The 72,089-nt window shown below is 37.5% G+C and overlaps 1 protein-coding gene across 1 annotated transcript; it reads right to left on the bottom strand.

The window, feature by feature from the left end:
• Positions 1-637: 637 nt before the first annotated feature.
• SAC3B (SAC3/GANP/Nin1/mts3/eIF-3 p25 family) lies at positions 638-14,685 on the bottom strand. The gene is given in 14 exon segments (XM_039035578.2): positions 638-2,551; positions 3,344-3,458; positions 3,541-4,382; positions 4,505-4,597; positions 6,944-7,037; positions 7,143-7,234; positions 7,319-7,546; positions 11,899-12,114; positions 12,206-12,306; positions 13,370-13,626; positions 13,728-13,928; positions 14,293-14,605; positions 14,608-14,652; positions 14,655-14,685. Coding segments are annotated over 14 exon segments (4,353 nt in total). The 3' UTR covers positions 638-826.
• Positions 14,686-72,089: the final 57,404 nt, after the last annotated feature.

Genomic DNA, 72,089 nt, shown 5'->3' on the forward strand with positions numbered 1-72,089 from the left:
AACTTGGACTTTTTTTGTTTCTATTTTGAATGAATTTGAATGTTTGAATGATTTGAATTAGTTTCTTTTGAAGTTTATAGTGAATTTATGATAGTTGTATTTCAAGGGAAATGCTAAAAGTTTTGCATAGAATGCTTGTTGTTTGATTATGAAATTTTTAATAATTAATGTAAGATATTTAGTTCATTTATATAAGTTTATTAACCAGCAAAAATCAAATTCTTCAGTAGAAATGGAGGGAGGAAAAAATTTTCTTAAAAAAATTCCAAAAAATGTTTTTTTAAAAAAAATATTAAAAACGATAAGCCAACCCAACCCAACCTGAAAATATTGGGTTGGGTTGGATTGAATTAACCTTTCGAAATGAAATCGATAGGGTTGAGTTAAAGTCAATCCGAATTTTCGAGTTGGTCCATAAAAAGACCAAAACCCGGCCCAATCCAATCATGTACACTCCTACCATTAACTCGTAGAGTTTACTTTTGAAATTTCAAAGGTTAAATAGAAATTAAAATTCATATTTAAGAATTTAAGAACCAAATAGATTCGAGTTGGTGTCTTACCCTATTTTCTAAATCCTGTGCAATGTTGTCAAAATTTCTAAAGAGAATCTCTGCAGATAAATATTTTGATTCGGTTTTCTTCTCACAATTGAGATAGATATATTATCATTATGTAGAAAAATATGTATTGATTTCATTGATTACAAAGTTGCTACCGAGAGAATTGTTCAAAATTTGAAGGTAAAGTTCCGCACATCTTCTCACAAAATTCTACATCATCATCATTACACTATTAGTAAAAATTTACAAAACGAATGTTAGAATTAAAAATAAATAGACAACATTTTTTCTATGGCATCCTGTCGTTTGTTACACTGATCCAACAACTCCTTTAGTCTTGCTGCTTCTGAATATCCTGTGCCACTGATGACTAGTTCTTTACCCGTACAAGTTAGTTCCCGACCCAAATTAGGTAAGCTCTCGGAACTAACAAAACCGATCTGTCGAGTGCTATTACTATCATCGTTTGCAAAATCGATTGCTCTAATGACAACTTCACAAGGCCTGCTATTTGAGGTTATGGTTGCAAGAGGCTGATGAGCTTCTGAAAAGTGTCTCTCCTGATCAATTGAGAGGGAACTGCAAGCTACTTCAATTACTTCATCTAAAAGTGGTTGGTTAGGACGATATGATGGACGTTCCCTACTTTCGAGCCTAACGCTACTTGATACAGATGCACCGTGGCAGCAATTCACAATATGAACATAAGAGGATCTGCTGGGAAAATACCTCAACCTCCAACTGAAAATCCGTCTAAAAATTGTCCCCCAATGTGGAACAATGAAATAGTTGAAATTATGGAGCTCAAGTTTAGCACATTTTTGGAGCATTATATGAGCCTCTTCCAAGGCAAGTTGTTGTCCCATGATCTCACTAGTTTGGGTTAGATAACATCTCAAGCAACTTTCCAGATTATCTCTTACAGTAGGTATCTCTTTGATCGTATTTGAGCATTTGGTCAACCAGGAAATATCAGGAAAAGTTGGAAGCTTAAGGCCCATCAAAGCCTGCTTAAGAGGTTCAACATTTTCTACCAAACTCCATCCTACAGGAGGCAAAGCATCAGTCATAAATGCCGGTTCGTTACAAGACTCCAACAAAGCGATCTCAGGACAAGGCCAGTTTGAAGGATTTGCCTTGACAGCAGCTGTAATATCCGCAACTGACTGATCCAAGGCTAGATTAAATGCTGAGATACAGTGGTTTGGAGAAACGTCTTTTTCATTCATAGAATCAAGCACCTCCATAGACAAATCCAAGTGGGAAATAATCAAGTCAAGCACTTTGACTCGGTGAAGAACAGGTTGTGATAGCGACTCATTTGCTAGCCACTTCAATCCTTCCTTCAGTTTCTCATCGCTGAAAAATCCCAAATGCCTCAAATGAGGGTTATCCAAGAGTGAAACGACCTGAAAACTGTGTATCCTTGATTTATCAATATCGTATAAGTCGAGTTTGTTTGCCAGTGAGGCGGAGACCTCGTCATGAAAATCACTCAAAATTAGAAGAGGCAAACAAGATCCAGAAGGTATTGATGCCAGTAGCTTGTGGAGTTGGACTCTTTGAAGATCTAGAGGGATGCTTTCAGTTGCAACGAATAAAACCGCACTTGCCCCATGCACTGTCTCTGGAAGATTACCAAAATTTGCATGTCTAACTATGGACAAGAAACAACTTAAATCCACACCAGTTTCGTCTAAGAGACAACTCTTCCAAATGGAAAGAAAAGAAGATGAGAAAATTAGATCATTAGCTTTAGAGGGCATAAGCTTCGAAAGCAACCAAGAACCTGCTGCAAAATGAGAATCCTCGGTCCTTTGAGAGCAGACAACAAGTTTCCAGCAAATGCATTTCTCTTCCACATTCCTTCTGCTTAGAATGCTAGCTACTACTTCTGAAACATTAACAACGGACCATGACAGTTTCTGCCTTTTCCATCTTTCTCTCACGATGTGATCAATGTCGAATATGCCAATACTTTTAATTTTCTACATAAAAGAGAAAAAAGCATTGTTAAGAAGTGTATTCATCACTCATCAACTACGACATTAATTGCTATATTCAATAGAAGTAAAAAGTAAACCATAATCAAGTTTAAGATTACACAGGAGATTCGAGAGTTTGATAAGTAATGAAGAATAAGAGTTCAATTGCCTTTGTTTTTCCTCTAGAACTGTTGATACACATGAAATAGTGGCGAGTGAGCAGAAAACCAAGAACACCAGAAAATCAAGCTGAACTGAACTGGCTGCTTCAATCCTTGTTTTTTGTGTTCTTTAGTTTCTTGGTTAAGTCTTTTTTCTTTCCCCCATGAAAACACCATAACATTTTGTTCGGGACATTTGGGTTCTAAAAAAAGAGAATTTTAAAATGGTCTACCGTATGGTAAATAGTTTTTAGTTAAGAAATAACAGACTCATAGGCCCAGTCCAACCCTCCCAGTCCTCATATTCCAGACCCGGCTTTCCTCACTCCAGCAAACCATCTATCAAATTTTTTACCATCCATGAACCTGTATTATAATGACTAGCAACAAGATTGGGCCAAAACGGGTTCAAACAAAAACCAAACGGATCCAGCTTTATTTGAACCAATTTTAAGAGGAAAAAACGTTTTTTCTTTTCTATTTAACCATGGGACTTGGTTAGGTTTTCACATTTGTTCAAAACCAAACAGAAATGAGCCGGACACATCTTGGAAACAGGAGCAATGAAAGCAATGATGGATTATGAAGTAAATAAAAAGGCATAATAGTGATGTCATGTAGTTGTGAACCTTACATGGTTATTCAATTGGATTGGTGGTCCCACTGACAATGTATTAAATGCAGCTTCAGCCGCTAATAATCTTTGTTGACGTAATTGTTTTCTCTTTAAAGCTCGGCGTCTCCATAACCTGAAATGAGAAATCCAAAATGTTAATTGGCATACATAAGCAAATAGCTTTCAAATACATGCCTAAAGTAAGAACCAACAACCTTAAGATCAACTTGAGTCTTGCATCTGCAATTTCTTCATCCGGACAACTTTCTATAACAATATCATGTTTATTTTCCTGAGTGGCATTCAAAATTTCTTCATCTTCCATCACATTATTGACTATGCTCTCGGGTTTAGCGCTTCTAATTGTATTATCATTATATCCACAAGTAGGTATCTTTTGATGCGACGCGTCTGATACAAGTGGTAAAGACAATCCGATCCTAGCAGAATTGTTTCTAGCTGGAGAGGTCATGAAAAGACCATCATAGCCTTGATTGCCAACAAATTTAACTTCAGTCCTCGATGGTTCACATGATCTGGGACCAGATTGTAGGAGAGCGCCATTTGCCTCATGGTTATATTCATGCAATTGGCAAACTTCCGACATTTCAATTATTGGTTGCACTTGCTTGTGATCTGCTGGAACCGACTGATCATCAAATTCAGTCATTTCTTCATCTATTTCATGCACAGAACTTTCTTTTTCAGTCGCTATGGGTCGGGGAGAACCAATCTTTCCAAACGAAAATGTCTTTGATTCCTTCTTAGTCCTTGTCAATGGGATCTGTTTAGTAGCACCAGGGATCAAGTATTCACTTTTACTCTTCTTTGTCAATGGGATCTTTTTAGTAGCACCACTGATCAAGTATTCATTCTTACTCTTCGGTGAGACATCGTTTACTATCATATTTGACCTCTTCAAGTGAACAAGTTTTGAACACTTGGTAGCAAAGTCTTTGTCACTACTAAGAAATGGACCTTCTCGAACCATATAAGGCTCTTCAAATACTTTAATCGAAAAACCATGATACTCTAAAAGGCCTTCAATATCTTCTTCCTGATATCAGTTATTGAACAAATGCAAAATATGATCAGAAACAAAAACCAAAACCAAAAAAAAAAAAAAAACTCTTGCCAAAATGATAGGATCTTAGCAACATAAAGCATAAGGAAAAATACCTCCATCCCAATCCACTTACGGACATGGGCAATTGGCAGTCCTTGGTTATTCTGAACACCAGAGTGCAATGATGCAAGAGCCTGTGTTCGCAACTGATAAGAAAGATCACCATGTTAATAACAGATAATAAGAACAAGTTCTGCTTCGTTTAGTTTAGTTGTACATTATTAATAAGAAAAAAAAATAGACATGAAATGAACATTTCTGTTGAGTCAGAATTTTAATAAGAACTTCATTAATAAAGGGCAATGTTAAATTTGTATATTATTGATTAAATCATAGTAAGTCAAAATACATAATGACCTTTTACATAGGAGAAGAAATAGACTCTAGTAGACCCAACAAAGGAAAGAAATAGAAGAGGAAAATATTAATATGGAAAATACAAATTAGGAATAGACCCTAATTTCCTTTTTAACACCCTCCCTCAAACTCAAGGTGGTAGATTGACAAACAAATTGAGTTTGCAAAGATAATTTTCAAAACAAATCAACATATCTGGGATGGAAACAAGAACCCACGAAGAACTTCTAGGCTGAAACAGAAACCCACGAAGAGCGAAGCCAAGAACCTTCTAAGCTAGAAACATAGATCTTCATATAGAGATCTATAACAGAACCTATGAAGAACGAACAAGAACTTTTGGGCTAGAACAAAGATCCTCACATAGATCTTCAACAAAACCCACGAACGGCCGAATTGAAAATGGAACAAAGACCTTTGTGCAAATGAAGATTTGCCATAATTGCAAATAAACCAAATTGGACCAACTTAAACCAAACGAAATGGAGTGAACCAAACTAATTAAACCGAAACAATCTAAAACCGATTTGACTGAAGTAAACTGAACTGGATTGACTGAACCAAGCTGAACCAGGCTGGACTTAATTAATCATAACCAAACCAAAGTAATTGAACCAAACTGGATTTTTTTTAACTGAACCGGACCAAGCAGAATTAATCGAACCAAAACATATAGATTGAACCGAACTAAGCAGAATTAATTGAACCAAAACATACAGACTGAACCAAACCAAGTTTCCACGCAAAACAAATTGCAGAAAATAGCCACGATCTACGCCCATGACTACAAGGAGATCTAAGTAGAACTGAGACACTGTGAATAAGTAGCTGCGGATCTCTAGTTGGCGAAGGCCGGTGGACATTTGAACAAAGAAACTCCATGGTCGTCAGATCTTCGCGCACGATTTCTGAATGGAGATTTGAACTGAGAAACCCACGAACCTAGACCTACAAACAGTGGAACAGAGAAATTTGGGTTGGAACTCAAGTCGACAGACGAACAGTCTTGAACGGATTTGGAATGGACAAACAGGCTTTGGGTGTGTGCTCGGTCAACGATGCACGGATCTGGACGGACCAAGCCCAACACCACTAGATCTGGAGACTAAACCGTCCACACAAGAAGGGAAAACTGTGGGTCGGCATCGACGTTCAACTAATGGCTCACCAAAAAGGGACTGGAGGCAAAGCGGACGATGGCATTGTGTGAGTGGCGGCGAACGGCGCGGATCAAGCGAAAAGGACGGTGGCGGACGAAATCTAAGAGAGATGGAGTTGAGGTCCAATCATGGATGGCTGGATATAGCAAAGGTGGTACGAATCTAGGTTGGGCGCCAAACTGAGGTTGCTAAACAAATCTGAACGGCTCGGCGAATTGGTGTCGACGACCTAGGCGATGGATATGGGGTTGCAGAGGAAAACACCGCAGATTTGGGCAAGTGGAAGACAGAACCTATTTGGGCTTCATTGATTGGGCGGAGCTATGGTCGGCGACAAGCTGTGACGATGCTGACAGAAGAACTATACTAAAACCCTAATGGGCGACGGGTCTGCCTCCGTCGATGCCGACGAAGGCAGAGAACGGATAAGAATTTGGCGGCTACGTTTAATGAGACAAAACCTAATTCTCTGATACCATGTTAAATTTGTATATTATTGAATAAATCAGAGTAAGTCAGAGTACATAATGACCTTTTACATAGGAGAATAAATAGACTCTAGTAGACCCAACAAAAGGAAGAAATAGAAAAGGAAAATATTAATATGGAAAATACAAATTAGGAATAAACCCTAATTTCATTTTAACAGGCAACAAGTACATTGCCAAAAATAAAGATAAAATATGTCAAGTAAGAGTTCTTTTGACCTTGAGCAAAACAATCGAGCATTGAAAATACAAAATCAACATGGAAAAGAAATTGTCATAAGCAGCAAATTGTTTATCAATTCTACAAAAACTTGCAGTTTATTCATACGTTAAATCAAACATCTAGGAGCGGAAAAATTTCTGATAATGCTATCACCTTCTGCTCTAGAGACATTTTTACAACTATGAAAACATTTTTTAAAATAAATTAAAAAGAAAAAATTTAGCATTCAAATCATCAAATACATTGTCCGTGCATAATAATTACCTTTGCAAAGTGAGCATGCATTAAGCATGCTTGTAAATAACTTGCTTTCCTCACAAGCCGAAAGAATGCGATAAAGTTACTTGTCCTACAAGCTCTGGAGAGAAAATCTATCAAATTATTAGAAAGAATTTAGTGGAATAATGAAGTAAATTTTTTACAGGAAACTAACTGGCAACGTCATAATTTTACAGGAAACTACCTAGCAACATCACGGGCAAATTTGACTTCTGCAGTCTGTCGCATCTCAGGAGTCATCTTTGCAAGATCCAGTGAGAGCTCTGCAGGTTCAACCTGACAAGAACTGGCTTACTTCCACAGCCTGTAATATAACGAAATCTATATAGTAGAATTTTCTTTCTCGACCATTTAACTTACTTTATATCCAGGATGCTTGTCCAGCTTGAGAAGTGCATAATAGCCTCGAAATTCTTTTTCAGAGGGCACAATAATGCCTCTCTTTCTGTGATCTTCATACATTTGAAACAATTCCACGGATGTTTTGTTCATTTGTTCAATGTTAAGGTGAGCATCAAATCCCTCAGCGAAGCCTTCTCCTTTTGAGAATTCACATAACTCATGCATTGCAATTATGTGAAGACGAATCTGAGATCACACAAATTAGGGGAACTTTTAGACATACGAATAACTAAACAATCCAAAGTAGGAATATCATAAGCAATAAGCCTTAAGGGTTCTAAGATAGATTCTGTCCATTTGGGCATAGGAGTCTGTTGTATCAATACCACACAAACAGACAAATTGCGAACTGGTGACTTGAATCGATATCAGTCAACACCCAAATGTATAGATGAAAATCTTGAAAAATAGAGTTTCTACAAAAAAAAGGTAAATTAACAGTATGCCATAGAAATGGCAAAATGTTGTCATTTAACATAATTATAAAAAAAATAATGAGAGTGAGAGATAAAATGCCTCAACTTATTTTCCTTTTATTATTATTTTTTTTTATAGGAAACAAAAACCATTTCTTGATATGGTGAAATGCATACGAAATGCCATAACTTCATTATATTTATATATTAACAACAAACTTATGGAAAGCATCATAACATCTTTGAGGATCATTGAGAAAAACTCAATGAAAGAATACACAGACATACAAAAACTGTGCCCACAAAAAAAATTCCACTACTAAAAGGGTTACAACTAGGTAACACATCTTTGAGGTTGCTAATAAATGACAAGCAAATTATGTGAACTAAGATTATTATTAACATAGAAAGGTCACGAATAAAATTACAAGTATTATATTTGTGACAATATTAACCCAGAAGATTCACTCGAGTCAATGACTGGTTAAATTTGTTTGAAAGGCAAGGTCACTGGAAGAAATGGAGCACAGTTGAAGAGGGAGATACTTGAGATTTCTTTGAAAGAGCAGCAGTGTTTCATTCAGAAAAACACAATGGTACGGTAAAGGAGGACAATAAAAATTCAGCCTTCTTAGAAAAGGAAAAACTTCACTTCAGAATTGTTATCTAAGGAAGGAATGAGTGCAGTAGATAATGGAGGGATGGAGGAGGAAGTTGTGAGTTACTTTAATAAACAAAACCCAGCTTGCGAGGAATAACCATCCTTTCCTCCTTACCCTGAAGACCATCAGTGTCTAAAGCATCTCTAAAAGAGCACCAACCACCACTATCCATCCCCTCCGAAATGAAGAGGAGGTTCATTTTCCTTTGAAAGATTCCCACGCCAACACACAACAAGAGCCCCACAGTTACACCCTATGCACCCAAACCAAAGCCTCAGGGGTTCATTCTCTTCTAAAGAACACTTTCTCCCCTGATTTATGTATCATTTCTCTGAAACAATCTCTTATCCATGTAACCACCCCCAAGTTGTACCTCACTTTAAAGGATTTGGCCCAACCGAGTTGATCTCAACCTACCTTCCTGAAACCCTTTTTTTTAAAAAAAAAATAAGAACCTAGTTTGCTGTAACGCAAGATCAACAGACGAATCGATTTCATTCAGCCTCACCATGTGGATACTGTTTCATCTGCCCATGAGTGTCACAGAGAGGGGAAGAAAAGGAACTATGCTTACCGAACGACTTTGCTTGAATAGGGTCTCTTGGATCTGTTTGTAAGGCCCTTGGCTATAGAAATAATAGAAGTATTAGTAGAATATTAGTACGGTATTAGTAAGGGGTATAAGGGTAATTAGATAGAAAGTTAATTACTGAATATTTCAATAAATAGGAGTGGGAGTGTTAGGAAAGTGTGAAGAATTTTGTGGTGATTTCCTAATTGGGAATTTGGGAGAGGATTCTCAACCCATTAGAATGTGCTAAGGTATATTGTAATTTCTTCATGATATTGCAATATAATTCTATCTTTTACTGTTCTTGTTTGTTCTTTGTGTTCTTGAGTGTTTCTTGTTAGGAGGTATCCTAACAAATTGGTATCAGAGTCGTCAATTTTGGATCATTTTTCATTATGGACTTTGATCGTAAAATGGAAATATTGTTAGAAATACAGAGAGAAACGAAAGCAATGCAACAAAGGATAAGAGATTCCTTGTAGAGAGATAGAGAAAGAGAAGAAAGCAAATTGGCTGAGGAAGATGAATCATCTAAGGGTCAAAAAAACAGAGAACGTTCATGGCGGGTGTGGAATATGAAACTTCCAATCAGATTACAATTGAAAACTCATCTATAGAAGGATTTTCACAACCATCACAAGGCATCAAGGAAGAAGGAAAGGTGTCAAGCTCTCTTTCGGGCAAATCGCCACTTAAGATAGTAGGGAGGGAAGGTGATTTCAGTGAAAATTGTGAGAACGAGGAGATAAAATTGATAGAAACAATAGAAAAGAAGGGAGATGATGGGGGACTTCATAGCTGAGGAGAAAAAAAAGAAAAAAAATGATATCAAAGATGGAGAAATCAGAGAAGAAGAGAAACCTGATTGTCCGTGTCGATTGTCGATGGCGAAGGGTGAGATGGTCGAAGACAAGGCCTTGGCGGAAGTGCAAATGCTGATCAAAAGAGGCAAAAGCATCGGAGAGGAGAAGACAAACATTACCGACGAGAAGGTAAAATGGGAGGAAAACAAAAAAAAAAACGACGGAAGGACCCACCAGAAGCTATTTGTGGTGTGGGAAAGTTGATCGTGTATGTCGACCATGAATTTCTTGAGGTAAGCATATCAGTTTGCTATTTCATTCTAGTGTTCGATCTCTGTCTAACTAGGGGAGTGAGGAGAGATTATGCGACAGAGAAAAACGACTTGATGCCCGAATTAAGGTCGATGGACAGGTTCATCAAAGAAATATAAATGGGTGGCGATGAGGAAGATGGCATCGGAAATAGTGGAGAGAGGCGTGCGAATGTAGACAGAGATGATGCCGACGGTTTGTTGGTTGGGACGGCAAAGAGGCTGGCGGACGGAGAAACGACAACCGACCGAAACAATGGTGGGCACAGACGGTGGAAGGACAAAGAGAAGGGATGGGCTGAAATTTGCATAGGTAGACGAGACGAGAAGATGACTTGGAGAAGAGGAAATTTTCGTGAGGAGTTTGAAATAAATTTTCATCCCCACATGAAATGTCAAGAGGTGGTACCGGTTGTGGGAAAACATAAAACCCTATTTTTTGTGAGTGTCTTTGGGTTGGGATTGAAGGTCCATTTATTTTCTTCTATTCAAGAGGAACAATGTTCACCAGGAGGAGGGGCAGTGACATATAAAAAGCTGGGAAGGAAGGATGGCAGACGATTAGGGTTTGATGGGGTTAAGCTAAGGATTGGGCCAACCCAACAAGAAGGGGCCCAATATGTGATTTCCCTAATAAATGGAGAGTGGATCTTGATTAAGAGTAAGCTGGAGTTTGATTTTGGACAGCAAGTTGACCGTGGGCCTTGTCCATTAGAAAAAGAATGGAGCTGCTGGGAGAATGTGGGGTCATGGGCTGATTAATGGGCTGAATCCAAATGAAGAAATTGGAGCCCAATTTGAAGGCCGAAGAGAAGGCTGGTGATCTGGGTTCACTACTAGTTCAATAAATAAATAAATAAATAAAAGAGAGAGAGAGAAGGAGAAAAAGCTCAATTTTGTGATAGTGTTTTGTAAGCACACCTTGAGGACAAGGTGTCTTCGAAGAGCGGAGTATTGTAAGGCCACTAGCTATAGAAATAATAGGAGTATTAGTAGAATATTAGTATGGTATTAATGAGGGGTATAAGGGTAATTAGATAGGAAGCTAGTTGCTGAATATTGCTATAAATAGGAGTGAGAGTGTTAGGAAGATGTGAAGAATTTTGTGGTGATTTCCTAATTGAGAATCTGGGAGAGGATTCTCAACCCTCTAAAATGTGCTGAGGTATATTGTAATTTCTTCATGATATTGCAATGTAAATCTATCTTTTACTATTCTTATTTGTTATTTGTGTTCTTGAGTGTTTCTTGTTAGGAGGTATCCTACCACTATTCTAGTACAATTGTGTCACACTTATGGAAGAATGCAACATTACCAAAGAATTTTATTCTATTGTACAAAACTCTAGGCAAACATAAACGGAGCAAGTGGTTTAGACTTTAAGAACCACTCCTACACAGTACACCTGGGACTTCACAACAAATAAGGACCCCCTTGAAACTATTCAAATAAAAATGAAATCCCAAATTTTCAATGAAAACAAAATGGAATAGGAAAGCACTTACAACTTATCAAAATTTGCATCGTTCTCTAGCCTCTAGGTTATCAGGTTATCATTTCTAAGTGGCTTTGTAAATTACATTCTCGCTGAAATGTATTCCACAAGAAGTACTCGTATTGGGAAGGAGGCTATAGATTTCGTATACTTCTCTTCACCAAATCAATGAGAAGACTCGATTTTTCCAGAACAAAAATAAATAAACATTATATTTCAACATAGCATAGCTAAAGAAAGATGAACAAGACAAAAGAAGGTTCTACATCAAGAGCATACCATCTGTTCCAGCATCGTAATGGCTTTTTCATTAAAAAGATGTTGCATTCTCAGGTCCATGCGAATGGCTCGCATCCTATCCCATAAAAAATTATATATTCCTAAGAACTTTTCATCATAGGGTTGACTTAACAAATCCAGCAAATAATCGATTGTTTTCAGCAAAACTGGCATAGGCCTTATAAGATTAGCTTCCCGCTCAGCTGTTCTGGTATACTACAAAATAATTGAGAAATTTTGTCATTGTCCATGCAGATCAAGAAATTTTGTGGAGTATTTCACTTGTGGAAGGAAGCATGAAGACTACCTTCTTAACTGCAAGCAATTTGCTAGTCTGGTTTCTATCCCCATCCAACCGCTCATAATGGTCAAGATCACCTTTCCTTTCTCGTTCACCCCTCTCTGACTCTACATTAGAAAGTAAAATTACGTCCTGTTTTTTATTAACGATAAGAACAGTAATAATGGCATGGAGTCTTGGACCCTTCTTTCAGATTATGAGAAAGAGTTACTTCTTTAAGACTACAAAATGCCTAACAGGTCAATCCTATACCAAGCCTGTTCATTCACACAGCAAAAGTCTGTTCATTCTTAAACTTCCCACATCCAAAATCATCAAAAAATATATCAAGTATCAGTTTCTTCTTCATGGCAAGATTGCAATAAATTTTAATTTCAATTTAAAAAATGAGGACGCTTGCAACCAAGGTTTTCAAGGATCCCATAATGATCTCCCTCGCCAATAGACAAGAAGTACTTCATTCTTAAGTCTTAAACTTTCAAACATCCAACATCATCAAAAAAAATATATATATTAAGTATTGGTTTCTTCTTTGAGAGAAGCTTGCAATAAAATTTTGATTTCAATTTACAAAATGAGGACTTGTGTAACCAAGGGTTTCAAGGCTCCTCTCGCATACCAATAGACAATGCAAGGGCACTAGTTATGTTTGACATTTATATAACGGGCATCATCATGCTGCTTTTGACCACCTATTGCATTTTTCTCCAATGTGAAGAAAACTGATCGTCTAAAGGGCATATCAATGTACTTCACCAAATACAAACTAGTTCATGCTTAATTATACATCTCCTTTTATGTTGTAATGTATGCTTATTTCTTATTTTTGCAATATGCAGCTATATCTTACTCTTTTTTCTTTCTTTTCTTCCTTTCTTTTTTTTTTCTTCTTCTTCTTCTTTTTTTTTTTTTTTTTTTTTTTTTTTTTTTTTTTTTTTTTTTTTTTTTTTTTTTTTTTTTTTTTTTTTTTTTTGATGATGATGATGAAAAACTTCTATTACATTATGTACTTTACATCACTACAATATTCTTTATATGCCTCTCATCTCCAAGCAAGCTTGCCTTCTAACGTGGGTGCATTGGATTTTCAAACATTGCATGAACTATGAAGCAAGCCAAAACATCAAGGAAACATATTCAAATTTACCACCATCACATTTAGCAAAGTACCTGGACACATATCTGGGCAGAGTCCGATTATTATGCTTGAAGATTCCAAAGCTTCATAATCAGGCATAGAATTCCCATGAGCCAAATTTCTTGATGACTCCAAAGATTGACTTGACATGTATTTGTCCCTATCTGTTGTTGATTGTCCGTTTCTATTTGTATTATCCCTTACATCCACACTACCCAATTTGTTGTGTGTAACTTCATCTAATTCATCTTTAAACCGAGCAAGTCTCTTTGCCTTAGCTAACCTTTCTCTAACAATAGAAACAAAATATATTTAAACAGCATTGCAAAATAAACTGAAAGTGAAGAACACAAGTGATCAAATATTGGGACAAGATCAGTTAAAATTTACCGTTCAGTGTCATCGTGAGTAGGATGAGAATTGCCACCAGAGACTTGATCTGATGATGGCAAAGCAAGTGACCTTGTTCTTTTGGGAACCGGGACACTAGGGGACCCAGTTCCTACGGATTCAGCATCAATATTCCTCATGGAACCCACAACTTCATGGGTATTTGTCCTAGAAAATGATCTAGGAGGAGAGGTAGAAGGTCTGGCAAGCAACGTAAAACGACATACATACATATTATACATCTTAAATCTTTAGTAAATTAAAAGGCAAAGCAAGAATGATGGAGCTTTATTCTTTTCTTTAAATACATATTTTATTAAATAATTTTAAAAAAAAAAATTGACATGCAATTAATGAATGCAGTTATTTTTTTCATTCAGCCTTAAAATATTAATTGCATCATTACTCAAATATGCTTAACTGAGAATAATTTCATTGTATTTTATTTTTAAAACAATACACAAAATCTTCACTGGTAGATAATTTAACTTTTCATTGATAAACAAAATTTTCACAGAGGGTAAATTCAAATTCTTTTTAGTGTTCTGACGTTGCACAACCATACCTTTGCAAATTAGTCTGTGCATATCGAAGACTCACAAATGGTTTCTCTGGAGATTTGGTTCTCTTTGGTGCTTGAACATTACCAGATTCAGTTAGAATATTTGTATCATGATCATAAGATCCTCCTGAAGGGGATCGGACTTGATAAGCTTGTGAGTTGGGAAGAATTCCTCGCACCTTTGGCTGATCCTCAAATGTAGGGGAAGGTGAAACAGGCCTACCAACATAAAATAGCTTCATTAAGGCAGACAATAGTCCCGATATGAACTTCTTTCTGCAAGGAGGGGAGTTTAACTCCACAAAATATAGAGAATTCTACAATGAATTAAATTCCAACCAAAAGCCAATATCCATGTCACCCATTGTTTTCTTTTGATAGGAAACCCAACATCATTAAAAAAAAAAAAAAAAAAAAAAAAAAAAAAAAAAGGAAACCAAAATTATAAAGGTAATAATGCATCAACCAAGAGAGCCAAAGGGTTACATTCTATCAAGTTCCTAGGCAATGGTGCTAAAAAAAAGAAAGAAAAAGAGTGCTTGAATGAGATTATATTTTTATTGTTTTGGAACTCAAATAATGGATGGTGAGAGTGGAATGTTGTCATTATATGTTTATGACGTCTTTTTCCGTGGTTGGACAGCCCATTTAACTGATTGCTCGATTGCTCGATTGCTCTTCGGTGTTGTTCATTACGATTGACCTATCATCATCCTGCATTCCATCCTTCTCACATCACAAGTGCAAAGCAGACAAGGAATAGAGACTTTACAAATAAAACTTGAACTGTGGCTTTGGAGTGACTCATTTTACATGGATGTCTAAAAAAAGGTCCTTTCAAGAGCCTTAATTTGCAAGTCCATCAAACTTTTGACTTCCCTTTCTCCCTACCCCCCACCCCACCCAACAACTGTTGTGAACAGCATCTTTCCAACCCGTCCAGAACCCATGACATTTGAAACTCCTTCGGCAAGAGTGAATTTGAACAATATCATCCGTGAAAACATGAAAAGGCTATAGATTCATAGTCATCGTTACCTATGATATTGATGATGAAGATTTGAAGCAGTACCAGTGGTTTGAAACGCCATAGAATGCGACTGAACTATACTGCCCAATACCTCATGTTGGCTATAATTCAAATTATAACAAACGAAAACGTATTATTGCAGCGCACAGAAGAGGAATGGTTGGGGGAAGGTTCGTTAGAAGGACAACCCTCAACAAAACAGTAATGTCATTGGAAGGAAAAGCAGCTCAGTAAAATAAAAGAAAGGAGGAAGAAGAAGTAAAGAGATAACCTAGAATCGCGCAGGGGAGAAACTGAATCAGGAATTGCTGAATTTCCGAAAGAATGTTGCAGTTTCGGCGGTGCGCTTGGTCCTGAAGCCTTGCCAAAACCCTGATACGACATTTTTCTTCTCCTCCTCCCTCCTCTTTCGGGGACTCTAGGGCATCGGTCCGATCTCGGATTTCCGTCGCCGACGAGAAGTAAAGTAGCAGAAAACTTAGCTCGTTCACGATGAAGAGATTTTTGAAATGTAGATTGGACCTGAGGAAGAAAACCGTAGAATAGTGACTAAAATTTAGAGGTATTTACGAAAATTATTGCAAATTAATAATATAATTCTGAAATATTGCTCAAATTGGAGCCATACCGATGGCCGACGTCAGCAACTCAAATCTCGACATAAATGAACCCTCTATGAGACTTAACATAACAAAAGATATTATGTTTACTTGGTCGTAGTACATTAATGGTAATATAAAAAGTTGGTCCATTTAAATTCGCTATCTTATAATTAGTTAATAATATTTTTGTAAATTCGGAAGAATAAAAAAATTATGTTAAAAAATACTTTTCATCCCTAAATTTTTATGAAAGTAACGATTTAGTCTTAAACTTTGATTTGTAATAATTTAGTCCTTATACTTTTAATTTTATAATAATTTAGTCTCCAAATTTTAGTATGTAACAATTCAATCATTGTACTTTTAAATTCATGACAATTTAGTCCTTAACATATATAAATTATCAAAATTATATGTCAATTTTTATTATTTTATTATGTAGACTTTATATTTTATAAAAATATTGACTCTCTAATTAGTTTATCAGTTTATTTAATTACGAAATCTCATTAAATCTTAACACTAATTCCTACAATATATAGTACATTGTTATATATTTTAAAGTACAATGACTAAATTGTTACAAAATTAAAAGTTCATGGACTAGATCGTTATAAACCAAAGTTTATGGGCTACATTGTTACTTCTATGAAAGTTTAGGGACTAAAAGTGATTTTTAATTAAAAAACTACTATGATTACATCAATTTGATTTAGTAAACAATTCGATTTGGGTAAGGGAAGAGTGAGGCGATCAAGAAAGTCATCCCCCTAAACAGGATAAAATGTCCGAAGACCTTTTCATTACAAACAAAGTGAAGGCGCTATTTAACCCTATAAAGAATTCAGGTCCGTACGACACCCGATGTTAACACTCCCAAATCTGGAAATGCTAACCATTGTTTCAATGGTAACAGGAATACGCCAGACGGTGAAAGCATACAAAGATAGTGGTGCTTTCATCGCTTAGATTTAGGGTGAAGGGCGCACCACAAATACGAAAAATGACTGCTCAATCAAGAGGTCAAAGACAGAGACATAGTACCAGTTCCATCTCTAATCTTTGAGAAAATCGGGGTTTTTTCCACATAATAGCGTCAACCAAAGATCGGAGCATCTTAGCAGACACTTGAGAGAAATCCCTATCACTTCGTCGCTCCAAAATCTTTTGGCAAACTCCAATCAAAGAATTCCAATAATCAAAAAAGTTTGAAATGAGAGACATTTTTTTAGATATAGTTATAGTACACTGAAACTATGTATTATGGTAAGCGGCCGCCACCTTCTCGTCGGCGATCACCGTCGCCAATAATGGCATAGTTGCAAAGTTTCGTCGTGCCATACACCCTCTCAGCAGCTATCCACACAAGCATATGATGTGTGAGTGTGAATAGAGGCCAAGAAAGAACGACAAAATCCAAGGGGTTGACCCGACCTATAGCCTTTATTTATTATTAGAAACTATATTGTAATTGAAAGACTAAAGAAAAAGTATGTATGAACTCTTTAGATTTTCTTTGGAGATTTAAGATAGATGAAGGTCATTAGTTTTATTAATGTGTAATAGGAATATGTTGAGTCGTAATCAAACAAATCATTGTAAAGAAAAAGATCATAACAAAAAATTGGTATGGTTTACGTGTGAGGGGTCGTTTGATTTAAGGTGGAATAAAATATGAGAATGTATGGGAATAAGATGTCTGTGAATTAATGATGATTATGTTTGATTATGTATTATAAAGTATAAAATTAATTTTAATAATTGATCTTTGGTTGTTAGTTTATTTTTATTACAATAAATTATTAAATCAATTTTACACCATTGGAGTCTAATTAAATTTACCCACCCAGTTTAATATATTTATTATCAATTAAATTTTTATATTGCACATATACGTTATCAATTTTTATTAAAAATATTGGTTATTCATTTAAACAACTATTCATTTTTTTTTAGAGGTTAGATATATGGAGAGAAGTTTTAGAGAAATATTTTGCAAAATAAAAAGATTTTTTTAGAGAGGTTATGGAGATATAGAGAGAAGTTAGAAATTTTTGGTACAATATATATATTTTTTTGTAAGTTTAATTCTATTCTTAATCTATAAATCCCAACGAACTATTCTTTTTTTTCTTTATTTTCATAGTCTCAATTTATTATATTTTTCAATATATTTAAACTTAAATACTCACCTATAATTACATTGTATGTGTATGTATAGATTAGTGAGGATTTTATTTACTGTTCGTTGGATTGTAATTTGATAATTTGAGCTTCGACAATTACGCTCTATTTATAAGTCCATGTTTAGTTGCTTCAATTATTTATAACTCTATCCTTAGTTTATCTATGAACCCCACAGAGGGCAAATATTGATTTCAAAAAATGATCATCACGTGATATGTACACGATTGGCTAAAAATCTTAACTTCATATTTTACCAAATATCCAAACAAAACAAAAAAAACTTTGCTATATTATTCTATTTATCACTTTTAAATAGGGCAGTTGCAAATTTAGAAATCATACCCAAAATATTAATAAGTATAGTATAATCTATATCCATACTATATTAAAGAGGCTAAGAGGGAAGAATATTTCCATTCCCTCTTTGCCTTTAACTTTTGTGTAAAGACTATTTTGCCCTCACGTTTATGGGTGTGATAATCTATAAAAATAAAGAAATTAATAATCTCATAGCCAATTATTGGATATTTTCATGTTAACTTGATGCTACAAAAAGTTCCTCTACCATAGAAACTTTTCTAAAAATAGTGTGGATTAAAAAAATTTGATGTTTTGAATGCAAAAATTGAACATAATCAGACCGTGCAAATTCAGAACCTCATTTCATTGATAGAGAGGTATGGTAATCTATGACTAAGTTAGCTGTGTGTCTTAAGATTTTTTTTTTTAAAATGTTATTTCATTAGAAAAGGAAAAAAAATTTGGGTGAGATCTAAGATTGAATGTCTGGTAGAGAAATGGATTAAATGTAGTTTTTTGAGTTCACATGTTCCGTTCTCAACTATTATTTCTTCTATTCCCACTTTGTCAAATCTAAAAATCCCAATGAACTATTATTTTTCCTCTCTTTGTAGTCTCATTTTATTATATTTATTATCAATTGTATTGATGAATATTTAATTTGTTTAATACCTTTTTTTCATTAATTTAGTACTTATTTAATTTATTAATAAATGCCAATGCCTATAATTTTTATATAAAATGTTTATTTTTTTCTATAAATCAATTCATATTTGAAGAAATCACACAACAATTACTCTAAGGTAAGATATCTTATTATACCATTTTTATTTATAGAAGTTAATATATAACTTTTTGTTTAATTTCATATCCATATGTATTTTCATTTAATTAATGTATCTTTTTTTTATTATTATCTTTTCATTTTCATCCCTCTTTCCTTACTTTAAAATTTAATGACCAATATTTACAATTTAGAATCAATGAAGTGTATAATTATTCAAATGTTCTATTTCATTGGACAATTTATGTTATAGAGAGATTTTCAATTAGGTCAAAGGAATTTCATATTGATTTTTTTAGCCATTTTTTATTTTTCCCTACAATTTGTGGGATAAGAGAATTTGTCATTTAGCCTCAAGACAATAGTCAAAAATTGATGCAAGCTATATATGCTCAGTTTGATTACTTCTTATATACGTTGTAAATTAACATATAAGAAAAACTATACAACCCTGTTTACAATTTCTTTGTTGATTTCGTTAAATCATATTGAATATTTACTATTTAAAATAAATGAAAAATATTCATTTCACCATTCAAATTTTACTCTCAAAATTTATGTTCTAAAAAATTATGATCACGTGCATTGCACGTGTTTTTTAACTAATATAAACGAATTTTCATATATGAAAAATTTTAGATTTAGCCTGATAAATTTTGTTATTGGTAGTAGATTTCACATAACCGTTCTATCGCAACAGTAAGTTTATCATTGATAGAATTAGGTTATGAACTAAAAATATATTAGGGGTTGTATGGGGCGCTGAGTTGAGATAGGATATTTGGAGTTTATATGTCTGTGTTGGGGTGCAAGTTATATAGTATGAGTTCATATGTAAGGATGCCCATTTAATCTACAGAGTCGAGGCCCCACGAAGACTTGCCTCTATCGGGGTGGGGAATCCTTGAATACACGAGGAATGGGGGAGGGAGTGGAAATTTTTTTTCCCCATTTACATTTCGGGGTCAGGGACGGGGATTATATTCCTCGGCCCCGGCCCCGGCCTGCCTCGAGTGTAGAATGTGTGTGTGTATGTTGGGATTAATGTCCTAATTCTCCCGAAAACTCATTGTTTGTAATGATACACATTGTTTTATGAATAAGATAACAACTATTTCATTCTGGCATTTACTCAAATCCAATAAACAAAGCTCCATGATTATCTTATGTAAACTTAAACATGTATATGTGATGTACAAGTGGATCATGTCTTAATTGATAACCTAAATGGGTTTGTAGTATAAGGATTAAGGTGGGATACTTGATCCTTGTGACACTACGGATACGACCCGTTTTGTAGAGGTTTGCAAGTGTTGTAAACTACTACAGATGGTAGATCTTGACCATTCATGTGGAGACATGCGAGCGGGGGTGTCCTATACAAAGAGTTTGTATAAAACCGGACCACGAGATGACTAGACTCTATATATAACACCGTTGATACTAGAGACTTACATCTCACTTAAACGACCATATACATGACCTCAATCCTGAGTGTTTTGTGAACTCCTTCCTTTGAGGGCGGTCCTTTGATTAGTATGGGTGAGAGGGGCCAGATTGCCGACTCAACATGCCTACATTTTTGGGGACTTGTCTGATCTGGGAGCTGGGAACTCACTTACACAAGATGAAATTCACTCCTTTCCCGAAGCAGGGATAAGTAGAGAGATTGCTCCCTTAAGGGCTGATTTCGGGGCTTGAACATAGTGGCCACAACTTCTCTTTGGAAAAAAGGACTCAGTCATAGTAGGACTATGACTTATGTTCATTAGAGGGATCAATGGTACTTAAGGAGTTAGATGTAACTACAGAGACATAACAGTTATTGGCCGAGTTGTACTTACGAGCGATCTGTGAAGGGTTGTCACACTGTTGATTGGTTAAGATGGACACATAATATATCTGTAGTAAGAAGAGTTCAATTGTCAGTTTTTAGTAGAGTGCCTGGCAGTTGACGGATGGTGGATCCTGTGACTAAATAGTTTAGTTAGTTATTCACGTACCGTTGGAGCTTCGAGCTACAGGTTCATAAGGTCCCCTTGGTAGCTCAATAGATTTAGTTGAGGATCACTTCCTGGTGTTGATTTGAAATGTTCAAATTGACAATAGGTAATTAGATTATATATGATATGATCAGTATGATGTATGAGATACATCTAGTGGAAGATTAATGTAAATGAGATTTACATTAAGTACCATGGAATAGAAAAAAAGCTATGGTTTATATGTTTCATGAGATGAAATATTAAAACTATAGGTTATAAATATAGTATGATAAATTGGTTATCATTTATATTTATAATAATATTATCTATTGGATAATTATCTCTTTTTCTCTAATAACCAATTGAGTGGGAGGTTATTGGTGGTTTCATGGTAAACATGAGGAAAAATGTTTTTCTAATTTTAGTTTAAAAAAAAAAAAAAAGAAAAGAAAAGGAAAAGATTTGAGATTTTCAATCTCGAAATTACTCATGGAAGTTGTCAAGTAAATTGGATTTACTAAGCGGTAGCTTGGAGTTAGTTAAACAATCGTGGATCGTTAGTAGGCGACAGACACTAGACTAAGCGATGAGCTAAACGATCGCATAGCTTTTGCTAGACGATCGCTTAACTTTTCCTAAACGATTGAACATCCCCCTATACGATAGGTTATGCCATCTTGCACTTGCTGAATCATTTACATGATTGTGTTTTCTCTGTTTTTATGCCTAAAACCAAGTCCACACAGAGCCTGGTAATGGGCAGAAATGCACATTATTACAGTGCAAATAAGTTAAATAATGAGGGAATGTGACGGTAAAAATATACAAAATCATGTCCCAAAGCGTTAAATTGAGAATATTGCGATCGCATGCGCCCATCGCATAAAAGCAGCTAATTTACTTATTTTGTGCAGGAAAAATGCATTGGCACACATAAAATTGCGATCCAAAGATTTTGGCGTCCGCATGCATTGAAAGATTGCGATCGCAAAGTCATGCGATCGTATGCGCTCACGAAAAATTGCTCAAGAAGGTGGCCGCATAAAGACAATGCATCAAAGTGAAAGCATAATAAATCATGATGGGACGGAAAGCTGATGACGGTCGAATCCGAATTTAGTTGACAAGCCGTTAATGACATACTGTAGCAAGTACACTCAACTTTTCGATGACCATTAATCGGCGCATCAGAGGAGAAGATTTAAGACCGCCTATCATTGCAATCATTAGAGAGACAAGCCTCTTCACCTTAAGCTCTATAAATACTGAAGGCTACCATCGTTTAAGGAGTTCACCATATCAAACACTTGATGCATTGTAAATGAGATGAAATAATGGTATGAAATTGCAGTGATGAGTTATGCGTTGCACATGCAAGTTTTCCTAATAAGATCCAAGTATAAATCTTACTAGGTTTCCTAATAAGTCCATGGTCGAACATAGGGACTATTGAGTTATTATGCGACAGTAAAATTGATTCCTTTACGGTGGCAAAAACAAATAAGTTGGTTTGTATTTTGTTTAAGTATAAATCCTATGCGACGGATTCAAGTAAAGAGTTGATGAATTTGAGAATTACAATGAGTATGCGGGAAACGGGTTGAGAAGGGATTTAGCTAACACTTTCTAAGATTGCGTTCAAGTTATGCGATGCAAATGCCATAATTCCTATTTCTAAGACGCATGCGATGTATACGATAATGTCGATAGAACTTATGTCTAAGCCTCTATTCTTGTCTATGCAATGATTAATGATGTACACATACACAAGGTGACCGCATACTATCATATCCTATCTCTAGGGTGCATGCAATGGGTTAATAGCAAACAGAACTTATTTCTAAGTTTCTATCTCTTGCTTATGCGGTTCTAATCTGACTCTTCCAAGCCTAGATTCTAATCTGACTTTCCCAAGCCTAGATTCTATCCTTAGACCACCCTCCCGAGCATCTCTAAAGGATGAATGACGCATACATTAGACAAAATGATCGCATAAATTAAAGATCTCAGGTCATGCTAGCTAAGTACTTCTCAACCCATTCGAAAATTTAGCTACTCATGCGAAATGTGGAGAGATTGAACATAAGTTGAAATGAGATTTCCATTGTTTATAAACTAAATGCAGACCTGCTACTATATGAAAACTTTTCCACATACCAATTATACAATTTGAAAACCACACCCAATTCATAATAATAATAATAATAATCTTCCCTCCAACTTTGATTATCATTGATGATGTGTCATCAATTCTGGATCAAATTTTGTACGGTAGTTGGCGTTAGTGACAAAATTAGGTTTGTGTTCAATCTAAATTGACTTAAAAAGTTTTAGCTTATGAGTTTATTTTAACGCTCTCTTTATTTATGGATTTAAAGTTTGTTAAACGCCCAATAAATAGAAAGTAGAGACAAGAAGCCCGGTATCCGTGGCTTTTTACACTGTATTTTCACTCCAACTCTACCCAGAAGAATATCCTTGCTTCCGCAAGTGCTGGCCCTCTCTCCTTTTGTAGTGCTTCCCGGCAGTCTTCCGAGCTGACCGGGAATGATCTCTCGGCGTTCTCTTCTCTTCACTCGTTTCTGTCTTCTAAGTATAAAATTACTATGAACAGACTAACAGCTAACTATCTTATATGATCTTTCTTCTATATGGCGAACTCCTTAAACGATGTTGGCTTTCAGTATTTATAGAGCTCAAGGTGAAAAGGCTTGTCTCTCTAATGATTGCAATGATGGGCGATCATTAAATCTTCTGCTCTGATGCACCGATTAATGGTCACTGAAAAGTTGAGTGTACTTGCTACAGTATGTCGTTAACGACTTGTCAACTAAATTTGGATTCGACCGTCATCAGCTTTCCGTCCCATCATGATTTATTACGCTTTCACCTTGATGCGCCGTCTTTATAAAGCCACATTCTCGAGCAACTTCTTATTGGGGTTCATACCTTAAAGTCTCATGTTCTGTAGTTTGTAAACAGTATGTACGAACACTTGTGTTATTAATATATGATATTTACTTCACATCTGTATTTTGCTCGGTTAATTATTTTATTTGCTTTACTACAAACCAATAAACATAAAATCCCTGGTTATTTGTATGTGACTCAAGCATGTATGTGGTGACATATAAGTGGATCATGTCTTGAGTGATAACCAAAATGGTCTATAGTATATGGATATAGGAAGGAAACCTTATCCTAGTAACGTTATGGACGCTACTCGCTTTGTGGAATGGTCACAAGTGTTATGACTTGTCACAGACGGTCTGATCTTGATCATTCATGATGGGGACATGCGAGCGGGGGCATCCTATACAAAGAGTTTGTATAAGACCTGGCCACCAAGTGTTAACGTCTCGTTATATAACACCGTTCATGACAGAGACTTCACTTCACTAGGATGACCATAGGTAACATGACCTCAATCCTGAGTGAGTTGGGAACTTCTGCCATTGAGGGAGGTCCTTTGATTTGTATGGGTGCGAGTGGCCAGGTCGCCGATTCAAACCTACCATTTTGGGGATTCGTCTGATTTGGGAACTAGGAACTCAGTTACACGAGATGGAATTCACTCATTCCTCGAGGCAGGGGTAAGTAGATAGATGGCTCTCTTAAGGGCTGATTCCGGGCTTGAACGGTGTGGCGCCACACACCTTCTCTTGGCCCGAGAGGTGTTCACACATAGTTGGACTATGTTGTATTGTTCATTAGAGGAATCGGTGGTACTCAAGGAGTGAGATGTAACTACAGGGGCAAAACGGTAAATTGGCCCAGCTGTACTTACGAGCATCTGTGAAGGGTCATTGTACTCATGGTTGGTTATATCCGATGGACATAGAAATATATATGTGGTAAGAAGAGTTCAGCTGTTGGTCTTTAGAGAAATGCATGACAGTTAACGGATGGTGGATCTCATGACTAAAGAGTTTAGTCAGCTATTCACATACCGTTGAAGCTTCGAGCCACTGGTCCATTAGGTACCCTGAGTAGCTTGGATAAAAGTTGATAACCAGTATTTGGGTTAATTTGAAATGTTCAAATTGCCAAGAGGAAGTTCGATCATATAAGATATAATTGGACTGGTTAATTATATATGATATAATTGGCAAATGTATGAGATACATTATTTTGGAGGAAATTAGATATAAATATGATTTATATCAAGTAGAGGAGAAAATACTATAGTGATATGTGATATCAAACTATAGGATATAAATATAATATGATTATATTTATTAATTAATTAATTGATTAATTATATGATAATTAATCATTTTCCTACGTTCGAATGTGGGTTACTGGGCAGCATTGGTTATGGTAACCGATGGGTTAAAATGAAAAAGGTTTTCATTTTTGAATGGTGCAATCGATATTGATTCTTCCGTTAAAAAAAATTTCGTGAAACGATCGCCCGAGAGCCTATACGATAGTTGCTTATCCACCAAAACGATCGTTCACCTCGCGTATTAATTAAACAATTGTATACGTTTTTCCTAAACGATCGTTCAGCATTTCATACACGATCGTGTAGCTCCTCTATGCGATAAGCACTTATGCTATACGATAGCACTATTTTCTCTCCCACTTGTTTATCGCCTACACGACTTGTTTGTCCTCCGTCCTCTACCAAATTCACCAAAGCCCACCCTTTGGGTTTTCACTCCGAGAATACCTGAGCTCATTAATGGTGGTGTCGTCCCCGTTGCAGCATTCGTGTTCGCGTTGATCGTGCTGCTGCAGTCGACGTTCCCGCTGGGTGTCGGTAGATCTGTTGGAGGGTTTCCGCTGCATTGGAGTTCTAGAGTGTGAAGATAGTCTTCAACTGGTACGGAAGTCTTTCCCTTATGTTTATTGTTGTTAGTAGCATGCCATTAATTAGTCTTTGTTGGCATAACTATATGTGTTGAATGTATAAAGTTGTATTTCGGTCACTGTGAGATCGAAGCGATTCGAACACGCTCATGGAACTCTCGGTATGAGATCCTTCACTTCTCGCGAGCGCATACAATCGCATGAATTTGTGATCGCAATCTTTCAATGCGTGCAGACGCCGAATTCCTTGGATCACAATTTTACTTGCGCCAACATATTTTTCCTGCACAAAATAAGTAAATTTGCCGCTTTTATGCAATGGGCGAATGCGATCGTAATATTCTCAGTTTAACGCTTTTGGACATGATTTTGTATATTTTTACCGTCACATTCTCTCATTGTTTTACTTATTTGCGTTGTAATAACGTGCATTTCTGCCTTTTATCACACCCCTAAATTTAAAACAATGCTCGTCCTCAAGCATAAACTAAAGATTTTCTTTAGAGAGTCAGCCGCCTTTTCCCTTCCTAGATTTCTCGAGGTGCCTTATTCAAAATTTATGAACCGAAATCTTCTTAATTTCTATCCTGGACTCTTCTTAAAATATTTCTAATACTTAGGGACCGCAAGTTTAACCTTAAAAAAGACTTTACTTGTTTCCAAGACATCGCATGATTTATTTCAAAACTTTTTCCAACCGGGGTGTTTCCAAATGATTTTTACCCTTGCACGATTTAGATATTCTTTTTGTGACCTTGCGTTGATCTAAGTGTCTAGTCTTCATTTTGGCTTATCCCCACGGGTGTCATGCGAGCATCCAACTACAAGCAAGGCGCTCTTTCTCTATCTAAACTTATGCCCATTTGGCAGTGGAGTTTCGATCACTTGATTTATGCGTTGATCACAATTCCCACTTTCGTTTTGGCTTGCCCCCACTGGTGTCATGTGGACATCCAACTATGAGTAGGATCCAATCTCAACGTCAATTTTTTTTTTCAAATGTCTAAAAGTAGCAAGGTTGAAAATAAATACTGGCCCCCCAAAATTTATATGCAGCAATGTCCCCATTGCTAATAGACTGAAATAATTCATGCGATGCTCTTAAGAAGTTTCGTAAAAATCTTTTGAAAGAAAACTGGTGAACCACTATCTACTAGAAATATTTCATGAATTGACTGTACTGAAATTAAGTTGATTCTAGTACATGCGATGAGAAATAAAGCCATGTGTTTCATCATTGATACGGAAAAAAATGCGGTGACTGAATAAAGTAATCAACATTCAATGATTGCGCCAAACTAAAGAGGATGCAATGATAAAATTAGCAATGTTAAAATGAGATACGATAGTGCAAAATTTAAAATAAGAAAGTCAAAGAAAGATACAACCCCCAGATTTGCTTTGTTGCCCGCATCGTCTGTGATCTCATCCTTTTTTGCAGCGGGTTGATTCCTCGATTGCGATGGTCTAAACGAATTGGTCGCGTTTTTTGTTATTGTGTAGCTCCACCGCAATCGTTTACTACAATCGTTGCTAAAAAAATCAAGAGGGTCAAAAATATGAAAGACAGAGTCGAAAATTCCAAAGAGTAGTGTTTGTACAAAAAAATAAAATAAGTTCATGAAAGAAATATATCAAAAGGATACTTCAAAAAAAATTGTGTTCTTGATAAGTTTGTGTCGCATAATAACACAGGGACCACTCGTTTCTTCTTCAGCCAGGATTCCTCAGGTCCACGGAGGTATTTTCACGATGAAAGTCACCTCCGTGATACATCTTGACTCTTTGCCCGTTAACATTGAATGCGCGGGTCTCTTCTTCATTAGTCAATTCGACCGCATCGTGCGAGAATACTTCTTTGATTATAAATGGTCTGGACCAGCGTGACTTTAATTTTCTAGGAAAAAGTCGTAGCCGAGAATTGTATAACAGGACCTTCTGTCCAACCTGGAGGTTCTTTTCGCATAGTTGTTTGTCATGCCAGCATTTTGTGTGTTCCTTGTAGATGTTGGCATTTTCATATGCTTGAATTCTCCATTCGCCTGGCCGTTTGTCTGTGGATGATATGCGGTGGCGACCTTCTAGTGGATATTATACTTGAGCAGCAATTTGTTGATGACGCCATTGATAAATTGGGAGCCTTCATCACTTATTATGGCACGTGGGATGCCAAAACGAGTGAAGATATTTCTCTGCAAGAATTTGGAGACTATCGTTACATCGCTTACGATGCACGATACCGCTTCAACCCATTTGGAAACATAATCGACGGCCAACAGAATGTACTTACGACCATTTGATGGTAAAAATGGTCCCATAAAGTCTATGCCCCATACGTCGAAAAGTTCCAATTCTAAGATAATATTCATTGGCATCGCATTCTTCCATGAGATGTTTCCCGTGTGTTGGCACTTGGCATCTCATAGAATAGTCTCGCGCATCCTTGAATAGAGTGGGTCAAAAATACCCACTTTGTAGCACTTTTGCCGCTGTGCGTTGACCTCCAAAATGTCCACCATATGGTGAGTCATGACATTAGGACAGTATGCGTCGATAAGCAGTTTCTAGTACACATAGACACAAGATCTCGTCTGACTCTCTCTTATAAAGATTTGGCTCATCCCAATAATAGGATTTACATTCGTACATAAGCCGCCTCTTTTGATAGGCTGTGTAGTTTTATGGAAATTGCTCACATACCAGGTAATTGACAATATCTGTATTCCATGTTAATTTTTTCAAGTTTGAACAGCTGCTCATCTGGAAAGGTTGCGTTCACCTCCGAATGATTGCGATCGATTTTCGGATTTTCTAATCTTGATAGGTGGTCCGCAACTTGGTTCTCTGTCCCCTTGCGGTCAATGGTTTCCATGTTGAATTCTTGGAGGAGGAGAACCCATTGAATTAACCTCGGCTTCACATCTTTCTTGGTCATTAAATATTTTATTGTCGAGTGGTCGGTGCGAACGATCACTTTGGATCCCAGAAAGTAAGCTCTAAATTTTTCTAGCTCAAAGATCACCGCAAGAAGTTCTTTTTTAGTGGTAGTGTAATTCGTTTGGGCAGGGTTCAAGGTTCTACTCGCATTTGCGATGGGGTGTAGCATTGTTTAATTCTTTTGTGCTAGCACCGCCTCTATCGCATAACCGCTAGCATCGCACATTAGTTCAAATGGCTTCGTCCAATCATGTGCGATCAACAGAGGTGCGGTTATCAATGTATCATTCAGTATTGAATGCGTTGAGGCATTATGAATCAAATTCAAATGTACTATTGGCCTCCAGCAATGCACTCAAAGGTCGAGCAATCTTCGAAAAGTCCTTCACAAAACGACGGTAAAATCCTGCATGTCCCAGGAAACTTCTAACAACCTTCACGTTTGTTGGAGGTGGAAGCTTTTCAATGGCCTCAATCTTCGCCTTATCCACCTCCGGCCCTTCCTTGGAAACTTTGTGCCCAAGCACGATACCTTCATTCACCCGAAGTGGCACTTCTCCCAGTTCAGAACAAGATTTGTCTCTTCACTTCTCTTCAATATATTTTCCAAGTTGTTCAGACAGATTTCATACGTTTGTCCGTAAACCGAGAAGTCATCCACAAAAATTTCCACTGAATCCTCGAGATACTCAGAGAAGATAGCCATAATGCACCTCTGAAACGTGCTCGACGCATTGCATAATCCGAACGACATGCAGCAAAAAGCAAATGTTCCATATGGGCAGGTGAATGTGGTTTTCTCTTGGTCTTTAGAACCGATCATTATTTGGTTGTAGCTAGCATACTCATCAAGAAAACAGAAGTAGTCATTTCCTGCTAGGCGGTCTAGCATCTGGTCAATAAAAGGCAAGGGGAAATGGTCCTTCTTCGTCGCCGCATTGAGTTTGTGGTAGTCCATGTAGATCCACCAACTAGTGACTGTCCTCATTGGTATTAACTCATTGTTTACGTTTGGAACTGCCGTCATTCCTCCCTTCTTGGGCATGCATTGCACAGTGCTGACCCACGTGCTATCGGCGATTGGGCATATAATGTTTGTCTCCAACCATTTAATTATCTTCTTTTTCACAACCTCCTTCATCGCAGGGTTTAGTCTGCGTTGAGGTTCGATAGACCCTTTGTGGTTTTCTTCGAGACTTATCCTGTGCATGCAGTATGTTGAGCTGATTTCTCTTATGTCTGCTAGCATCCACCCTATTGCTTTTATGTACTTCTTCAGGATGCTAAGCAGCACATTTTCTTGTTCTTCTTGTAGCGCAAAGGAAATTATCACTCGCAAAGTTTCAGTTTGCCCCAAGAAAACATACTTCAGATGACTTGGCAGAGTCTTTAATTCCACGGTAGGTGGTTGTTCCAAGGATGGTTTTTGTGCTTTTCTCTCTTCATTCAAATTCACTTTTACTTCTTTGTTCGCTGTTTCCATGATCACATTGCAGATTTCTACGGATGCGATCACATCCACTTTTTCCTCTTCTTCATCGGACTCCTCTTCTTCATTACAATTCAGTTCATTATCAAAATCGGATAGGTCTTCATCTTCTGGATATTTCATGGCTTTAATGATGTCAAATCTGAGCTTCTTTCCATTTATACTCAATGTGATCTCTCCCTTGTACACATCAATTTGAGTGCGACCAGTTGATAAAAATGTCATCCTAATATGATGGGCACATCTTTGTCCGCTTTATAGTCGAGAATGATGAAGTTTGCTGGTAGAATGAAATTATCAATTGAGACAAAGGTTCAAACCGTGATAAAAGATCTCCATCTGGAGACAGTTAGGTAAGCCATTGTGTGGACAATCTTGCATTGTCTCTTAAATTTCGCCCAGGCATCACTGGGCGATTCGTCAATTTCTTGTTCAAAATTTGTAATTAACTTCCTCCTTCTTGCGTTCTCGGCAGGGGGAAAGTATTTCTTCATGAACTTCTCTACTACTTGTTCCCATGAGGTTATCTACCCTAGTTCGAGAGAATAGGCCCATTTCTTTGCCTGATCGCATAGCGAAAATGGGAACAACATTAGTCGAATTCTTTAGCTGAGATGTTTGGGAACACAAAATTATCGCAAATTTCGATGAAACTCCGGAGATGGGCGTGCGAATCCTCTCCACGCCTTCCACCAAACTGTCTGGTCGTCTGAATCATCTACAACATAACTGACTTCATTTCAAACCTCGATCCGTCCAGAGCGGGCCTTATGATTCCTGGGGAGAAATCATAGAGGTTGGGCGATGCATAGTCCCGGATGGGTCTATTGTGGTCGTTCGCCAGGAGAATGGGGTTTGCCATGATATTGTTCGCGTTTACTGCCCTGTCTTCCGGTTGTTCCGCTATGTTGGGATTTTTCTCTTGTTGCTGTTAGTGGTTGTCTCTCTGTCTTCTTCGGAATGCTCTTTCAATCTCCGGGTCGTAGTTGGGCTTAGGAACGTGTCCTTCGCTCATGCGACACCTGCCTCTTCCCTTACCAAAGGAATGGCAGTGCACAGAGGTCGAAAGCTTCAAAGAAAATCAAAAAGTTACTGTTACACAATATGTACTGTCGTAGTCCTCGAATCACCCGAGAAACTTGCGATCTCGTTATACTTGGCGAGACAGCAAGAAAACTTGTGGCAAGAACGCATGGTCTTTGCATAGATTTTTAGACACATATTGCATATCCCTTAGTCCAACGCATGACCAGCGACGCATGGAGAATGAACAACGAACGCATATTTATTTACTCCATTTTCCACCCAACAGAGCCCACCCTCTGGATTCTCACACCGAGAATTCCAAGGTAGCCTTCTTGGTGGTGTCATACTCAACTCGACACTGTCGAGGCCGTTTGTGTTGTTCGGGGTGTTCGTGACCAAGAGGATCACTTAGTTCGAGTGCGTGGTGTTCGTGCAGTGTAGCGATCGTGTTAGATGAACGTTCGTGGTTGCTGTGTTGCTGTGATCGAGCGTTCGTGATCAAGGAGCTTGGCGATGATTCTGCAAAAATGTGTAGTGTTTGTCCTTGATCTTTTTGTATATCATGTTGTAATTTCTATATTTTGCATAACCATATGTTTCTGTTTCTGATTGTAATTGTAAAGTTCATATACGATTGTAATTTGGAATGATCTTTTCGCTGCTCATGGAAATCATCGTGTTCGATTTTCTTCAATTGGTATCAGAGCCAGGTTGTTCTGGTATTCCTAATTACAATTTTGTTTTGAACTTCTTTTACAGTCATGGTGGGTTTTTTGCATTTGTATTTAATTGTTAAGTGCATTTGTGGATGAAGTTGATGAATGTTTCGGGTTTAATTGCCTTAGTTTAAAGATATTACAAAGTGTTAATTTGTAAGGGTCCCTTATTTTTTTGGGCGTAATTAACTTGCAATTGAGTCTGTAATTCAAAGAGTTTGAGTTAGTTGAGTCGTTCGTGATGAAATTTCGAAGCATGGAGATGCGATTCTCAACGAGGTAGAAGACCAAGAGTTGGTCGTATCGTGTAGCCTAAGGTAAATGATCGTTGGGATTTATCTAGGCGATCGTGTAGATTTTTCTATACGATAATGTAGTATTTACTAAATGATGGGGTAAATTGTTTACTCTATCGTGTAGCTTTGGTTGTCCGATCGCGTAGGCGTTTGAGGTAGACGATCGTAGTAGGAGCATTTGATGCTTATCATTTAGTAAATGCGCGCGCTAGACGATCGAGTAGTTAGCAAGCCTCATCGCTTAGTTACTACCTACACGATCGTGTAGTATACGATGCGAAGGCGCTAACTAAGCGATCGTGTAGGGGATGGTGCTTTGCCACATCGTAATCATTTAGACGATCGCGTAAGGTGGGCGTTGTGCAGTGTGCACTAGGCGATCACGGACCTCGAGCTTCATCGCTTAGTAAAAGGTACAGGATCGTGTAGTATTTGCTAAACAATCGTTTAGCTCTGGGAGCATTGGTAAACGATAGAGCGAAGCGTTTGTTCTTTTGTGTAGATGATCGCGGGGAGTTTGGTACACGATGGTTGGAGACGCATTGCTTCACTCAGACAGTTCAAGACCCGATTCGCCGTTTGAACTGGAGGCTCCTTGGTTTTGTAATAGTTAGCTTTAACTTTTTGGTTTTAAGGCAATTTTACCCGATTCATCAACATTTGTTTATTATACATGTGATGTATGGTGCTTATATGGCAAAATGTTTGACATATAGTTCAAAACCTACCTTAGGTTGTGCAATTATTCATGCATCATGTATTATAAATGTTATAATCTAGCATGAAGAAATTACTTGAAAGCATGTGCATGCATCATGAAATATAAGAGAAATTACTTGAAAGCATGTGCACGCATCATGAAATATAAGAGTTATATTTTGCATGCAGTGAGCATTATCATGCATCATCCTTTTATTATAAATGTTATAGTCTAAGGGTAAATGGAAGCATGTTATGCTTGTTTCATTGATTTTTTGTATAAGTGTTATATAAAAGAAGTAGCAATGAATGAATAATGCATTGAGCATGACACTTAGGCTGTTTATAATCGTTATGAATGCCTTTCATGTGTTAGCTTAGCATTGTGGTTTTGGTTATTTCCATTTATAAGTGTTATAAATAAAAATTAGAACTAAAATCAATAAGAAAGAGTTGCATGCGGACTTGGTGTGAACTCAAGTTTTTTAAAAGGTTTTTAAAATTGGATTGAGATAGACCTAAGTTCAATTGGTTCAAAAGAGTTTAGTAACCTAGATTAATCTTTTAAAATCAGTTTAATAGGATTAAGTTGTTTGGTATAAAAGATTAAATTTGTTTTAAATCTATCTATAAGGGACCTTTTGTCTAAGGCGGGTTATGGCTAGGTTGGGGTTCTTAAGTTGACGGAAACGTAACACCGCTACCTGGAAAGGTGAATTAGATAGATTTTCTACAAGCATACGACAATTTAATCAAAGACTCAATTAAAGAGTTTAATAGATGATGATCAAAAGTTGTTTAACTATCCAAGGTAAATGTTACTCTTGGGCAAACCTAAAAAGTCACTTAGTTAAAATCATTAGCCTGTTTTTTCTAAGTAAATTAAACCTTAGGTTATAAAATACTCAGTGGGAGGAAGAGATGTATCTGATATGTTTATGATTCCACTCACGTTTCTCCCTGTATGTTCATACCGTGAGATTCATGTTTGGCCTTGTGGTGCCCTAGGAGCATCCCCTTTCGAATGGTGTTTGCATGAGTCAATATCAAGGTGGACGGAGAGAGTGTTTATAGTAAGTGGGTGAAGGGTGTGTGTCAACACGTCCTATGGTCTCTGTCATTGGTTCATGATGACATGCAGTGTCAAAACTTGGGGATGGAAATTTGGAAGTCAATTTTACTCGACAACCAAATTCCCGAGAACGTGGTATGCGATGCATGTTCCTAAGATATGTGTTGATAGTCATGCGTCGATGGTCATGCATTGGAAGGATAATGCGTTAACAAATGTATACGATGACCATGCGTCCTTCCACAAGTTTTATTGCGTTTACGCCAAGAATAACTTGGACACAAGTTTTTTTTTTGGTTTATAAAACATCGTTCTTGGAAACCCACCTTCGTTTTGGCTTGCTCCTACGGGTGTCATATGAACATCCAACTACGAGCAGGCTCCTTTCACAACTAAACTCTTATCAGGTTGGGAACAGTTTTGAAATTTTCCCTTGTGCTGACATTGGAGTTTTGCAAGTTTTTTTTTTGTTTTTTTTTTTTTTGTAAATGAAAATGGACGCATTTTCTGAAATGCTACATACTTCCGAGTTCATCTGCTCAAACCTTCCCCACCCCCAAATTTAAAGATGAGCAAGGTTCTCATTGTATTGTTTGGATAGACTAGACAAACACTTAGAAGAAAATTCCAAAAAGAAGGTTTGAGCAGAACTTGGAAAGATAAAAGGTAAAGTACTGCTAAACTAAGAGTTAACTAAGTGTTAGTCAAAATTTACTAAGTATAGGAAATGTTTCTAAGTGTAAACATATAATACATCATAACAACACAATGAAGATCGTAAAAATACAAGAGTACAAATATAGCAAAGATTAACAAAGGAAGGTAAAGAAAGAGGCACAGGCAAAGAGTAGAGTGAATTATGTACATTGATTGTATTGACTATTAACAAAGTATGTGAATATATTACAAATGGTCACATTACAAACACAATTTTCTCATGCCTGTACACGAGTCAAAGAATTCGGTTAAGTTACAAAATTTGATTCGGAAGGGTGCATGATTTGCAGTTCATGTCATGCTTCCAATAAACGCAGATACATTTTTGCTGAGGACGGGCAACACGCATACATCCCCGCAGCACACCCCTTAACTAAATACATTTATGGAGGATACCTCAACATAGTGCATTTAATTAAGACCGGGCAAATGACGCATATGTACGCAACACACCCCTCATCGCAATGTAGGGTGTATTAGATGTATATCTCCTCTTCTTTCTACTTACTACACCCATCCTCTCGTTATATACCAGTTTATTTTCCTCTCTTCCTAACGCAAGTTGAAAAGGATCTTGTGGTGATTTATCGAACATTCCCAAAATCATGCGCCCACACTACTACATTTAATGTATGGAAACATATGAAACTTCTAGAACATTAAGGCCTAATCCTATTAAACAGTGAACATAAAATGAAACAAACGGTAAAAGAAAGCTATAAAGAAAGCAAGTAAACATAGATGGGAAGGCCGATTGAAAGAAGTTCTCAGAATTACCGCAATCGCCTTCCCTGCAAGCATTTTAATCCTACTTGCCCAAATCAATGGTGTCCATGCGCCGATCGAAGTCGCCCCCATAGCAGGGTTTGATCCGCTGACAATTGACTTTGAATGTGCTGCTCTCATCCAAAGTTGGTAATTCCATTGCGCCATGGGGGAAGATGGTCTTGATCCGAAATGGTCCGGACCAGCGAGACTTCAACTTTCCAGGGAACAGTTGCAGACGTGCGTTGAATAGCAATACATGTTGACCTTCGGTGAATGTCCGGTCGTTTATGCGGTCATCATGCCATTTCTTCATTTTCTCCTTATATAACTTGGCATTTTCATAGGCATCCCTTCGCCATTCGACCAACTGATTCAATTGTAACTTTCGGACTTTCCCTGCACTGGCTAAATCAAACTTCAGCTTCTTGCATGCCCACATTGCCTTGTGTTCCAACTCAAGCGGCAGATGACAAGCTTTTTCGAAGCCCAAGGCGTACGGAGACATGCCAACTGGTGTTTTGTAAACAGTCCTATAAGCCCATAGTGCCTCGTCAAGCTTGGGTGACCAATCTTTTCTGGCAGTATTAACCACCTTCTCTAAGATTGTTTTGATCTCCCTATTAGAGATCTCTGCCTACCCATTAGTCTGTGGGTGATAAGTAGTTGCCACTCGATGGCTAACGTTGAATTTAGTGAAAAGGTTAGCAATTATGCGGTTGATGAAGTGAGAGCCCTCATCGCTGATTAAGGCACGTGGCGTTCCATAGCGCGCAAAAATATTCTTCTTCAAAAACTTTGCCACAGTGGTTGCGTCATTCTTGGCACATGCGATGGCCTCAACCCATTTTGATACATAATCAATCGCAACCAAAATATATTGATGACCTTTAGATGGTGGAAACAGTCCCATGAAGTCAATTCCTCATACATCAAATAATTCAACTTCTAAGATTGACGTCAATGACATTTCATTTCTTTTGGACATATTCCCTGTCCTTTGGCACCTATCGCATTGCACAACATGGGCATGGGCATCCTTGAAGAAAGTTGGCCAAAAGTAGCCGCTCTGTAAGACTTTTGCTACAGTTCTTTGCCCCCCAAAATGTCCTCCATATGGGGACTCATGACAGAGTTCTAAAATGCTCTTGGCTTCGTGCTCAGGAACGCATTGACGTATTATATGATCAGGTCCTTGTCGATATAGGAATGGATCGTCCCAAAAATAAAATTTTGCGTCGTGTCTTAGCTTCTTCTTTTGCTAGTAGGTATAATCATCCGGAAGTTGGCCGCAAACTATAAAGTTTACTATATCCGTATACCAGGGAACATTAACGCCTATTGCCATCAGCAGCTCATCGGGGAATTTTTCCTCATTTTTCTGTCCCTTGAACCTCACAATTTTCTAGTCTTGACAAATGATCTGCGACTTAGTTCTCGGTGCCCTTCCTATCTTTAATTTCTAGGTCAAACTCTTGCAGGAGCAATACCCACCGTATCAATCTTGGTTTTGCATTCTTCTTCGTCATTAGATATTTAATCGCAGAGTGATCTGTATACACCACCACATTTGTTCCGATCAGGTACTGTCTAAACTTCTCCAGTGTAAATACCACTGTAAGTATTTCTTTCTCTGTGGTCGTATAGTTCTCTTGTGCGCCGTTCAATGTTTTGCTCGCATAATAAATGAGATGCAAAACCTTTTCCCGGTGTTTACTCAAAACTGCGCCCACCGCATATCCACAAGTGTCACATATCAATGCAAAGGGTTGCATCCAATCTGACGCAACCAAAATCGGAGTGGAGACAAGTGAATCTTTTAATGTGTTAAATGCTTTAGTGCAGGGATCATCAAAATTGTACTTGCGATCAACTTTGAGAAGTGCATTAAGGGGGTCTTGCGATCTGAGAGAAATTGCGAATAAATCTTCTATAAAACCCCGCGTGACCCAGAAAGCTCCTTAGTGTTTTTACATTCACTGGTGGTGGTAATTTGGAAATTGCGTCAATTTTTGCTTGATCAACTTCGAATCCTGCCTTGGAGATTTTGTGACCCAGAACTATTCCTTCCTCCACCATGAAGAGGCATTTTTCCTATTTCAGTACAAGATTTGTTTCCACGCGTCTCTTCAAGACTTTCTCAAGGTTGGTCAAACAGAAGTCATAGTTACTGCCGAAAACTGAGAAGTCATCCATGAAAACCTCAACTGACTCTTCCAAGTAATCTGAAAATATTGCCGTCATGCATCGTTGAAAAGTGCCTAGTGCATTACAGAGTCCAAATGGCATGCGTCGGAATGCGAACGTACCAAATGGGCACGTGAAGGTTGTCTTGTCCTGATTCTCTAGCGTAATTGCTATTTGATTATACCCTGAATAGCCATCAAGAAAGCAAAAAAATTCATTCCCTACAAGTCTGTTCAACATCTGGTCAATGAACGAGAGTGGAAAATGGTCCTTTTTAGTGGCCAAATTTAGCTTGCGGTAGTCCATGCAGATTCTCCATCCGTAGTTGTCCTTGTGAGAACCAACTCTTTCTTGTCATTGGTGATGACTGTCATCCCCTCTTTCTTTGGAACACACTGCACTGGGCTTACCCAGCTGCTATTAGATATCGGGTAGATGACACCAGCATCCAGCCACTTCACTATTTCCTTCTTTACAACCTCCTTCATGGCAGGTTTTAAGCGATGCTGCCTTTCTACTGATCCATTCTTTCCTTCCTCCAACGAATCTTGTGCATGCAATACAAAGGACTAATTCCTCGAATATCTGCCAAGGTCCATCCTAAGGCTTTTGTGTTGTTTCTTAGGATCCGTATGAGAGCATCTTCTTTCTCCTTACTTAGTGATGCAGAGATGATAACTTGTAACGTATCGTTACTTCCCAAGTAAGCATACTTTAAGTGCACCGGCAACGGCTTTAACTCTAACATAGGTGGCTCTTCTAAAGATGGCTTAATGTGCTATGAAGTTCGTTTAGATAACTCGAGCGATTCAAAATTAGATTCAGCATGAATTGCGGCACAATCCTTCTCCAATATTGCACCATTTTCAACATCTTCCTCCTCTATTTCCTTCAGGGGTTCGTGCAACTGTTCTCCCTGCAGTTCTTCGATATATTGGCAGTTTTCCACATCTCCTGGATACCTTAACGCTTTGAGTACGTTGAACTTTACCTCTTGATCATCGACCCAGATGGTCAACTCTCCTTTTTGCACATCAATCAATGTTTGTCCTGTGGCAAGAAATGGGCGTCCCAGGATGATAGGGATTTCTCTATCTGCCTCATAATCCAATATAACAAAATCTGCGGGGAAGATAAACTTGTCTATCTACACGAGAACATCTTCTATCTTGCCCTCTGGAAGCTTTATTGAACATCGGCCAACTGTAATGTATTCGTGGTTGGTCTGGCTTCGCCGATGTCCAGCTTCTTAAAGATTGACAAGGGCATCAAATTTATGCTCGCTCCCAAATCACACAGTGCGTTCCCGACCATCTTCCCTCCTATGATGCAGGGTAATGTAAAAATCCCAGGATCCTTCATTTTAGCGGGGAGATTATTTTGAAACAAAGCGCTACACTCGTATGTTAGTGCAATTGTTTCATTTTCTCTGATCTTTCTCTTGTTGGCTAGAATGTCCTTGAGGAATTTCACATAGCTTGACATCTGTTCTAATGCTTCTATTAAGGGAATATTAATATACAGATGTCGTAGAGCGTCTAAGAACCTCTGAAATTGCTTACTATCGTCTTTCTTTTTCAACTTGAACGGGAAAGATGGAGAATCCCGACGTGTTTCCTTCTCAGTGAGGTCATATGCTTGTTGTGTGTTGTTGGTTGGAGGTTGCATTGAGTGAGAATTTAAGTCTTGAGAAGCTTCATCTTTTGTAAATAATCTTGCTTCTGAATTTAAGTCTTGTACCGAATTGGGATTGCTTTCATTATTTTGTACTTGGTCATCATCAATAGTTAAATCAGCTGGTACTGTTACTGCATCTAGTACCTTCGGCGCAATGGGGGCTGTTGTTTTGCCGCTCCATAATGTCACGGCATAACATTGTTCTTTACCTTTTAGTCCCAATATTCCTGAACTTCCTGGTGATGTACCAAGCGTTTTCTTCTTTAACTCTCTCGCAAACTGATCTATTTGATCTTTTAATCCTTTGAGAGAGTCAGCTTGTGACTGTCTCATTGCCTCGCTCTTTTCAATGTAATGGTTTAGTAACATTTCCAGAGCCGATGTACTGTAAGAGGTATCATATACAAATAGTTGGTCGCATGGTTGTGTACCCTGAGAATCACTTGGACTGCAGTCCGGGGTAGTGAAGATCGGAGGGTTGCCTCGATCCTTTTGATAACTAACTTAATAGAAACTATGGCCTTCGTGAATGAGATTCTCATCCAACCCGAAAATTGGGTGATCCAACCAATCATGGTTGTGGTCATTGCCCCATGATTCATCATAAATAGCATATACGGGTTGTTGATCCCATGGGCAGACATCTGCTAGATGTACCTTTCCCCATTGAGTGAAATCCATAGCAGTCATATGAGTCACCGCGTTAACTTGCGCTGCTCTTTAGGAGAGAGTTTTCTGCTGATTAGCCACCATCTGGAGGAGCGATGTCATCGTCGTCATTTACTCGACCAGTGCGCTCATTTTGTCTGTTGGCACATCGACGCTTTCTACTCTTTCTGGTTCTAGACATCTTACCTCAATCTCATTATCAATCCATTCATCAGAATGTCGTGATATACGATCAAATATGTCCTTTGCTTCTGTATATGACTTATTCATTAATCTTCCCTCTGCAGAGGAGTCGACAACTGCTTGCGTTGATGGATCTAGGCCATTGTAAAAGGTTTCCATCAAGATACTATCAGGAATCCCAATATGCGGACAGTTCTTTACTAACCATCAAAATCGCACCTAAGCGGTGCTCAGTGTTTCATAACTCTTTTGCTCGAAATTCAACACCTCTCTTCGCCTCCTTGTGTTGATAGATGGAGGGAAGAATCTATTCATGAACCTATCAAACAACTGTCCCCATCCATGAATTTCGCCCGACTCTAATGCTTGAGCCCACCTCTTTTCTTCATCCCACAATGTGTACGAGAATAGATACAGTTTAAGATTTTCTTGAGTTACACCAGGCGAAGAGAATTCACTATATATTCTGCGAAGTTTGTTAAATGTGCGTGTGGGTCTTCTCCCGATAATCTCCGAACTGTCCCACATTCTGAATCATTTGCAGTATGATAGGTTTCATCTCAAAGCTTGCATTCCTCTTAACTACTGGTTTTGAAGTTCCAGGTGAAAAATTGTAAAGATCTGGCGCTGCATACTCCCTCATAGGGATGTTTTGATCAGCGGCAAGAAAAACAGGATCTTGCACTGGAAAATCTCCCCTCAGGTTTCTAGCAGGAGCCATATTCTCTTCAGCTATACTTTTTCACCAGTTAATTCAACCCTGATGAACTCTGTGCGAAGAATGTACTTGATCTCTAGGTCCATTTAGAGTTACCAGACTACCTCCAATACTCCTAAGTCATCAGACTGCTATCCGCGTTGAACAGTCAGTACAAAGAGATCTGTCCTGCACATAACATGAAAATATTCAACACTAACCGTTAACCAGCCTCCTCGGCAACGGCGCCATAAACTTGTAGATTTATAATGCGTTCGGTATGAATGAATGATATTAAATGCTCATAATGATGTGATACTACTACTATTTATGCGTTAATTAGGGATTGCTCAGGAGTATGCCCTGCGTTGTCACAAGTTTTCTTACGATGGAACCAAGTGTAATTCCCCCACAAGTTTCTCGGTATGATCCGAGATCAAACACGGGGAAGTGGTACCGGTTTCATGGTATATGCGACCGGGTTTTTAATTCTTTATAAAAGGTGTGTACAGTATGTAAATTTCAGTAAAATAAAGGAAAGCGATAAAATTGCGATAAAACATAAAAATATAATAAACTTAAGCTAGATGTTACAAGATACAGGCTTCATGTGCAAGATACTAGGATTAAGGTTGGCTGTGAAGGTTGTGCAAAGACGTGGGATGCGATGACAAGTCTTGTGAACAGATTAGAAAGAGAGATAAGTATTACAAACAACGTAAGTTCTTAATTGAATTGAAGGTACAGATATTGTCCCGCTCTTCTCTCGGCATACACCTCTCAGTGATCGGCCGTGTTTCCTACATGTCTGTGGTGAAACAGAGTTTAACGTAATGAACGCAAGGTTGCTTCCATGTCTGGAAGGACTACTCGCTTTAGTTAACGCACTCTTCTGACCTTTCCTCGATAAATCAGAATAACATCTTCACTTCTGCTCTCACAGGTGAAAATGTCATTTAGCATGCTTTAGCTAAACGTATTTTATAACTTTAATACATATTAAGTTCTTGGTGATTCATATTGCTCATCAAGGGCTTAAGAAAACATAATGAAGAAAGTGACTAATGGGTGAACGAAAACAGAAAGAAAATAGTAAACAAAATCTATCAAAACATTTAATATTTCTACTAAGTGTTTGATACATGATATGTGAATAAAGAGATAAAGAAAATATGGAATACAATGAAAGAGAGATAGAACAAATACAATCTGGTGCCAATGTCTTGGCATAGATTCGATAGAGGTCTGCTTGCCGGATAGGATGGTTTCGATTGCAGGAAGAGCTTCCCTCTTAGGCTTGCTCCACCGGTAGCAGGGGTCTCTGCATAGAGCTTCGATCGGGTATATAGCAGGTCAGATCAGAGATTTACCTCTCAGCCTTATCTCGTTCTCTTCCTAAATTTCTTCGCTTCAGAACTCAGCTCAACCTTTTCTCTCTAAAATCTCACAACACTTAGCCCAGTATCTAATACCATATTTTTCTCTGAAATCGCTGGGGTATTTATAGGTGCAGATCCTTTAACTCCGACTTTGTGGTCCCCACTTGATGGTTATGGTAATTCCGCAGATTGAGGGATATTATTCCTTCTGTTATACAATCAGACCATCAATTCTGCACAACCGTTGGTTGTACACGTGTCTCAATCCTCCGCTCTCGCGGTACTCAGCTGCATCTTTCGATCATGGGCTTGCATGTGGTGTTTGTTTTTATTACCGCATGCGGTCGAAGCATAGCTCTGGACCGACTGTCGCATTACGCCGTTACTTCGGTAATCTTCTCTTCGTGGTTAATTGACGGGCACAATATCACAGAGATGCGTTGATTAGTTTTTCATGAGCCTTGAGTGCAAGCGGTGACTTGATCTGCTGCAAAACAGAGTAAATTTTGGCTTGTCCTCCATCTTTTTGGCGTTAGTGGGTGTAATTGCGAACATTTATAATTATTGTCATACTAGGTTAATTTTCATACAATTGGCGTATAATTACTAACTTTTGGTCGCAATATCTAGATAAGGTGGCATAAATAACTTATATTTCTACAGGTTATCACCCAGGTTGAAGGAGTTGAATATGATGAAACGTTCTCACCTGTTGTCATGCTCAATTCTATCCGGATTCTCTTGTCCATAGCCACATTTTATGATTATGAAATATGACAAATGGACGTCAAGACTGCCTTTCTTAATGGTAATCTTAAAGAGACCATCTATATGACTCAACCAGAGGGGTTCATAGTTCCAGATCAAGAGCAAAAAGTTTGCAAGCTTAATAGGTCCATTTATGGGCTGCAACAAGCATCTAGATCATGGAACATTAGATTTGACACTGCGGTCAAGTCATTTGGCTTTGATCAGAACGTTGATGAGCCTCGTGTCTACAAGAAGATCATCAATAGCTCAGTAGCTTTCCTGATACTGTATGTGGATGATATCCTACTCATTGGGAATGATGTAGGGTATCTGATTGACATTAAGAACTGGCTAGTTGCCCAGTTCCAAATGAAATATTTGGGTGAGGCACAGTATGTTCTAGGGATCCAGATCATTCGGGATCGTAAGAACAAATGGTTAGCCCTGTCTCATGCATCGTACATCGATCAAATGTTGATCAGGTACAAGATGCAGGATTCTAAGAGGGGTCTGTTACCCTTCAAATGGAATCGTTTTGTCTAAGGATCAATGTCCTAAGACACCTCATGAGTTGAGGAGATGAGACCGATTCTCTATGCTTCAGCTGTAGGAAGCTTAATGTATGCAATGTTATGTACCAGACCCGACATTTGCTATGCAGTAGGGATTGTCAGTCGGTATCAGTCCAATCCAGGATTTGATAACTGGACGACGGTCAAGATGATCCTCAAGTATCTTTGGAGAACGAGGGACTACATGCTTGTGTATGAAGATAAGGATCTGATCCTTACAGAATACACAGACTCTGACTTTCAGACCGATAGATATTCTCGCAAACCGACATCGGGGTCAGTGTTCACTCTGAATAAAGAGGTTGTAGTGTGGCGAAGCATCAAGCAAGGATGCATCACGGACTCCACTATGGAAGCTGAATACGTAGCCGCTGGTGAAGCAGCTGAGGAGGCTGTTTACTGAGGAAATTCCTTTCAGATTTGGAAGTTGTTCTAAATATGGATTTGCCATCACTCTTTATTGTGATAACAGCGGAGCAGTGGCAAATTCGAAGGAGCCTCGGAGTCATCGTCGGGGTAAGCACATAGAGTAGAAATACCACTTCATCAGAGAGATTATGCATCGCGGTGATGTGATAGTCACGAAGATCGCATCAGAACACAACATTGTTGATCCCTTTACAAAGGCTCTCACGGCTAAAGTGTTTAAGGGTCACCGGGAGAGTTTGGGTTTGCGGGACATGCGACATCTTATCTAGGGCAAGGAGAAGATGATACTAGGATATGCCCTAGTTTATTGTATATTGTACATGTTTTATATTGTATTGTACATAGTCTCTCGGGTTATTAGGACAAGTGGGAGATTGTTGGGATTGGTGTCCTAATTCTCCCAGAGTCTCGTTGTTTGTAATGATACACATCGTTTTATGAATAAAATAACAGTAATTTCATTTTGGTATTTATTCAAATCTAATAAACAAAGCTCCATGGTTATCTTATGTAAACTTAAGCATATATATGTGATATACAAGTGGACTATGCCTTAAGTGATAACCCAAATGGGTCTGTAATATAAGGATTAAGGTGGGATACCTGATCCTGGTGACACTACGGATACAATTTGCTTTGTAGATATTTGCAAGTGTTGTAAACTACTACAGATGGTAGATTCTAACCATTCATGTGGAGACAAGCGAGCAGGGGTGTCCTATACAAAGAGTTTGTATAAGACCGAATCACGAGATGACTAGACTCTGTATATAATACCGTTGATACTAGAGACTTGTATCTCACCTAAACGACCATAGGTGACACGACCTCAATCTTGAGTGTTTTAGGAACTCTTGCCTTTGAGGGCGGTCCTTTGATTAGTATGGGTGAGAGTGGCTAGATTGCCAACTCAACATGCCTACCTTTTTGGGGACTTGTCTGATCTGGGAGCTGGGAACTCACTTACACAAGATGGAATTCACTTCTTTCCCGAAGCAGGGATAAGTAGAGAGATTGCTCCCTTAAGGGCTGATTTCGGGGCTTGAACATAGTGGCCACAACTTCTCTTTGGAAGAGAGGACTCAGTCATAGTAAGACTATGACTTATGTTCATTAGAGGATTCAGTGGTACTTAAGGAGTTAGATGTAACTATTGGGACATAACAGTTATTGGCCGAGTTGTACTTACGAGCGATCTGTGAAAGGTTGTTGCACTGTTGATTGGTTTAGATGGACACATAATATATTCTTGGTAAGGAGAGTTCAGTTGTCGGTCTTTAGTGGAGTGCCTGGCAGTTAACAGATGGTGGATCCTGTGACTAAATAGTTTAGTCAGTTATTCACGTACCATTGGAGCTTCGAGCTACAGATCCATAAGGTCCCCTTGGTAGCTTAATGGATTCAGTTGAGGATCATTTCCTGGTGTTGATTTGAAATGTTCAAATTGACAATAGGTAATTCGATTATATATGATCTGATCGGTATGATGTATGAGATATATCTAGTGGAGGATTAATGTAAATAAGATTTACATTAAGTACCATGGAATAGAAAAAGAGCTATGGTTTATATGTTTCATGAGATGAAATATTAAAACTATAGGTTATAAATCTAGTATGATAAATTCGTTATCATTTATATTGATAATAATATTAATTATTGGATCATTATCTCTTTTTCTCTAATAACCAATTGAGTGGGAGGTTATTCGTGGTTACATGGTAAACGTGAGATATAAGGAAAAATGTTTTTTTTTCTAATTTTAGTAAAAAAAAAAAAAAAGAAAAGGCAGAGATTTGAGCTTTCCAATCTCGAAATTACTCATGGAAGTTGTCAAGTAAATTGGATTTACTAAGCGGCAGCTTGGAGTTAGTTAAACAATCGTGGATCGTTAGTAGGCGACAGGCACTAGACTAAGCGATGAGCTAAACGATCGCATAGCTTTTACTAGCCGATCACTTAGATTTTCCTAAACGATTGGGCATCGACCTATACGATAGGTTTTGCCATCTCCCACTTGCTCAACCGTTTACACAATTGTGTTTTCTCTGTCTTTCTGCTTCAAACCAAGTCCACACAGAGCCCACCCTCTGGATTCTCACACCGAGAATACCAAGGTAGCCTTCTTGGTGGTGTCATACTCAACTCGACACCGTCGAGGTTCTGTTGAGGCCGTTCGTGTTGTTTGGGGTGTTCGTGACCAAGGCAATCGCTTAGTTCGAGGGCGCGATGTTCGTGCAATGTAGCGGTCATGTTGGACGAAAGTTTGTGGTTGTTGTGTTGTTGTGATCGAGCATTCGTGATCAAGGAGCTTGGCGATGAGTCTGCAAAAGTGTGTAGCGTTTGTCCTTGATCTTTTTGTATATCATGATATAATTTCTATATTTTGCATAACCGTATGTTTCTATTTCTGATTGTAATTGTAAAGTTCATATACAATTGTAATTTGGAATGATCTTTCCACTGCTCATGGAAATACTCGTGTTCGATTCCTTTCAATATATATATATATAAATTATAAAACTTTAACCTGAACTTCCTCTCCCTCTCGCATGACGTGACACTCACACTCACAGTGATTTTGAAAAAAAACTTGCGGTGACTCACTCCCATCGCCCACGGCCATCCCACCCACCAAACTTGCTCCCTTGCCGGTTGCCACTACCCATCCACCAAACTTCCTCCATCGCCTCTCACACTCACACCCGTCGGCCATCCTGAAGGAAATTTTTTGAAAATATCCTTTGAGCAGAAGCAAAGATCGTCCCAAATTCCATTTTTTTTATTGTATTACAGTAAAACAACAACAAAATATGTATTTGCTTAAAATTACAGCACGCTTTAAAACAATTACAAAGGGTTTTAGAAACCCTTACCTTTAAAGAACGCTTTCTTCAAGAACTCCCTCATACAAGCCATGAATAGAACTCCTTCTCCACGCGCAACTCCTTCTTGAAGAACAGACACCACCACTTGAGAACCCTATGTATTCTCTTAGGATAAAGGATTCAAGCAAGAGTTGTAGGCTTTGTTTGAATCCTTGGAAGAGGGAAAGGAGATGAAAAGGAGGAGAGGGAAGAGAAGAACTTTTCTTCTCTGTTAATTTTTTCTTAAAAGAGAGAACTCTTCTCTCAGAGTGAATTGAGGAAGAAAATGATTAATTCAACCTCTTGAATCCCACGTAAGTTAACTTGAGAGAATGGGGGAGGGAATTGTAACTCCTTCCTTTTTTATTAATTTCGATTAAATTAATAAGTTATATATATATATACAACAACAACTTTATTAGATATATACACTATATGTTATATCAAATATAACATATAGCCTATAGTTTTCTATTGCATAAAATACAACATAAATTATAGATTTTACTTTCTCTCAACCATATATGGCATTTAATATAAATCACATCTATATTAAATCCACTTATATGAATCTCATCCATATAAATTATATTTGGATCATATCCAAATTTTTAATTCCTCTCAATATAAATCATTTATATTAAATTTAATTATATGAATCTCATTCACATAATCATTATTTGAATCATATTCAAATTCCTCTCATATTATAAGGTATCAAATACATTATATTAATTATATCACATATATAATTAATTTAACTATATCATGTATAACTAATTCCCTCAGTTAATTTGAACACTTCAAATTAATCCAAAAATAATTCTCAATTTAATCCCTGTTGAGCTACAAAGGGGACCTTATGGACCTGTAGATTGAAGCTCCAACGGTACTTGGATAATTAATTAAACTCTTTAATTACTCAACATCCGTTAACCGTCGGTCACTCCACTAAAGATCGACAGATGCACTCTTCGCACTACAAATAAATTTCTATGTCCATTAGATATAACCAATCAACAGTGTGATGACCTTTCACAAATTGCTTGTAAGTACAGCAGGCCAAAATTACCATTTTGTCTCTATAGTTACTGTCGAAAATAACATTTTACCCTAGGGATATTTAAGTAATTTTATGTACCCTAGGGCTTCCCATTGTCTATTTATTTGGCTTGCTGTCTTGTACTTTTTGTATTGAACCAATAATAAAAAATAAGTCTCAATCGTCGTTTTTTCTCCCTATTCTAGGGTTTTTCACGTAAACTGTGTGTTCATTTCTCGTTCTCCTTTTTACATCATGGTATCAGAGCAAGGGGACGAAACCCTAGCCGTCATCGACGAGAATCAACAACCTCCTTCAGCAGTCACTGTGGGGATCGGTGGGGCCGCAAATGTCAATATCACAGCAACCGTCCAAGCAGCCATCGATCGTTACCTCTAAGCTGCACTCCCTTACCTTTTCCGATCACTGTCCATGCCCAGCAGCCAGTCGAGCCGTCTACCTCAAATCAGAGTGTCAATCAGTGTTCAGAGTCGTTCGATCTTCAAAGCCCAGCCGATCGGAGCTGCTCCCCAGCTGATCGCGTCACACTCAACTGATGCGTCGTACCCAGAAGTCACGACTGGCTACCCTCGATCGCGTCTTGCACCTACGCAAGCCCCTAGTCGATGGACAGTTTCAGACGAATCCAGCATCGTCCCTTTAGTCGTAGCCTGTAGTCAGGGGTTTCTTTCCGGGACTTCCTCACCTCTAAAGGGATTATCCACCAAAGTTTGTGTGCTTACACTCCACAGTTAAATAGGTTAGCCGAGAGGAAAAATCGCCATTTGGTGGAAGTCGCCCGTTCCTTAATGCTATCCACACCATTCCCATCTTATCTATGGCGAGATGTTGTTCTTACTGTCGCTCACTTAATCAACCGAATGCCCTCTCGAATCCTCAACTTCAAAATCCGTTAGATTGTTTTAAGGTGTCATACCCAACTACTCGTTTAATCTCAGATGTTCTACTTCGGGTATTTGGCTGTGTTGCCTTTGTTCATTCTCATGGTCCAAACCGCATGAAATTCACACCCTGTGCTAAAAAATGTGTCTTTGTTGGGTATCTGCTCCATCAGCGTGGGTATAAATGTTACCACCCGTCATCTCGCAAATATTTTGTTTTCATGGATATCACCTTTCTTGAGGATTAACCATTCTTTCCCGTTAGCCATCTTCAGGGGGAGAACTCTAGTGAAGAGGCTAACTGGTCTATGTATGCAATTCCCTTAGAGTCATCTCCGATTCCTGAACATGTCGACCTTGTCCTCCCTATCAACCAAGTCTTATGGATAACATACTATAGGAAGAATCTCAGTAAGGAAACAACGCAACCTGTCACATCTCCGGCTCCGGTCCATGAGTCAAATCCAACATCAGGTATGTGCATTCCTGAAATTAATGATATTGATACTTGTGCTGAGATTGACGGTTGCAGAGAGGAAAAAGGAGGAAAAAGTGCTGACAGCACCACCATGGCAGATGGAGAGACAACAGTAAATAGTGATTAGGAAACAGTTCCGAAAAATGAGAATGATACTAGAGATGATGATATGAAGGGGACCTATGAAGGTGAAACCCAGGCTGAGGAGACAATCAATCACAGTAGGAAACTTGACGTATGGAAGAGCATGATGCATCCCTCAATCTTTCGATAGCCCTAAGGAAACGCACTCGATCATGTACGAAGTACCCTATGCACAGTTACATGATGTACAGTAACCTGTCACCCCAGTTTGGGGCCTTTACCACCAGTCTAGATACAGGGATGGTACCGAGTAGCATATAGGCTGCAATGGAAACTCCTGAATAGAAGGCTGCTGTCATGGATGAGATGAGGGCACTTGAGAAAAACGGAACGTGGGATCAGGTGACTCTACCCAAAGGGCACGAGACGGTTGGGTGCAAATGGGTCTTTACTATAAAGTATAAGTCTGATGGAACGATTGACCGATACAAGGCCAGATTGGTTGCCAAAGGCTTTACTCAAACCTTTGATGTGGATTACTTCGAGACATTCTCTCCCGTAGCTAAGCTTAATACTATCCGGGTATTACTGTCATTTGCAATGAACAAAGATTGTCCTCTGCATCAATTGGATGTAAAGAATGCATTTCTCAATGGGGAACTTGAAGAGGAAGTCTACATGAGTCCTCCCCTCGGATTTGAAGATCAATTCAAACACCAGGTATGCCGACTGAGGAAGTCGATATATGGGTTGAAACAGTCTTCGAGGGCCTGGTTTGATAGATTTACCACCTTTGTCAAAGGACAAGGATATACCCAAGGGCACTCAGACCACACACTGTTTACAAATATATCAACTTCAGGGAAGGTTGCAGTTCTTATTGTGTATGTCGACAATATTGTGCTTTCTGGTGATGATGATGATGAAGTTATGAGACTTAAAGCAAAGATGGCCAAAGAATTCAAGATTAAAGACCTTGGGAAGTTAAGATATTTCCTTGGAATGGAAATAGCTCGATCAAAGGATGGGATTTCAGTGTCCCAACGGAAATACACTATTGACCTACTAAAAGAAACATGAATGACTGGGTGCAAACCTGTTGACACCCCAAAGCTTAGCAATATAGGTAATAGTGTCCCTGTCAACAAAGAAAGGTATCAGCGGTTAGTTGGAATATTGATCTACTTATCTCACATGAGACCCGATATATCCTACACAGTTAGTATAGCCAGTCAGTTTATGCAGGCTTCTTATGAGGAACACATGACAATAGTTGAACACATCCTACGATATTTGAAGGGAACACCTGGTAAGGGTTTGATGTTCATGAAGTCTGATAAACGCTGCGTTGAAGCTTACACCGATTCTAACTGGGCAGGGTCTGTTGTTGATAGAAAGTCAACATCTGGGTATTGCACATTTGTTTGGGGTAATCTAGTGATTTGGAGAAGTAAGAAACAAGAGTTGTGGCCAGAAGTAGCGTAGAGGTCGAGTATCGAGCCATGAGTTTAGGGATATGTGAAGAAATCTGGTTGATGAAAGTGTTGTCGGATCTTCATTAAGGTAGCGAGCTCCCAATGAAACTGTTTTGTGATAATAAGGCAGCAATAAGTATTGCAAATAATCTAGTTCAACATGACAGAACAAAACACATTGAGATTGACAGACATTTCATCAAGGAAAGACTAGACAATGGAAGTATATGTATTCCTTATGCTTCTTCAAATCAACAAGTTGTAGATGTGCTCACAAAGGGTTTGCTCAAACAAAGCTTTGATTATTGTGTCAGCAAGTTGGGCCTTATTGATATTTATGCCCCAACTTGAGGGGAAGTGTCGAAAATAGCATTTTACCCTAGGGATATTTTAGTAATTTTATGTACCATAGGGCTTCCCATTGTCTATTTATTTGGCTTGTTCTCTTGTACTTTGTGTATCAAACCAATAATAAAAAATAAGTCTCAATCGTGGTTTTTTCTCCTTATTCTAAGGTTTCCACATAAAGTGTATGTTCGTTTCTCGTTCTCCTTTCTTCATCAGTTACATCTAACTCCTTAAGTACCACTAATTCCTCTAATGAATAATAAATCATAGTTCAACTATGACTAAGTCTCTCTCGGGCCAGTAAAGGGTGTGGCCACTATGTTGAAGACCCGAAATCAGTCCTTAATGGAGCAATTTATCTACTTGTCCCTACATCGGGGAAGGAGTGAATTTCGTCTCGTGTAGCTATGTTCCCAACTCCTCAGTCAGACGAATCCCTAAAATGGTAGGTTTGTTGAGTTGGCAATCAAGCCACTTTCATCTATACAAATGAAAGGACCACCTTCATGAGCAGGAGTTCACAACTCACTCAGGATTTAAGTCATGTCATCTATGGTTATCCTAGTGAAATGTAAGTGTCTATTATTAACAACGTTATATAAAGAGACTAATCATTTCGTTGTTTGGTCTAATATAAACTCTTTGTATAGGATACCCTCGCTCACATGTCTCCACATGAATGATCAGGATCAGATCATCTAGCATTTTACAACACTTGTAACACCTACAAAGTGGGTTGTATCTGTAGTGTCACCGGGATAAGGTACCCAGCCTTATTCATCTACTACAGATCGTTTAGGTTATTATTTAATCAAGATCAACTTGTATGTCTCTACATACTTGTTTAAATTACATGAAATAACATCATATCTTAGTTTATTGGATTGAGTATATGCTTATAAAATAACATTTATTTTATTAACAACAATATGTTATTCAAAGTTTACAAACTACGAGATTACAAGGAGATTTATGACACCATTCCCAACACATCCCACCCACCAAACTTCCTCCCTTGCGTCTCTGCTTCACCCACCCATTAAACTTCCTCCTTCGCATCTCAGTCCCACCCACCGACCACCATATTGTTGAAATCGCAGCGTTAGAGACTAGGATTCGAGCATAAACCTCTTCGAACTCGATTAATCTTCCTCGTTGTTGCTATCATACATCTCACTGGTGCTCAATCAGTCTTCCTCGGCTTCCTTCTGTCAGATCTGTTGTCTAAAGTGTCGTCAGTGTCTTTTCATCCCAAGGTATGCCTGAAATTGGAATCTCCACTTTCTGATCTGATTTGTGTAAAAGATAAAATGAGTTATAGTTATTCGTTTGATTTTTGATATGTCTGAATCGTTAGAAATCTGAAGGTATGTCCAATTTTTAGTATGTCTGATCTTTGATCTGATCTGTTAGAAATTCGAATTTGATTTGTGGTATGTCTAAAATTGAGTCATCTTTGGCCGATCTGATTTATGTCTGAATTTGATGTGTGCAGAAGATAAAAGTGAGTTATTTTTATTGGTTCTTACATACCAAATTTGATTATTGTTACTGTGTTGTTCGATTTTTGGTGTATAAATTTGATTAGTAGACAAATTTGATTATTGGTGTACAAATTCGATTTTTGTTGTTCGATTTTATGATTGTTTTGTTACTATTTGACTATTTGTAGGTGAAATTTGAAAATGACTCTATCGAATAATAATGAGTTAGAACAAGGTGGTTCAACTCCAACATCTATGAACACGAGCGAATCAACCTCAATAAACAGTCTTTCTAGTGGTATTGATCAATCTACACCTATTACATTAGATACTGATGATAATGAGGATGTACTAAAAAGTAATAGCTTGACGTCAGTAGTATGGAATCATTATAAAAGACAAAAAAATAAATGACACCATGAAAGCAATATGTAAATATTGTGAAAAAAAGTTAGGAAGGGAATCTAAAAATGGGACAAAAAATTTACACGACCATTTCAAAATTTGTCCCTTACGGAGACAAAGATGAAGGGAAACTCAACATGAGGAGTTTCTTAAGTGGAAGCGGATCGTCCAAATTCCACTGTGATTGAACACATACATTTACAGTCATACAGAACGGATTATGCACCAAAAACTAAATGACAACATGCTTCTGAAATAAAACAAAAGTTGAGAGACTATACCTATGAAGAATTACTCTTCAAGTAATCCATCGATCCAACTTGTTCACGAACGCTTCGAACAAGTCACGAACACTTATCTCAAACAAGCAGTAAACAACAACTCGATCCACGAACCAACAACGACACTACCACTCTAATTCCTCAGTATGCTCAGGGTGAGAACCTAGGAGTGGTGGACTCCGACTATTTTGGTTAAGAGGATATTTGTGAGTTTGGAGGAGGAAGACGATCGAAGAAGAAGCACTATCACATAGCAAACTTCTCGATCGTTTAGGCTATCATATAGCAAAACTTCTTATCGCATAGGCTATTGCATAGACAAAGAGAGCATATCGTATATGCTCTATGTTTGTCGTGTAGACTATCGCATAGCCTCTCCTTTGTGATCTTGTTGTTCTATTTGGTGTATCATAGTCTTCGAAGTAAAATGAAAAACTCATTTTCATTTTATTCTAATTGCCATAAAATTTCCATAACCACCCACTAAGTTAGTTTTTTAGAAAACTGGATTATTATTCAAAATAATAAATAATATAAATAAATATGACAATCAACTTATCATATTATATTTATAACATATTGTTTTAATATTGCATCACATACAATGTAAACTATAGTTCTTTTTCTCTATTTTATGGCATTTAATATAAATCATATTTATATTAAATTAACAACTATTTGAATCTCATTCAAATATTTATTCCTTTAATTAATGTATCAAATACATTATATCATTTATATCATATATAGTTAAATTAATTTAATTATATCATATATAATTAAATTCCCTCTTATTAATTTGAACAATTCAAATTAACTCTAATCCTTTTGAGCTACCAAGGGGACCTTATGGACCTGTAGCTTGAAGCTCCAACAGTACGTGAATAATTAATTAAACTCTTTAATTACATTATCCACAATCCGTTAACTGTCAAACACTTCACTAAAGACATAGTTGCACTCTTCGCACTACAGATATATTTTTGTGTCCATTGGATATAACCAATCAACAGTACGATGACCCTTCACAAGTTGCTCGTAAGTACAGTTGGGCCAAATTATCGTTTTGCCCCTGTAGTTACATCTAACTCCTTAAGTATCACTGATTCCTCTAATGAACAATAAGTTATAGTCCCACTATGACTAAGTTCTCTCTGGCCATGAGAGGGTATGGCCACTATGTTTAAGACCCAGAATCAGCCCTTAAGGAATCAATTTATCTACTTGCCCCTGCATCGAGGAAGAAGTGAATTTCGTTTTGTATAGCTGAGTTCCCAGCTCCCCAATCAAACGAATCCCTAAAATGAAAGGCTTGTTGAGTTGGAAATATGGCCACTCTCACCTACACAAATCAAATGACCACCTTCATGAGCAGGAGTTCACAACTCACTCAGGATTTAGGTCATGTCATCTATGGTCATTCTAGTTAAATGTAAGTCTCTATTATCAACGGTGTTATATAAGGAGACTAATCATTCTGTGGTACTGTCTTATACAAACTCTTTGTATAGGATATCCCCGCTCGCATGTCTCCACATTAATTATCAGGATCAAATCATCTATAGCACTTTACAACATTTGTAACACCTACAAAGCAGGTCGTATCCGTAGTGTCACCAGGATAAGGTACCCAAACTTATCCATCTACTACAGACCATTTAGGCTATCATTTAAACAAGATCCACCTGTATGCCTCTACATACTTGTTTAAATTTACATAAAATAACCTCGGATTTTAGTTTATTGGATTGAGTATATGCTTATAAAATAACATTTATTTTATTAATAACAATATGTTTATACAGAGTTTACAAACTACGAGATTACAAGGAGATTTAGGACACCATTCCCAACAAAAGAGACATTAGGCAATCATGTTTGAGACCCACAAAAACCAATGAAGGAAAAGTAGTCCTAAATCCGACCCTCTTTAACTATGAAGCTTCTAGAAGAGATCTTGCTTGTGCTATGATTTTTATGAATATCCCATTGGGATTGGTGTCCTAATTCTCCTGGAGTCTCGTTTTTTGTAATTATACACATTGTTTTATGAATACAATAACTATTATTTCATTGTCATTTACTCATATCCAATAAACAAAGCTCCATGGTTATCTTATGTTAACTTAAGCATGTATATGTGATATACAAGTGAATCATGCCTTAAGTGATAACCTAAATAGGTCCGTAGTATAAGGATTAAGGTGGGATACCTGATCTTGGTGACACTATGGATACGACCCACTTTGTAAAGGTTTGCAAGTGTTGTAAACTACTACAGATGGTAGATCCTGACCATTCATGCCGAGACATGCCAGTGGGGGTGTCGTATACAAAGAGTTTGTATAAGACCGGACCATGAGATGACTAGACTTTGTATATAATACCGTTGATACTAGAGACTTACTGCTAACTTGTAGAAATACAAGTTATTTATACTGTCTTATCTAGATATTGTGGCCAAAAGAGAATAAATATGCGCCAAATGTATGAAAATTAGCTTCGAAATACAATAATTATAAATCATCGCAAATACACCCACTAACATCATTAAGATGGAAGAAAAGAAGACTTCTACTCTGTTTTGCAGGAAACCAAGTCACCACTTGCGATCAAAGCTCAAGACAAACTGACCAACGCATCTCCGTCACATTGCGCCCGTTAATTCACAATGAAGAGATGATTAACGCAATGATGGCGCAATGCGGCAGTCGATCCAGAGTTGACTTTCAATCGCATGTGGTAATAAAAACAACACCGCATGCGAACACTTGATCGAAAGATGCAGCTGAGCAACGCAAAAGTGGAGGATTGTGACACGTGTACAGCTAACGATTGTGCAGATTTGACGGTTCGATTGCATAACAAAAGGAATAATATCCCTCCATCTTTGGAATTTCTATAACAAAAGTGGGGACCACAAGACTGGAGTCAAAGATCTTCACCTATAAATACCCAATAGAATTCACAGAAAAGAGGATGGCTATTGGATATGAGGCGAATTGATATTAGGTCATTGAGAGAAAGGCTGAGCTGAGTGTTAAACTGAAGAAATCTGGGAAGAAAAAGAGACAAGGCCGAGAGGTGAGTCTCAGTGTAATCTGCCAGATCCCCACCGTGAAGTGCCATACTCAGATTCCTGCTACCGGTCAGCAAGCCTGAGAGGGAAGCTCATCCTTCCACACGATCCATCTATTCCGACAAACAAATCTCCATCCAAATCGGTGCCGAGACGTTGGCACTTGATTGTATTTGTTTCTATCTCTTTCCATCATTGTATTTTATCTTCTTTACCCCTTCATTCACACATCATGTATCAGACGCTAAATAGATATATTGAATGTCTTTACCACTTCTCTATCTATTTTCGTTCCTCCGTTTATCGCTTTCTTCATGAAGTGTTCTTAATCCCGTGGTAGTTAATATGAATTAAACAAGTACTTAATCAGAGTTAAAGAGATAATTGCGTTTAGCTAAGGCATGCTAGACGACATCTTTACCTGTAAGAGCAGAAGTGAAGATGTTATTCTGATCTGTCGAGAGAAGGTTAGAAGAATGCATTAACTAAAGCGAGTAGTACTTCCAGAGATGGAAGCAACCTTGCGTTCATTACATTAGTCCCTGTTTCACCACAGAGATGTGGGAACGCAGCCGATCACCGAGAGGTGTACCCTAGGGAAAAAATGGAATCGTGTTTATCACTTTAACGCAATTAAAGAACTTGCGATGTTTATACTAGTTATCTTTCTCTTTTTGCTTCGTACATAAGAATTGCCATCGCATTACATGATCTGTGTATAATCTTCACAGCCAGCCTTGACCAGTATCTTGTAACATGAAGCCCATATCTTATACCATCTGAGCTTAGGTTTACTGCACTTTATTTTATTATCATATTTTTACTGCTTCCCTTTACTTTATCGCAATTTCTATATACTTGTACAAACTATACTTTTATTAAATTGAAAAACCTGGTCACATGTATCATAAACTAACGCAATAACCTCAAATAGTCCCTGTGTTCAACCTCAGATCACACTGAGAAACTTGCGGTGGAATTATACTTGGTTCCAACGCATAGCATACTACAAGAACATCTATTACTAACACATATCTAGAAGTAATATTGCATGAATTAAGTAAAGTCATATCATCACATACATATTGCATTCAAATGCAAGTCAACATTTACATCTCACCTAAATGACCATAGGTGACACGACGTCAATCCTGAGTGTTTTGGGAACTCCTTCCTTTGAGGGCAGTCCTTTGAGTAGTATGGGTGAGAATGGCCAGATTGCCAACTCAACATGCCTACCTTTTTGGGGACTTATCTGATTTGGGAGCTGGGAACTCAATTACACAAGATGGAATTCACTCATTCCCCGAAGTAGGGGTAAGTAGATAGATTGCTCCCTTAAGGGCTGGATCCGGGGCTTGAACATAGTGGCCACAACTTCTCTTTGGAAGAGAGGACTCAGTCATAGTAAGACTATGACTTATGTTCATTAGAGGATTCAGTGGTACTTAAGGAGTTAGATGTAACTATTGGGACATAACAGTTATTGGCCGAGTTGTACTTACGAGCGATCTGTGAAGGGTTGTCGCACTATTGATTGGTTAAGATGAACACATAATATATTTGTGGTAAAGAGAGTTTAGTTGTTGGTCTTTAGTGGAGTGCCTATCAGTTAACAAATGGTGGATCCCGTGACTAAAGAGTTCAGTCAGTTATTCACGTACCGTTGGAGCTTCGAGCTACAGGTCCATAAGGTCCCCTTGGTAGCTCAATGGATTCAAGTTAAGGATCAGTTCTTGTTGTTTATTTGAAATGTTCAAATTGACAAGAGGTAATTCGATTATATATGATATGATCGGTATGGTGTATGAGATACATCAAGTGGAGGATTAATGTAAATGAGATTTATATTAAGTGCCATGGAATATAAAAAGAGCTATGGTTTATATGTTTCATGAGATGAAATATTAAAACTATAGGTTATAAATATATTATGGTTAGTTATCATTTATATTTATAATAATATTAATTATTGGATAATTATCTCTTTTTCTCTAATAACCAATTGAGTGAGAGGTTATTGGTGGTTTCATGGTAATGGAGAAGAAGAAAAGAAATAATATTTGAAAAAAATGTGATTTTGAGATTTCTGATCTCGGAAAGTTCTCACGGACAAGTTGTCAAGTAAATTAGATTATTAAGCAACAGCTTGGAGTTAGCTAAACGATCATGAAGTGTTCTTACACGATAGACACTCAGCTAGTTAATGAGCTAAATGATCGCATAGCTTTTACTAGATGATCGCATAACTTTTCCTAAATGATTGGGCATCGACCTATACGATAGGTTGTTCCATCTCCCACTTGCCCAATCGTTTACACGATTGTGGTTCCACCCATTTTCTACCTCAAGCCAAGTCCACACAGAGCCCACCCTCTGGATTCTCACACCGAGAATACCAAGGTAACCTTCTTGGTGGTGTCATACTTAACTCGACACAGTCAAGGTTCTGTGGAGGCCATTCGCGGTGTTTGGGGTGTTCGTGACCTTGGTGATCGCTTAGTTCGAGTGCGCGGTGTTCGTGCAGTATAGCGGACATGTTGGACGAATGTTCTTGTGTTGTTATGTTGCTGTAATCGAGCGTTTGTGATCAAACAACTTGAAAATGAGTCTGCAAAGGTTTGTTGATTCTTCCATTGATCTGTAGTAAAGCATGTTGTAATTTCTATTTTATTCATAATCGTTGTTTCTGTTTGTGATTGTAATTGTAAAGTTCATATATGATTGAAATTTAGAAAGATCCTTGCGCTGCTCATGGAAATCCTCATGTTTGATTTCCTTCATATCCAATAAACATGGTTGAACACAAAGAATTTAGAAAGTTGATGAGTGGTGTTCAGCCGTTGTTTAAGATGATTTCAAGAATCACGATGATGAGAGATATAATAAAAATTTATGAAGAAGAGAGAATTAAAACAATGAAAGTTTTGTAAAACAATAGAAGTAGGGTTGCTCTCACTATGGACATGTGGACTGCGTCTAGCTAGAATAAGGGATACATGACAATCACTGCACATTTTATTGATGATTCTTGGGTCCTGCAAAGCAGATTTTTAAGGTAATTTAAATCTTTTATGTTGTTATGTATTTTTTTGTTCATTTGGTAGTTTTCATTTTAACATATTATTACATAATACTACTATACTTGGTTTGTACACGTGCCACTAGGAGTGATCATCGGTCGATCGGGGTCGGTTTTTTTACCAGACTGATGCCTAACCGAGAAGAATCTATTCTGAATCTGACCAAACCAGTCCGACTGTCGACTGAGCAGAAACACAACCGGTTGACCGTTCGGTCAGTTGATCGGTTTGGTCGACCGGTTTGCTGTTTTCCTTTTTTTTTCTTTTCTTAAATAATATTCTTAGAAAAATTGCTATATTTAATAATTAATTATTTACATTTACCACTTAGTAGTTAGTACTATTTGCTATTAGGTAAAAGTTATACTTAGTTATAAATCATTATCGTTATAAATAGCAATTCTTAAATACAAATTAAATTAACTATCAAAAGTTAACTATTTGTTAACTTCCTTTTTCTTCCTTATCAATAATGTTTAGTTTTCTCTATTAATTTGTGATTGTGATTCAGAATTCAATATACCATTTCACATTTTAATACTTATGGTTATGGAATAGAGGTATTAAAAATAAAATATTGATATGATTTGATTTGACAACCCTTAATATTTAATAATTAACATGTCCATTTTTTGGGATTGTGTTCGCTTCGCTTAATTGCTTAAAGAAGTACATAATACATATATATTTGAAAATAAAACTAATATGAGTGTCGAGAGTGTACGTCACAAATAGTATCAAATACAATGAAAACACAAATAGTACGTCACATCACAAATGTCACATGACACACAATCAAATTAGAAATTACAATATAAAGTCAAATACAACCAAATTACAATAAAACACAAATAGTAGTACGTCAAAAATAGTCAAATACAACCAAAATCACTGCTATAAATGATAAATGCTTAATCGATAAGTGACAACTTTGCAAAATCTATAAGGCCTTGAATCTCTTTTTCATTATCCATAACCGCTCTAAATCCTATATAATTAAGATTAAGAAGAGAAAGAACACCTCATTAAGATTTTAAACTAACAAGTTACAACTACAAAATACAAATGAATAAAGTTTAAAGTTAAACAATTGAATAAATACCTTCTTCAAAAAATGAAGCTTCTTCCAAGTCATGCTGAACTTCAAGATCTATTGGACCAGAATGTAGCCAAATTTGAGTACAAATGAGAGCCTCCACTGTTTTTGGAGCCAATGAACAATGTGATGAATCAAAAACACGTCCTCCTGAACTAAAAACTAACTTATATGCTACAGTAGATATTGGAATTGCCAAAATATCTCTAGCCATACGACTAGGAACCTCAAACTGATGACTGTTCATCTTCCACCACTGAAGTATGTTAAAATCACCTTCATTCTTAACATTGGCTTCTAACAAATAAATATCAATCTCTGACCCCTGTTTGAAAGGTGTAGTCTCATCGCCTTCAAAATCAATACCAATTGTATCATAGACAAAGTCTTCACCCACCTTTTCAGTTGGATCACAATCAATAATGGTCTCCGAGGCTGAGACAATTGGTGTATTAATAGTAGTAGTACTCCCACTACCACTCTGATTACTGTACTCATGAAAGAGACGTCTACAACATTGCTCCACTACATTTTCCATAGATTTGGCAACCTCTGGCCCAAAAAAATTCAAGACAAAAAAATACAAACCTTAACTTTTTTCGAGGATCTAGCACAATAGCAACATACAACAATAGATTATTTTTTTCATTGTTCCCCCAATACTTCTCAAATTTGGCCTTGTGCTATTGGCCATTCCAACTAGCATTGCATTTGCACTACCAGCATTCAAACGTATACAATTCTAAACCACTGTAATCTGATGAAAAACCATATTCAAAGTGGTGTACAAAGAGCCTGAAATTTTCAATGTCACATCATAAAAGACTTTTATAAACCTAATCAACATCTTAGCATTTTTCCAATCTTCCTTATTTGGTGACAAATCGTGTCTATAAGAAGCATCTTCATCTTCTAATCTATCAAAAGCCTTTTCAAACTTCACAACTGCTTCAAGCATCAAATATGTGGAGTTCCATCTAGTGGGAACTTCAAGACACACAAAACTCTTACAAGAAATTTTTTCAATTTCAATGCACTTTTTAAATTTCAAAAAACGTGTAGAAGAAGATCTTATAAATCGTACAACATATCGAATCCTATTAATGCAATCATTATGTTCCTTAAAAGCATCACATACTATAAGATTTAATATATGAGCACAACAACGAACATGCAGAAATTCTCCACCAAACAATAATCCCTTATTGAATCTTCTCAGAAGATAAGCAATGGCAATGTCATTCGAACTTGCATTATCAACCGTCAAAGTTATTTCCCTTTCAATGCCCCAATCCTTCAAATTCCTTTCAACAGTTTTACGAATAGTATCACCTTTATGATTCTCAATTGGACAAAAACTAAGTATCCTTTTATGTAAACTCCAATCAAAATCTATGAAATGGGCAGTTAGTACCATGTAATTTATATTTTGTGTTGGGTTTTATGTCCTAAAACTTATGGTATGTAAATAATGGAACTTATTTTGATAATTCAATAAGGTGTTATTGAATAGAAATCCAATAAACTTGAAAGTCCCTTGACTATTGGATGAGTACTTGAACTTTATATGGAGACATAAAGGTGGATCAAGTTCGAGTAAATAGTCAAAATGATCTATAGTATATGAATAAGATTGGGTACCTTATTCTGGTAACACTATTGGATGCGACCTGCTTTGTAGTTGTTACAAGGAGTTGTAAAGTGCTACAAACGAAGTGATCCTAATTCATTCATGTTAGGACATGAGGAGTGGAGGTGTACAAGATCAGACCACGAAATCAGTCACTCTTACTTTATAACGTTATTTATTATTTAAGACTGACTATTTCAAAGTGATGACCTAGATAGCTTGACCTTAATTCTGAACTAACTATGAACTCCTGTTTATTTGGAATCATCCTTAGATTTTCATAGGTGGGGGTTGACTCAACAACACCGGCTCAATAAACCTCCCATTTTAGGGGTAAGACTAGATAGATAACTGGGGACATAGGGTGCAAGATGGAATTCACTCCTACCCGCTTTTAGGGATAGTAGAGAGGTTGTTCTCTTAAATGCTGATTTTGGGTATTGAATAAGGGACTCTGCCCTCTCATTGGCCTGAGAGGGACTCGATTTTGTTGATTGGATCACAAAACAAATGTTCATTAGGGGATCAGTGGGGACTTAAGAAACAAAAGACAATTTCGAGGGTAAAACAGAGATTTGACCCAGCCGTTATTACGAATAACCTGTGAAGGGTTAATGGTTATATCGAGTGGACATACTATATCTACAGTGAGGGCATTTCAACTATGGGCTTTAGTGGAGTGACCCATTAGTTAAAAAATGAGGGGTTAGATCGGTCTAATGAGTTTAGCCGATTAATCTCGAATCGTTGGAGCCTATGATCTATAGGTCCACGAGGTCCCCCTACTAGCTCGGAAATAGATTAGCTCTAAAGTAGCGTGATAAGTTAATTTGAAATGTTCAAATTAGAATCAAACGAAATTGGAGAATATATATTTAAATATGATTTAAATATTTGAAGATGGATTTGTGTAAAATTAATTTAATATTGGATATTAAATTAATTAGAATTATTTAAATTGTTTAAATAATTATTTATTAATTTTATTAGAAAATTAATCTGTGAAATTAATTTGTACAATTAATAAATTTTGATTTTAGAAATAAAATATGATTTTAAAATCAATTTTAGATTTTGAAAATAGAAAATTACACAAAAAAGGAAAAATGAGATTTTTCATCTTCATCTTTAAAGTAGCTTACAAAGAACCCATTATCTTCAACCTTCAATTACTCGAAGCATGAGCTACATCTCATGCAGCAAATTTCATGATAGTCTGCAATATATTGAAGAGATTGGAGTGAAGTTAAAAGTGATGCAACCGATTGAATTTTTCTGAAAATTCGGGTAGAATAAAGTGTTCTTCATTTTGGGTTGCTACAGTGAGCATTCTCCAAGTTCCATTTGATTCCAGCTTATTTTGAGTCTCACAACTCAATCTAGAGCACCAATAGAATAGTAGGGAAGATCTTGTGGTGGTCTGCACAAAGATTTGGAGGATTTAGTAACTGGAAATCAAGATTTCAATGGTTCTTCAAAGGTATGTCATGAAACCCTTTATATTCTGTTTGAGTATGTTTTGTTTTATGCCAAAATTAATCATTTAGAGTGCTTATCGATCCTCGTCGCTTCCGTTGCGTGCTGCTACCTTTCCAACATTTGTCTCGATGTCTAACAATCCATAATGAGAGAAACTCTATACTTCTTGTTCGCAAACATGTCTTTCAAACACTTTTTCTCATTGACATACAACTTAAGCACATCTCTAGCCACAGTAAACCAAGACGAAACAACAAATCTAGATTGACTTGCACATGTTAATCTATCGACAAATTTCTTAAATCCTTTACCCTCCACAAACTTGAAGGGAAATTTTTCAATAATTACCATTTCAACCAACGCTTCATGACAACTCTCTAAACTATATGACTCACATACAAGTTATGAAGTATTATCTCCAATACTGTCTTTGTCTTTAGTTTTGAAAGCTAATGTCATTTGGGTTTGACATCTCTTTTTTTGGTAAGGGTATTTTTTACAATTTTCCAAATGATTCTTCATAGTCTTAGTACTATTACGTTTAGAATGGCATGCATAGAAAACTCTACAGTATTTACATTGAGCATGAGGGTCTTTAGGATCACCTTTTAGCCCCTCAAAATGATCCTAAACTATAGATTTTTTCACAACCCTCCTTTTTTTTTTTGTGGATTTGGAACATCTAATATCTCATTTGTTGAATCAACATCAACGATATTTGTATTGACATCAGTTTTTGCATCTCGTTCATTTTTTGAAGTATCAGTTGCAGTTCCATCAAATTTCATATCCATTAAATCCATGAAGCTGAACCACACTATGTCAGTATCACACAATTCACAATTTCACAGAATAATTTTAGATCCAACAAAAAATTGATTTAGTATTTCAGTCTTACAAAAACTCAAAGTAATAAAATTGATTTACTATTTAGTATTTCAGTCTTACAAAAACTCAAGCCTCAAAGTAACCAAAACTAAAAGTATTTCAGCCTTACAAAACTCAAGTCTCAAAGTAACCAAAACTAAAAGTATTTCAGCCTACCGTTGATAGTTGAAAAGTGAACGTAGCCTTATCGAGGGAACGGTGAACGATGGAGTCGGGATGCACCTGCAACGCTGGACGGACGATTGAAAATCGATGGACGGACAATGAATGGATGGCTGTCGATGGGCTGGGCTGCAATGATTGATGGATGCTGGACAAACACCTAAATTGACCGACTTTCACATAGATTCAAAAAAACATAAACCGACACCGATCAAAGTTTATGGAACTATCACATCACTACGATGCACAATCTCCCTGATCAAGTGGTATTTTCGCTCTATATGCTTGCCCCGATGATGACTCCGAGGCTCATTCGAATTTGCCACAGTCCCGCTATTATCACAATACAGAGTGATAGGTAAATCCATATGTGGAACAACTTCCAAATCTGAAAGGAATTTCGTCAGCCAAACAGCCTTCTTAGCTGCTTTATAAGCTGTTACGTATTCGGCTTCTATAGTGGAGTTCGTGATGCATCCTTGCTTGATGATTCGCCATACTACAGCCCCTCCATTCAGAGTGAACATTAACCCCGATGTCGATTTGCGAGAATCTCTATCAGTCTGAAAGTTAGAGTCTGTGTATCCTGTAAGGATCAGATCCTCATTGTAGGAATGTATCAACAGTAGTGGAAGCATAAGGATCATCTAAGCATTCAAATTTACTAATTTTGGCAAAATATAAAGCATTCTTTTACAGAAAAAAATGAGTTTCAAGACATACCTCTTGTAGAACTTCTTCAAAGCTCCTTCACTAGCTGTTATCTTCTCCAAATCTTGTTGTAGACCACCTCAAGATCTTCCCCACTATTCTCTTGGTACTCTAGATTGAGTTGTGGGACTCAAAACAATCTTGAATTAAGGGTAGAAGGAGAAATGCTCACTGTAGAAAATCATCTAAAGTACACTTTCTTCAAACTAATTTTTCTCTCAAAATCTCTATGGATTGCATGCCCGATTTTCACTCCAATCTCTTCATTATATTGTAGATCAACATACAAAGAGAAGAATTGCATGAGTTACAGCTCATGCTTGGAGAAGACAAGGCAAAGATATTGCTTCTTATGTGAGCTACTTCAAAAGATGGATAATGGAAAATCCTCATTTTCCATTTAAGTGTTTTGTTTTGTTTTGCTTTTTCAATTTTATCTCAAAAAATCAAATTTTGATTTTAAAATGAAAATTTTAATTAATTTCATAAATTAATTATTAAATAAAACTTAATTGATTTAATATCAAATATTAAATTAATTTTAACACATATCCATCTTTATATATTTAAATCATATTTAAATATACAAATTCCCTTATTCCATTTAATTCTAAAATTAAACATATAATTATATCTCATAAATACTAATTCCCTAAATTCTAATTTGAACGTTTCAAATTAACTTATCACGCTATTCTAGAGCTAGTCCGTTACGAGTTAGTAGGAGGACTTCGCGAAGCTACAGATCATGGGCTCAATGATCCGAGATTAATTGGCTAAACTCATTAGACCAAATTAATCTCCATTCATTTACTCCACTAATGCCCATAGTTGCACTCCCCTCACTGTAGATATATTATGTCCACATGATTTAATCATAATCAGCAAGTTGACCCTTCACAGGTTGTTCGTAATAACGACTGGGTCAAATATTTGTTTTACCCCCGATATTTCGTCTTATTTTTTAAGTACCTACTGATCCTCTAATGAACAACTAGTTTGTGATCCAATCACTAAACCAAATTTTCTCAGCCCAATGAGAGGGTGGGGCCCCTTGTTCAAGACCTGGATTCAGTACTTGAGAGAACAACCTTTCTTCTATCCCTAAATCGGGTAGGCGTGAACTCCATCTTGCAAGGCTATGTCCCCAGCTATTCATCCGGCATGATCCTCAAAATGGTAAGCTTATTGAGCAATGTTATTGGACTACTCTCACCGTTTGCAGATCAAAGGATAATCCCGAACAAACAGAAGTTCATAGCTAGCTCAGGATTAAGATTGAGTTAACCTAGTTTATAAAGGTGAAATAATCAGTCTTAAACAATAAACAACGTTATAAAGTAAGAGTGACTTATTTCTTGGTCCTGATCTTATGCAAACTCATTGCATAGGATGCCCCCACTCCTCATGTCATAACATGTACGAATTAGAATCACATCGTATGTAGCACTTTATAACTCTTTATAACAACTACAGAATAGGCCGCATCCAATGGTGTTACCAGAATAAGGTACCCAACCTTATTCATGTACCATAGATCATTTTGACTATTTACTCGAACCTGATCCACTCTTATGTCTCCACATAAAGTTCAAGTACTCATACAATAGTCATGGGTCTTAGTTTATTGGATTTAGACTTTCGTACAATTTATGAAATCAATAACAAGTATATTGATTATAGAAAATTTTTATCATTTTACAAACTGCGAGTTTTTAGGACATAAAACCCAACACTTATCTCCATATACGAGTATGTAGTCTCTCGTTCTTCGAAGATACTTGAGGATCATCTTGACCACCATCCAGAGATCAAATCCTAGATTGGACTGATACCGACTGACAATCCCTACTGCATAGCAAATGTCAGGTATGGTACACAACATTGCATACATTAAGCTTCCTACAGCTGAAGCATAGGGAATCCATCTCATCTTCTCAATTTCTTGAGGTGTCTTAGGACATTGATCCTTAGACAAAACTATTCCATGCCTGAAAGGTATCAAACCAATCCTGGAATACTTTATCCTGTACCTGATCAACATTTGATCGATGTACGATGCCTAAGACAAGGCTAACCTTTTATTCTTACGATCCCGATTGATCCAGATCCCTAGAACATACTGTGTCTCATTCAAATCTTTCATTTGGAACTAGGCAGCTAGCCACTTCTTAATGTCAGTCAGATACCCTACATCATTCCCAATGAGTAAGATATCATCCACATACAATACCACGAAAGCTACTAAGCTGTTAATGATCTTCTTATAAACACAAGGCTCATCAACGTTCTGATCAAAGCCAAACGATTTGACTGCAGTGTCAAATCTAATGTTCCATGATCGAGACGTTTTTTTCAGCCAATAAATGGACCTATTAAGTTTGCAAACTTTTTGCTCTTAATCTAAAATGGCGAACCCCTCTGGTTGAGTCATATAGATAGTCTCCTGAAGATTACCATTAAGAAAGGCAGTCTTGACATCCATTTTTCATATTTCATAATCATAAAATGTAGCTATGGATAGGACTATCCTGATAGACTTGAGCATGACAACAGATGAGAAAGTTTCCTCATAGTCAACTCCCTCGACCAGGGTATAACCCTTTGCCATGAATCGAGCCTTAAAGGTTTGCACCTTTCCATCTATACCTTTCTTTCGCCTATAGATCCACTTACACCCAATAGGTCTTACCCCATCAGGCGGATCAACAAGCTCCCAGATGTTATTGAAGTACATAGACTCCATTTCCTGGTTCATGGCCTTAACAGACAATGGATTCTCGACCCCATCATTAGAAACAATGTTTTAGGCTTTAGTTAAACCCATGTAGCGATCCGGTGGGTTCATAACCCTTCCACTACGTCGAGGCAGTCTAAACTCTTGAGCTGGTTGACTAGATGCACCGACCTCAACAACTCTTGTTGAACCCTCAGTAGTCTTAGTCTCACTAGAAATCTCACGTAAACAAGTTTACTCTGTGGGTTATGATCCCGGATATGGTCTTTTTCCAAGAAGATAGCATCTGTAGAAACTAAAACTTTGTTCCCACACGAATCATAGAAGTATCCACCCCTCGTTTCCTTGAGATAGCCTACACAAAGGTAAACCTTCGAACACGGTTCCAACTTCTTTGGGTTAGTCACAAGCACGTGTGCTGGATACCTCCAAATCCTGAAGTGGCGTAAATTACCTTTACGGCATCTCCATAGCTCAAAAGGTGTTTCAAAAACACTTTTCGTGGGAATGTTATTCAAGATATAGCATGCAGTCTCCACTGCAAAACCCCAAAACAAGTATGGATGATGAGCATAACTCATCATATACCGAACCAAGTCCCACAAGGTTCTTTTTCTCCTTTCTGATACACCATTCTGCAGAAGTGTACGTGGGACCGAGAGTTGGGATGCAATCCCATGTTCTGTCATATAGTTCTGGAATTGGAGGTCCATATATTCTCCACCATGATCAGATCGTAGTGTTTTTATCTTCTCAACTAACAAGTTTTCAACTTTAGCCTTATACTCTTTGAACATGTCAAGGGCTTCAGACCTACGTTACATTAGGTAAAGATACTGGTACCTTAAATAATCATCTACTAATGAGATGAAATATTCATACCCACCTCGAGCTCTAACACTCATCGAACCACAGAGGTCTAAATGTACAAGCTTCAAGACTTCCTTGGCTCTGTAACCTTTTCCAGTAAAAGGTCGTTTGGTCATCTTGCCTTCGAGGAATGATTCACATACTGACATGGAGTTTTCTTCCAAACTCTTTAGAAGTCCATTCTTCACCAACTACTCAATTTTATTGAGGTTGATGTGACCTAACCTTAGATGCCAAAGATAAGCGTTTTCCTTAGGAGAAACCTTTGGTCTTTTAGCTGTTGTTGTCCTACTGAACATTTTAGTGTTAAACAAGGCTTTTATGACTAATGACCTTAGTACATATAAGTTACTTTCCATTGAACCATAACTAATCTCCATTCCATTCTTGAAAATAAATACTTTATTCTCAAAAAAGGAGATGGTATACCCTTGTTCAATGAGACAAAAAATTGAGATTAAGTTCCTCTTGATATGAGAAACTATGAAAACATTATCCAGTAACAGATAACGCTTCTTATCAACAAATAACTTCAACCTGCCAATCACAATAGTTGAAACAACCTCACTAGTGCCGACTCTAAGAGTCATCTCTCCCTGTGGCAACATTTACTAGGAACTAAATCCTTGGTAAGAGGAACTGGCATGGTTGGTAGCACCTGAATCTAGGATCTAGGTAGGATCATCATTCTCTACCAAACACGTCTTCAAGACCAATAAATTAGATTTACTGTCTGTCCTCCTCTTTTGGAGAGAAGTGGGATCAGTGTCAGAACAACTAACACTATTGGTTTTGTCATCCATCCCTTTGTGCTCGAAAAGTAAGAACTGACATTCAAAGAAATCTTGCACCGAGTCCATGATCTCACGTGCAATGACTATGTTCTCAACCCTTTTGGCTAAAACATCAGGTATGCTAGCCAAAATGTGAAGTTTGGCCAACTAATTAGCCTTCATCCATAATTCATATGCATTGCAAACACTTCAAGGTGCATTAAGGGTCGAGACTTGAGGACATTCCTCAACCATGAAAAATTCGAGGTCGTTTACCACGAAAAAAGTTTTACACAATTCTTTCTACTGTATGTAATCGGTCATATGAAAAACACTAAATAGAAATACTAACAAGTTGTTGAAAAGAAAGCACATTGACCTATGTTAGATTTTAAGCAAACGGCCGTTGTAAAACAAACAACATCCAATAAGGTTTTAGCAAAACTAATATGAACCCCATGTGACATTTAGTTTCGCAATGACGCTTCAAAGGTTTAGAACAAAAGCCGCCGAAGGGAGGTAAATTATCCCTCCTCTAAATTGAGACATTCTCAACCAGTCATTAATACAGGAACAACTTTTGCGCCTATAACGACTAGTCATCATTGATTTGATCAAGAGATCAGTAACTTACTTAACAATCCCTCGTAAATGTGACCCGCCATTTTAGGTGCTAGAGATCCACCCAAGAAGCCAATCCGAAGGGAAAAAATCCGATTGGGACAAAACCTAAAGCGAACCTATCCATTTCTGAAGTTCATCTTGATCTCGACAAAGTGCACAAAACCCATCCGAAGGGGGACACTCCTAGGGTGCCATGAGGGATTACAAAATGATCTCACGGTGTGAACCAATGACAGAGACCGTAGGATGTGTTGACACACACCTTTCACCCACTTACTATAAACACTCTCTCCGTCCACCTGGATATTGACTCATGCAAACACCATTCGAAGGGGGATGCTCCCAAGGCACCACGAGGCCAAGCATGAATCTTACAGTGTGAATATTCAGGGAGACATGTGAGTGGAATCGTTGACATATCAGATACATTTCTTCCTCCCACTGAGTATTTTATAACCTAGGGTTTAGTTTACCTAGAAAAAACACGGGTAAGGATTTTAACTAAGTGACTTTTTAGGTTTTCCCAAGAGTAACATTTACCTCGAATAGTTAAAAAAAAAAAAAAAAAAACTTTTGATCATCATCTATTAAACTCTTTAACAGAGTCTTTGACCAATTGTCGCATGCTTGTAGAAAATATATCTAATTCACCTTTCCAGGTAGGTTCCCAGGTAGGGGTGTTTCGTTTTCGTCAGCTTAAGAACCCTAGCCTAGACAGAATCTGCCTTAGAAAAAAGTGAAGGAACTCTTATTCAAGAGTACCTACGAGCGGAAGCGGATCTTTCCAATTTATTGTGACAAAATTGCCACATATACATTCAAACATACTAATATGCATTCATAATGTTAAAGAGATCAAGAGATCATACCAGATGAAGATTTCTTCTTCATAGCGAGTCTAAAACCCAACCATCTACCTCGAACAATCACCACTCGAACAGAAGGAAACGGAGATGACACCACCACTCAGAGCCTTCAGTATTCTTGGAGTGAGAATCCAAAGTGTGGGCTTTTGTTGGGATTTGGCAGAGAGAAGAAGGAAGAGAGACCATACACAATGATCAAGCAAGTGGGAGATGAGGTCGTCTATCGCATAGACAAGATGCTTGATCGTTTAGGTGAAGTATACGATCGTGTAGGAAAAAGTAAGTGATAACGGGCAGAAATGCACGTTATTACAACACAAATATGGAACAATGTGGGAATGCAACGGTAAAAATATGCAAAATCGTGTCTAAAAGCATTAAGTTGAGAACATTGCGATCGCATGTGTTCATCGCATTAAAGTAGCTAATTTACTTATTTTGCGCAGTAAAATGCGTTGGTGCAAAGAAGATTG

This window comes from Benincasa hispida, chromosome 1 (genome assembly GCF_027475165.1).
Source record: "Benincasa hispida cultivar pf3 chromosome 1, pf3_genome.v1.1, whole genome shotgun sequence".
In the NCBI taxonomy this organism is placed as follows: domain Eukaryota; kingdom Viridiplantae; phylum Streptophyta; class Magnoliopsida; order Cucurbitales; family Cucurbitaceae; genus Benincasa; species Benincasa hispida.